The sequence below is a fragment of the Oreochromis aureus genome, linkage group 23, assembly GCF_013358895.1.
Source record: "Oreochromis aureus strain Israel breed Guangdong linkage group 23, ZZ_aureus, whole genome shotgun sequence".
NCBI classification, from domain to species: Eukaryota; Metazoa; Chordata; class Actinopteri; order Cichliformes; family Cichlidae; genus Oreochromis; species Oreochromis aureus.
Genome location: NC_052963.1, coordinates 4,715,200 through 4,787,288, shown reverse-complemented (window position 1 = coordinate 4,787,288; position 72,089 = coordinate 4,715,200). Strand labels below are relative to the sequence as shown.

General features: G+C 41.2%; 1 protein-coding gene across 2 annotated transcripts; it reads left to right on the top strand.

Moving 5' to 3' along the window:
* The first annotated feature begins 25,952 nt into the window (after positions 1–25,952).
* On the top strand, positions 25,953–69,673 carry LOC116321000 (fidgetin-like). 2 transcript variants are annotated; one of them, XM_039606284.1, is made up of 3 exons: positions 39,615–39,870; positions 40,701–40,731; positions 65,406–69,673. In XM_039606284.1, the coding sequence occupies exons 2-3, from the start codon at positions 40,707–40,709 to the stop codon at positions 67,685–67,687; spliced, it is 2,307 nt and encodes a 768-aa protein (XP_039462218.1). In that variant the 5' UTR covers positions 39,615–39,870; positions 40,701–40,706; the 3' UTR covers positions 67,688–69,673. The 2 variants fall into 2 exon arrangements, with proteins under 2 accessions (XP_031596602.1, XP_039462218.1); XM_031740742.2 differs by lacking the exons at positions 39,615–39,870; positions 40,701–40,731 and adding an exon at positions 25,953–25,984.
* Positions 69,674–72,089: the final 2,416 nt, after the last annotated feature.

The window sequence follows — 72,089 nt, the reverse complement described above, 5'->3', positions numbered from 1 at the left end:
AGCCTAGATTTAATAAAATAAACCTGAATTCTTCCTTCCAACTACTTTAACTTTCTTGAACCTCTGTCGACTCCCTGACATAGATCATATATTGTCCTTGTCTCTTTCTTTGTTTCTCTTCTCTTTTTCCTCATCTACTGCCATGAAGTTGGGCTACATGGCAGCCCCCTTTTGAGCCTGGCTTTGTCAGATATGTCTTCCTGTTAAAAGGGAGTTTTTTTCTTCCCCTGTTGCCGATTGCTTGATCACAGGGGATCATACAATTGTTGAGTCTTCATAAAAATGGCTTGAGACAACTGTTGTTTTCAAGTTGCACGTGCATGTAAATACAGCTGTACTGAATTTAATTTAGCAAGCCAGTCAAGAACCCTTACACAAACACAGAGGCACAACAACATCTGTACAATTTTTTTCAGTTGAAGATATTAATGGTTTCTTGTTCTGGTATTAGTTAAATGTTTATATTTTTCACATGTCTTTCTCTCTCTCTCTCTCTCACACACACACACACACACACACACACACACACACACACACACACACACACACACACACACAGGGTTGTGGTGTCATTTTTTTTATTTATTAGAGATGGTTAGTTTACATGTATTGGTCAGCTATAACATTATCAAATGAGAAAATAGGGCTTCCTGCATTTTTTAAGGTGGAATGTTTTCTTGCATGTAATGAAGTGAATCAATCAAGTTGTGAATCAATCAGTGCACTGTGACAACTGAGGGGACACACAATTAGGGATCAAATACACAACCCAGAACAGTAAGTAAGTGTTCACAATCTTAAAAGAGCAGAGTGGGAATTCGCTACATAAATTGAGTCCAACTTGGCACATAAGGAGCAATCAGGCAAAACAACAACTAAACAGTCTGTGACTGTTAAGGACACAAAGAAGATTTGGTGAAGAACATTTAGATTATGTACACACAGAAAGAGAAAAGGCAGAGTTAGTGCTCATTATGTGGCGAGAGCAATCACAGTGACGCGAAACACAAAACAAAACAGTAAACCATGGAAATGATCCTGGAGCAACAACAAAACATAACATAACAATTTTAATGGTTCCTCCAGTGGACACATTACATGTCATTACTGGCTTTACTTGCTTATAAAAATTTCCCTTGGATTGTCCAAACTACAAATACAGGAAATAAAAAAGTGATGGAGCACTGTTGTGGAACGTAATGACACCCCTACATCTTTTTTTAAAAACTGTAATTAATCATCATAAAGTAATAAGTGTGTATGATCGCTTACACTTACTGTCAAAAGGAACCAGTTCAGTTATAAAACACTCTGAAATGCTCATGGTCCTGTCGGGGGAAGTTCATCCATCTTGTCTCAAAAGATGGTTTTTTAAAGACAATCTGTAAACTAAACTAAACATTTTGCTTTTCTGCTCTCAAAGGAACCTCGTGACATTTTATAAAACTTTCAGAAACAAGCTGGCCATTCTCCTGTTTCAAAGATTAAGGATGAAAAATATCTCGCTTGTCCTATTTACAATACTTAAATAATGATTGTTAATGTATGGTATAGCCTAACAATAGCTATTTTACAGAATAATCTTTAACTGAGCCTGGCCCAAGCCTCCAGTTTGCAGTCATAAAGACATAAAGGCATAATTTTATTATTGTACAAAAATGGTCAACACAGCTTAGGTTAGCTTCGCAGCCAAAAAAGTGTCGACTGTGATGAAAAAACACTGTGCTTACCCTTGCAGATGAGAAACAGTCATTATTTAGCAGGTAATGCAATTCATTTTAAAAAATGGCTGCAAATATCATTTTTAAAAAAAAACATTGCTCACTTACTAATATCTCAGTTTTGTGGTGAAGTGGTAGAATTCCACAAAAATCTACCATAATTGCTTTAGGACTAGAATATTTATCACATAGAGAGTATTACACACACACATATATACATCAAATGTGTGTTTTGTTAGTAGGTGGCGGACTATTGTGGCAGGGCCAGTGCTGAAGTATGGAAGAAAAAATAGAGAGGGATTTATTATCCTGTATTGAAGTTCACCCCAAAAGAGCTAGCATTTCACAGGAGCTGCATGCTGACCTTTCCAACAGCCAAAAATGTCATTGAAGGTTTAAGGCAAAGAAATCCAGTCGTATTTAACCAAGCCTTCAAAATCTTTGACATTTCTTCTGATGTTGCCACAGGATGGCACCCTGAAGACTGAGAGCTGGCCTTCTCATAGAGAGCTATAGCTTTTTACACATACAGACTTCACATGGAAGCAGCCCTTGTGCAAACACCAGTCTCCGCTATGAAAAGAGGGGATTTAGAGATATGCCATTGCAGCTGATGGAAGATAAGATTTTTTTAAAAGCCACTTTTAGTCTTTGTATTGTCTAACATGAATGGGTTACTAATTAGGAAAGACACACAGGGTCATGTCCCAATAGGTCCTGATTATTTTAGGAAGATCAAGATACTTTTCAGCTGCTACTGTGACAAATTACTTCATTCTCAAACACACACATGCACACAAACACATACATCTATATATATATATATATATATATATGGAGAGAGAGACCATATACTGCATATACCTTTAATTCTGATTACTTCTTAATTTTTTCTTATCTGGTTTTGGAGTATGTGTGTGTGGAGACCCAACCCACACGCATAGACACACACACACATCAGTGAACACTCCACTGAATCAGTATGGTGTCAGTCTGCATCTTCCCTGCCACTCACTAAATTGGAGAGAAAGCTGCTCTGCGCTCAGGCAGAACTAAACTAGGAAGTGCTAAAGCTGGAGGCAGAGACAAGGGACATGTATGGTGGGGGGAGAAGAAAAGGGGCAGGGTGGTGAAAGAGAGAACACAGGGGTGGAAGTGATGGCAGCAGTGGTGGTGGTTGGGAAGGTTGGGGTGGGGGGGTTACACTCTCAACACTACTGGATACTACCACGGTGGTCCTTCACTGATTCACATTCCCTTAATCCCAGTTGGCAACCTCTTGGACAGGCACACTTGATCCAAACGCACACACACACAAACAAACTCACACCCATACAAACACACTCGCCACCCCCACACTGCTCGAACTCACTCACTCATAGAAAATGGACACAATGGTGTGGATGGGTTCAGCTTTAGATGAGGCAGAGGCACAGATTGAAGTCTTTACACTTGTGTAGTCATCTCTGAGGATTGACATCACCTCCAGGAAAGAGGCTGAGCTATTGCAAGCATCAGAGGTACTGAAGAGCTTACCCTTTATAAGAGAGGACAGAGGATATACTATTTGTTGAATCACAGGGGTTTTTTTGAAAAAAAAAAACAAAAAACGTGCATTTCTGTGGTCTTAATTAATTAATTAATATATGTAATATATCTGTTATAGTCTTGTGTTATTAGCAATTTCTGAGACTAAATCAGAAATTTAGGCTCCATTCCACTCCCCATTAATTGCAAAGCACACCCAGGTAAAGTCTTTATTAAAAGTTGGAGAGGTTACGTAACCGAAGTGGCACTAGTTTGACTCAGGAGAGCAACAAGACCAAAAGGACAGTAATTGGTCCAGATGAGACAAAAAAGAAACTGATCCAGAATGCTTACTTGAGTCCACTAGTAGCAGTCAGATAGTGAGCCAGAGGACTGGAAAAATAAGGTTTCGCCTGGGACAGAGGAAATTTGGGACAAATTCTTTGGGAGGCATGTAGCTTTATACATACATAAGTGGGACTGAAGACCTGGAAGAGGTTGGAGCATTGCGAGCATTTTCTATCCATGATAACTGTATACACCAGTTGGAGCGGATATGGGAAGGAACCTGGCAGAGTTTCTAAAAATGTCAGGAAATGAGCTGACTTAAAGAATCTGTCCATGATAGTGATGATTCAATGATGGATTTGATGTTCTTGGGGTCAGTCCTCTGCTGCCCACCCTGAAACACATGAGTGTTCCAGAGAAGATTTTTCAGTGGAAGTGGAACGAATCAATGGAAACTGGTTGGTTATGCAGGTAGGTGATCCACTCTTTCAGCCCTAGTGCACTGCACTGAAAATTAGGACATTATTTTAGCCTATGTCATTAGCACAGTGAGGCTATAACTTCACTAATGAGTTTTTTTTTTTTTTTTTAAACTGCCTGTTTACTACACTTATGAAGCAGACAATCTGGTGAAGCCAGAGTGCTGGAGCTGATCCTTTTATAATAAGGCGGTCCGGTTGAGGAACAAGAAACTCTGGATTCTACCCAAAGGGGGAAATCAGTGCTGAACTATGACCCAAAGAACCCAAAGATAATGGATATGTGAAAAGATTTGGGATCACTTTCCAACGTTTTTGTGAAGATTTGGAACAGAAAGCAAATCAGAATATTCATTTCTAATCAGCCAGTGTTTGTTTTGTTACATTATTTGTAATGGCAAAAGACAAATTATGTATTCAGGGATATTTGAAAAAGACTTTGGAAGATAACTAGATGATTTCTAAAAATGACTTTTTATCCTGATGTACACTAAACAACTTCCTAGGAACCCGCTCTTCACAAAGAGGAAGGGTCAAATAAATATCTTAAGGCAACACTAAATGATTCAGGTAATGGAGAAGCTGAAAAATGGAGTGATGTGGGAAGGAGCTGATCTTGTGGTTGGAGACTAAGAAGGGTTTGTGTCTAAGTACACGGGGCTGAAGATAATTCCAAACTTTTGCTCTTGAGATATAAGTAATCAGACTTTACTTTGAATTTTTCCCATTAAAACTGTCTCAGAACCAGACCTTGCATCTTGTCTGCTGCATGTTTGTAAGTATTCTTGGTCACTTATTTTAGTGCTGTAGAACAGATGGCTTACGGTTGTACTGGCTTATAATACAAATTTAAGCACAACACAGCAATTTCTTTGGAAAGAGTAAGATTATTTTATTAAATAAAATACGTCCTGATACTTCCTGATCACCTGCTTTTTAGCCACAGCTAGCAAATACTTTCAGTGGTTAATGTGCAAAATAAACAATAAAATTACTAAAAAAAAGTGATTATTGAAAATTATGTAAAAAAAATACTAAAACAACTGGCTGTACATAAAAGAGGAATGAACCTTTTTTTTTTTTTTTTTTTGGTGAAGTTACAATGTCCTGGCTCAAACTGATTGTTTTTGCCTGTCTGGCTTTGCTTTTTAAAACACGATGTCATCATCAGTATAGGACATGCCATAGTTTATCCATATTTTTGACTTAAATTGGGACCAAGATTTACAAAATGAATATTATTTCTATTTGATATGAGCCCAGGAAAGTGTGTAGTAAAGATAGATTACTACTTCAGATTTTGTATTTTGATTTTCTAAAATACATTCCACCCAGCGGTTGGCTAGTTCACCCATTTTCAGTCCACTGTGGCTGAGATGTTTTGGCTTTGGGGATCTGTCAGGTCACCTGTTTATATACTCGATTTTTATACCCCCCCCCCCCAAACAAAAACAAAACAAAAACCCACTGACATCAAGGGTTAAAAGTCTCTTAGAAGTCACTGACACGCCTCTTCCAAAACTTAAGACTCCTTTATTCTAGTAATTGATAACGTAAGCATTTACTTAAGAATGTAATCTACCAAAAAGTGGACATATGCCAGATATGCTAAATTAATGCAAACTTCCATGACTTTAATATAAACAACAAAAAGCTGTGTCAGTGCTAACAGTTTATTTAACAGCAACAAAGGACCATTAAAAGAGACTACACATCCATCCATCCATCCATCCATCCATCCATCTTCATCCGCTTTATCCGAGGCCGGGTCGCGGGGGCAGCAGCCTAAGCAGAGAAGCCCAGACCTCCCTCTCCCCAGCCATCTCCTCCAGCTTATCCGGGGGAACACCAAGGCGTTCTCAGGCCAGCCGAGAGATATAATCTCTCCAGCGTGTCCTGGGTCTGCCCCGGGGCCTCTTCCCTCCATACCCCATACTCCCGCAACACCTCCCACAGGACACCCCGAGGGACACAGTCGAATGCCTTCTCCAAGTCCACAAAACACATGTAGACTGGTTGGGCAAACTCCCATGCACCCTCAAGTATCCTTGAGAGGATAAAGAGCTGGTCCAGTGTTCCACGACCAGGACGAAAACCGCATTGTTCCTCCTGTATCCGAGGTTCGACTAGCGGACGAACTCTCCTTTCCAGCACCCTGGCATAGACTTTCCCAGGGAGGCTGAGGAGTGTGATCCCCCTGTAGTTGGAACACAACCTCCGGTCTCCCTTCTTAAAGATGGGGACCACCACCCCGGTCTGCCAGTCCAGAGGTACTGCCCCTGATCTCCACGCAACATTGTACAGGCGTGTCAACCAGGACAGCCCTACAACGTCCAGAGCCTTCAGGAACTCGGGGCGGACCTCATCAACACCAGGGACTCTGCCACCAAGGAGTTGTTTAACTGCCTCAGTGACCTCGCCCCTGTCTTGTTGGTGCCTTTTTAATCATTTTTAAATTACTTATCATGCTGTGTAGCACTTTCAGTTTTGAGGAGTGAAATTTTGATATTTTTGTTTTACTATAGTTTGGTAACTTAGCACTAACTGGGACATGTTAGGCAGGGATAGCTCAGTAGGTAGAGTGTCTGCCCCATGATCGGAAGGTCGGGGGTTCGACCCCACTGAACGGCTACCCTGAGGTACCCCTGAGCAAGGTACCGTCCCTACACACTGCTCCCCGGGCGCTGCACTGGTGGCTGCCCACTGCTTCACTGGGTGAATGGGTTAAATGCAGAGGAGTAATTTCCCTTCGGGGACTAACACAACACACTTTACACACTTTACACTTTACACTTTACACATGTTCATGTATGTTCCATATGGGTTATGAAGGAAGCTTGCTAACCAATCCTGATCTTAGCACTCCATATTTTGTCCAACTATGGTAAATATTCAGCTCAAAATGCTAACACCAAGGCCTAAACAAAAAATCTGGCCTGGATCCCACTGTCTTATGAAACTTCATACCTATTTCCAAACTTCCCTTTATTTCAAAAATTCTGGAGAAAATTGTTTACAGTCTTTTCAGATAAAAATTGAGGTTTATCAGTTTTTGTCTCTTTTAAGTCTCTTTATAGCACAGAATACTCACTGTTGACACTTTTTAATGATGTCATCCTTGTTACAGATTCAGGGAACTTTGTAAACCTTGTTTTCTTAGACGTAAGAGCTTCTTTTGTCTGTGGATCATAATATTTGTGTAGGCTGTGTGGGGATTTGTGGTAGTGCGCTGGAGTGGTTCACATCATACCTGTACCTTTCTGTGTAAGTCTACATGACTTCAGATCTTCCTGTTCAGATCTTCCTGTCCTGTCTTGTGGGGTTTCTCAGGGTTCAATATTTGGGCTGTCTGCAATTTTCTCTGTATCTGCTGCCCTTTTATTTTCTCTGTATCTGCACTACATCAGCTGCCCTTGAGGGTGCATGGACAAACTCCCATGCACCCTCGAGTATCCTCGAGAGGGTAAAGAACTGGTCCAGTGTTCTGCAACCACGACGCAAACTGCATTGTTCCTCCTTAAACTGAGGTTCGACTAACTGACGGACTCTCCTTTCGAGCACAATAACATAAAGGCTGAGGAGTGTGATGCCTCTATAGTTGGAGTACACCCTCTGGCCCCCCTTTGTAAAGATCGGAACCACAGATGTGGTCTAGGGCCTATGGGCCACTTATGCCACTTATGGACACTGTTATGGACACACTTATGTTTGAACATGGGGAAACTGTGGTTTCCACAGAAGTCCAGTAACAAAACACTGCACAGGTTCAGATCTGGCAGCTTGTTCCTCCTAATCACACCCCTCCACGTCTCACTGTCTTTGCCCACATGTGCCTTAAAGTCTCCTAGTAGGATGACAGAGTACCCAGGTGGAGCACCCTCAAGCATTCCTTTAAGCATTATAATTTTACTGAATCTATGTTTACCCCTAGCCAGCAGCTTTTAAATTTGTGGCTTCACATGTCTCAGAAGAGAATCGCCAATTACCAGAGTTTGATCCCGGGTGGGTGTGTCGGCGAATGGGGTAAAGCAGTTTTCTCTGGTCCCCTCCCCAATCGGACCAGGAGTGACATGTTTAGCCGCATGTTCTGCTTAAATTGCTGGCTGTCTGAGCGGTGTCCAAAAAACGATGTGGGCTTTATAGATAATTGGGGAACTTTCTGGAGCAAACCTGGTTATTAGGAGAGACGGCATCCATCCCACTTTGGATGGAACAGCTTTCATTTCTAGAAATCTGGCCAAATTTATTAAACCCCCCCAAAACGAGATTATCCAGAGTTGGGACCAGGAAGCAGAGTTGCAGTCTTACATGCCTCTGCAGCTTTTCTCCTCCCATTATCCCCTTAAAACCCCATCCCCTTAGAGACTGTGTCCCCTCTAAAACAGACAAAAAACAAACTAAAAACGACTTAAACATAAAAAAATAACAAAGAAAGGCTCCAGGACGAGGCCCAGGTAAACCTATGACGGGGATGGGTGAACTGTTCCCTAGGTTTTTCACTCATAGTGGTCTTCTCAATCGTTGTTGTTTTTGTGTAATGTATGTATGGTCGGAGGGTAAGATGGCGCCGTCATTGCGTGCAATAGGTCGGCAGCCTTAACATGAAATTTCCCCTTGTGGGACTAATAAAGGTATATCTTATCTTATCTCATTGTCTGGTCCCTCAACCTGGATCAGTTTGCCATGGGAGACCCAAAGTGCCAAAGTGCATGTTTATTATCAGGTGATAAACATGCATAATAAAAAAGTAATACATTGGTATACACATTAAAAGCTATTTAACCAGTTACATTTTTATGTGAAATTATGTGAGCTGTGGAGGCTTCTCAGAATGCTTTGCACATTTTTCAAAACTGTTAGCTATCATCTGTTAAACTGGATATGATTTCTTGCTTGTGACCATTTCTGGAATACAAGCACTACAGAAATAGTATATGCAAGGCCATATTGTTGCAGATAGCCCCAGGCTTATATCATGTCACAGTACTCAGTACTAAAAGAACTATAGAAATGATGTGATACACAGGTATATATATACACACACCAGGTGTAGTGACATGCAGATAGACTAGTTTTGTCCACCTGACTGCACTTTCACACTAAACTTTTCATAAGATTTACATGTGCATCTTTATTCACACTCAGAATCTCAAATCTCTGTGCCTGTATTCAGAGCCTGACTGCATGTGAACTCTCACCTTGAATCTTGAACAGCATGTGTAAACAGAGACATCTATATGAGCTTGAGAAGATATGCGGTAAATTGTCTTGCATAATTTCCTTTTTATTTGCATTATGAGGCTGTCTTGATGTGTAATTTTGACATGCACCAGTTGGGTTTGTGTCTAGTGTCCTTTCACAGAAACAATAATGAAAAGCCAACAAATAGTTACCTTTTGCTTTTCATGGCCAGTCATTTAGATGAAGCGGGCAAAGATTTTCTATATGAATTAATTACAAATGCTTGGAAATGTCAAGTATAGATAAAGCTTAATACCCTGTCTCCTCCCTTCTGCAAAAGAGAAGCTTTTAAATGGCTCTCTGCCAGCACCTATCTGCCAAACGACACCAAGGTTACTGGGAGAAGCTGAAATATTCATAATATATGCAAAACCACCGCTGTCCATGGACAGTGTTCATTGGAATTCAAGAGCAAGCTTCAAACCTTTGACAACTGCTTAAGTAATTAGTTGCTGGGAGAGTAGATTCCCCCTCCCTACTTCTGCACCCTCCCTCCACATAGCAGCTGAAAGTAAATATTAGAGCATTTTATCTTTTCAGTTTGATGGTATAGTTACATGCATTAAGAACCAATAGCAAGACTTTCAGTCTAAATTTATCTAGCGATTATTTAAAATGAAATAATACATGAAATTGACTGGCTTAAGGGACAGAATAAAAGTATTTGGAAGAACTGAACCACATTTCACTAGTATGTATATTTTATATGTATAATTGATTCCACATAAAATAAAAAGCAAAAAAGGAAACAAATGATAAAACAGCATTTAAAAACTATATGAGCCATTTGTTTTCTAAAAAAAAAGGTGGCTCATGCCTAGTTCTGCTGTATCTGACTTACAGATTTTGGCCAGTGTATTATTAATAGCAGACACCAAAGAACAACATGTTCTTGTGTTGAAACAATAGCAGAATTCAGTGTTGGACACAGGCCCGAGCTGCTTTTCTGCTGTATCTTCACCGCGCCCAGCCAGCCCTCAACTGCTACTCACTGATCACTTTCGTCAAGGCTGGGAGCTGCTGCACAATGAGAATCATGCCCAAACTGGAGCAGAGCCAAAGCTCATTCAAACCGACTCCCCGTGCCTAACGCATTACCTTGGTTTATTAATCTGAAGAGACCGTGTTTTTGTGTTTACTAAGCATGATTCACCTCTAATTAAGGTGAAATAATTACACTTAAAAGGAGCAGGGAGGCAGGATAAATGTTCAAAGACGAGAGCACCTCTTGACACAGGAAGAATTGCTTGCCACAACAATGCAGGACAGCCAAATTAATCACATGGCTCGCCAGAGCTATTAAAGCCAATTTATAGCATAAGATAATCTCCAAACTCACAGAGTAATCCACATATATGGCACTATGTATTAATGAAGATTTCTTAAATGATGTGATTCCATATTTTTATATAGTTTTTATAATTTATGTTATGAATGAACAGAAAACATTCACTTTATATACTTTCAAACATTTTATCCTTGAATTTTTACCACTTATAGATGTATTTATAGAACAAAGATGCCAAATGAAAGGCTTGTGATCATTAAATGCTAGGCAGACTGAGCTATGGCAAATACAATTTTTTTTTAAAAAAAGTCACGCCATTTTATTGAAAAAATAAATGTGTGAAATAGAAGCTGACTAACTGGGCATATGGACATGTAAGCCTGACTCCAAGGCTTAGCTCAGCAGTCATGGCTAGTGTGAACAATTGGACCAACCTTTTTATGAGCACAAGTGTCCTTGTCCTTGGTGAGGCCAAGGTCGATGTGGCCCCTTCCCCCCTCCCTCCCGCTGTGGTGCTTCCACTGGCCATTCATTTGGGCCCACGATGGCTCTAATAACATCTCCATCACATTAAAGCCGAACCAGGCTGAGGAGATGTTAATACTCCCCTGCACTAGCTGCCGGGAAATTGGTCATGTATTACAACAAGTGCTTTTTAAGAGCCTCCCCAGCTAAGTCTGTGGAAACCAGCAGATATTCATTGCTGTGAAGCTCTTAACACGGTGGATTTTCAAGTTGTGACAGTTCAAGGGAAGCAGTGCTGTTAACATATTCAGAATGGTGCTGTAGCAAGGCCATTCCTCCAATTCCTCTTTGCATCTCCACTGCTTGGCTGACAAGGTTGCCCATGATTTTTTTTTAAAAGAGAAGATTAGGGACGGATGCTGTAAACACTCAACTAGGGTCTTTTTAAAGGATGATATGAAATTTTAAATACCATTTTAAACACCAGGTGAACAGAGTTTTATATTTTATTCAGTTTTACTGGAAGTTTTCCAATGAAATTTGTTCATTTCAAGTCGTTTGACTCTTTTTTAAATAAACAGTGTAGTAATCTAAATATTACAAATAAGTCATGTGACTTACAAAGAGAGCTTGACCAAGTGTAACCTGCCACTCATCAGCACTACCCAGCAACCACACTCACAGCTCTGGTACAGTCTTATTTTCTTTTTTGTATACATGAAACAAACAAAAAAATCTCAGTGTTTCAAAATACTTTTTTGTATTAAATTAAAAAAGTTATGTCAAGTGGTTCCACCAAAAACGCCTAAAAAAACTGGTTGCATTTAACTCTAACATGTTGAACTGACTCAACAGCATGCCATTGAGTTAACCTGCCAAATGACTAAATAACACGAATGACTACAGTAAACTTAAATAAAACAAATTTATTCAGTAAATTCAACTAAATAAGATTCTTTAAAACCAACAATAGTGAGATTTTATTTGTTTGAGTGTGTTTTGACAGGTCATCGCATGAAGTCCACTCAACATTTTAGATAGAAATTACCAATCAGTTTCAAAGGAGCTACTCCAGCTGTGTAAAATTACTTGGCATAAATCTTTTTCACATTGTGGGGGACTCCTTTAAGTCCTCACTGATTTTACAATCACCACTGCAAAGCACCTGTCACATAGACTGTAGCATTTTCCACACTTTTGATTTTCATATGTACTTAAAGGTTCACTGCTCATAACGTTAACTCATGTCAAAATTGACGTTTGTCTTTTATTACAGGACTCAGGTGATTGTAGTCTTCTATTAAGAGAAATATCTATGAAAAAACCCATCAGGTCACTGTGTTCTGTCAAACAGGGGAACATCTGCCCATGAGCTCCACTGGTGGGGTGGCTGTAGCTCAGGAGATAGAGCAGGTCATCTACTCAGATGGTTGGTGTGGTTCGATCCTTGGCTGCTTAAGTCTGCATGCCAAATATCCTTGGGCAAGATACTAACCCTGAATTGCTCTGCATTGCATCTATCAGACTATGAATGTGTGTGAATGCCTTTTTAAACTGAATTTCTCATTGTATTCTCCTGGCTACAGTGAAGGCACAAGTTAAGGAAAACACAAACACTACTGAGAAAAATGTAAAACATTTCAAACCAATTACCTGTTTACATCCAGATTAATGCATTTCATGTTTTTTCAGTAGATTAGGGCTCTGGTGGTATAGGCTACGTGTCACTCCCGGTCACCATGGTGAGGGAGGGATTGATGGATCCCATTGGCGAGTGAAGATGTATACATCATGTTGGCCTAGGCCGCTGCATCCAGATGGATCCTGGCCATCTATTGTCTGTCAGGGTTGTTCCCTCTTCTCCTCCTTTCTTATCGTGATAAGGAGTTTATTCGAAAGATAGGCTGAAGTCCCCATAAGGGTGGGCAGCTTTTTCTATCCATGCACAAGGTTTTCAAGGTGAAGCTGTACTACACGTTGCATCTTTGTTTTTCTGGCATCACACCAGAGCAGCTAAGCTTACTGTGTAATTTAATTTTGCTGAAATTACATTATTTTCAGTGGAACATTGTGTGGTAAAAGTGTGGAACTTAGCAAATTGAAGGAAGTATTGTGGAAAGTGAAGGAAACAGAAAATAAATTGACATTCCTGTTTTTAATACAAAAAACAAAGAATCAGATCATGCCTTCGGATTTTTTTTTTTTTCACAAGAAAAAAACAACTCAGGTAATGATCCATCCATTCAATTCAGGGTCACAGTTGGGCTGGAGCCTTTCCCAGCTGTCATGGAGTGAGAAGCAGGGTACACCCTGGACAGGTCACCAGTCTAACACAAAAAGACAGACCACCATTCACATTCACAGCCAATTTAGAAACACCAATTAACCTAACATACGTGTCATTGGACAACAAGAGGAAGCCAGTACCAGGAGAGAGCCCACACAGACACAGGGAGAACATCCAAACTCCACACAGATTCAAACCCAGGAATTGTGGATTATTAAACATTAGGTCTCTCTCCTCCAAGTCTCTGTTAGTACATGACTTAATAATTGATCAACAAATTGACTTACTCTGCCTTACAGAAACCTGGTTGCAGCAGGATGATTATGTTAGTCTAAAGGAATCAACACCCCGGAGTCATTCTAACTATCAGAAACCTCGAAGCACAGGCCGAGGGGGCGGTGTGGCAGCAATTTTTCACACCAGTCTATTAATTAACGAAAGACCAAGACAGACTTTTAATTCATTTGAAAGCCTGATGCTTAGCCTCGTCCACCCCAGCTGTAAAACTCAGAAACCAGTCTTACTTGTTATCATCTATCGTCCACCTGGACCTTACACAGAGTTTCTCTCTGATTTCTCAGACTTTTTATCTTATTAGACTCAATTGGCTTCTCTCAAAATGTAAAAGAACCCACCCACCACTTTAATCACACTCTAGATCTTGTTTTAACATATGGCATAGAAACTGAACATTTAACAGTATTTCCTAAAAACCCTCTCTTGTCTGATCATTTCCTGATAACATTTACATTTACTATCATTGACACAGCAGTGGGGAGTAGACTTCATCACAGTAGATGTCTTTCTGAAAGTGCTGTAAAGTTTAAGAATATAATCCACCCACTGTTATCATCTTCAATGCCCTGTACCAACATAGAGCAGAGCAGCTATCTGAACGCTACTCCAACAGAGGTCGATTATCTTGTTAATAATTTTACCTCCTCACTACGTACGACTCTGGATACTGTAGCTCCTGTGAAAACTAAGGCCTCAAACCAGAAGTACTTGACTCCATGGTATAATTCTCAAACACGTAGCCGTAGAGAGGAAATGGTGTGTCACAAATTTAGAAGATCATCATTTAGCCTGGAGAAATAGTTTGTTGCTTTATAAGAAAGCCCTCCGCAAAGCCAGAACATCTTACTATTCGTCACTGATTGAAGAAAATAAGAACAACCCCAGGTTTCTCTTCAGCACTGTAGCCAGGCTGACAAAAAGTCTGTTGAGCCAACCATCCCTTTAGCGTTAACTAGTAATGAATTCTTGAACTTCTTCACAGATAAAATTGTAATCATTAGAGAAACAATTACCAATAATCATCCCACAGATGTAATATTATTTACAGCTACCTTTAGTACCCTGATATTCATTTAGACTTTTTTTCTCCAATTGATCTTTCTGAGTTAACTTCAATAATTAATTCCTCCAAACCATCAACGTGTCTTTTAGACCCCATTCCTACAAAACTGCTCAAAGAAGTCCTGCCATTAATTAATTCTTCAATCTTAAATATGATCAACCTATCTCTAATAATCGGCTATGTACCACAGGCCTTCAAGCTGGCTGTAGTTAAACCTTTACTTAAAAAGTCATCTCTAGACCCAGCTGTCTTAGCTAATTATAGGCCAATCTCCAACCTTCCTTTCATATCAAAAATCCTTGAAAGAGTAGTTGCCAAACAGCTAACAGATCATCTGCAGAGGAATGGCTTATTTGAAGAGTTTCAGTCAGGTTTCAGAGCTCATCACAGCACAGAAACAGCTTTAGTGAAGGTTACAAATGATCTTCTTATGGCCTCTGACAGTGGACTCATCTCTGTGCTTGTCCTGCTAGACCTCAGTGCAGAGTTCGATACTGTTGACCATAATATCCTATTAGAGCGATTAGAACATGCTGTAGGTATTACAGGTACTGTACTGCAGTGGTTTGAATCATATCTATCTAATAGACTCCAATTTGTTCATGTAAATGGAGAGTCTTCGTCACACGCTGAGGATAATTATGGAGTTACACAGGGTACAGTGCTAGGACCAATTCTATTTATATTATACATGCTTCCCTTAGGCAGCATCATCAGATAGCATACATTTTCACTGCTATGCAGATGACACCCAGCTCTATCTGTCCATGAAGCCAGGTAACACACACCAATTAGTTAAACTGCAGGAATGTCTTAAAGACATAAAGCCCTGGATGGCCGCTAACTTTCTGCTTCTTAATTCAGATAAAACTGAGGTTATTGTACTCGGCCCTGAAAATCTTAGAAATATGGTATCTAACCAGATTCTTACTCTGGATGGCATTACCTTGGCCTCCAGTAATGCTGTGAGGAACCTTGGAGTCATTTTTGACCAGGACATGTCCTTCAACGCACATATTAAACAAATATGTAAGACTGCTTTCTTCCATTTGCGCAACATCTCTAAAATTAGAAATATCCTGTCTCAGAGTGACGCTGAAAAACTAGTTCACGCATTTATTACTTCCAGGCTGGACTACTGTAATTCATTATTATCAGGATGTCCTAAAAACTCCATGAAAAGCCTTCAGTTAATCCAAAATGCTGCAGCAAGAGTCCTGACAGGGACTAGAAAGAGAGCAGATTTCTCCTGTATCCTGCTTCCCTTCATTGGCTTCCTGTTAAATCCAGAATTGAATTCAAAATCCTGCTCCTCACATACAAGGTCTTAAATAATCAGGCCCCATCTTATCTTAATGACCTTGTAGTACCATATCACCCTATTAGAGCACTTCGCTCTCACACTGCAGGCCTACTTGCTGTTCCTAGAGTATTTAAAAGTAGAATGGGAGGGAGAGCCTTCAGTTTTCAGGCCCCTCTTCTGTGGAACCAGCTTCCAGTTTGGATTCAGAAGACAGACACTATCTCTACTTTTAAGATTAGGCTTCAAAGTTTTCTTTTTGCTAAAGCATATAGTTAGGGCTGGATCAGGTGACCCTGAATCCTCCCTTATTTATGCTGCAGTAGGCATAGGCTGCTGGGGGATTCCCATGATGCATTGAGTTTTTCCTTTCCAGTCACCTTTTTCTCTCACTATGTGTTAACAGACCTCTCTGCATTGAATCGTACTTGTTATTAATCTCTGGCTCTCTTCCACAGCATGTCTTTTATCCTGTCTTCCTTCTCTCACCCCAACCTGGTCGCAGCAGATGGCCGCCCCTCCCTGAGCCTTGTTCTGCTGGAGGTTTCTTCCTGTTAAAAGGGAGTTTTTCCTTCCCACTGTCGCCAAAGTGCTTGCTCATAGGGGGTCATTTGATTGTTGGGTTTTTCTGTATGTATTATTGTAGGGTCTACCTTATAATACAAAGCGCCTTGAGGCGACTGTTGTTGTGATTTGATGCTATATAAATAAAATAGAATTGAATTGAATTGAATTGAATTGACCTTCTTACTGTGAACCATCGTGCTTCCCCCAGTTACTGATGGACGAGTAACTGTTTAAACAGTAAGCATTGTGTTTGTATTCCTCAGTCCACATATGCAAAAGTAATTGCTCACCTCAAGCAGACAGGAGCTTGAGAGAATGTGTACTCTTAACAGCATATCAAAGTTGTTTGTTGATTTTTTAATTTTGTTTGTTTGTTTTGTATGTGAGTTGCATCCATGAATATGCAGTTATGGTGAGAAGTTTACTTATGTTCATTGTGGGGATGGTGGACGTGTGAGTTGTCACTTAATGATTTTTTTTAAACCATCCAAGAAACCTTCCCAACTTGTGTAAATCTACAGTTTTACTTTTTTGGTCTTCGCTGAGTTCCTTGGACATTCCGTTTGTACTGAGAGCTGAGAAACATGGAAGACTGTGTGGTGATTTTAATTGTAAATAAAATTATTTTATTTTTCTAACAGTTAGAAACCCAAATCTATCATCTCTTAGTAAACAAGCCATGGTTAAATGGCATAGTAAGGGGAGAAAAGTTTGTGTTCACAATGGACGGTTCTGTCGATGGTTTTCCTCAGGTCCAAAACACTTAGCATGTTATTCAAAGAAGAGGCAATGAAATTTGTTTAAAAAAATTACACTTCAAATACTACCTTTGTAAAATTTTCAATATAGAGAGATTAAAGTATTTGCTAGCCATTGGATTATAGTTTTATTTACATTTATTTACATTTTACATCACAACCAAATGTTGGAAATAGAGAAATAGGGTTGTAGAGCTTGTTTGTGGCATTCAAAAGAACAGTTGCCATTATTATTGTGTTTCAAGGCTAGTTCAAAATCATACTTTTATTATTCTTTCAAACCACAGTATATAGACTTAGAGCATTTGCTCTAAGTCTATATACTGTGGTTTGGAAGAGGAAAGATAGGGGCAAAACTAAAAAATAATTGTTTGCAATTTTGAAATAAGTATTATCAAGTATTTTGTTGTGTTTTAATGTGTGTATTTATTATAAAGATTGAGCACATCATTGATTTTCTTGTGTTTCAAATGGCCAACTAACCACTGACATTGCAAACTATGAGGCTGTGAATTGCCTAGTTCATTTAACATATTTATCCCTATGTAAACTAAACTAAAACTGAATTCAGGACTGATACCAACCATAGGAAAGTTGGTCCATGTGAGACAGCGAGTAGAAACTACAATATCAATATTCAAAAAGGCATGACACTTTAGTTAGTTGTATCGCTACCTTGCAGATGGACAAGCCCACTGCAGTTGGTTCAAATTCAGAGTGCATTTTTGTAAAATTATGGCCTAAGCTGCACAAATCTGAAGCTCTAGCTAGCATTTATGTCATTTAGAATCTTAAGCACATCGGTGGGCTTTAATATGTTTATAGGTGAATGTTACTTTAGACAGAGCCCGACCAACACCGTCTAGTTTAAGCTGTCTCTTTGCTATGACTCTTGAGTTTTGATTTCAGAGACGTATCAATCTTTTTGTCTAATTCTAGACAAAAACAGAGTAATTTTTCCCAAAATGTTGCTCTGGTCCTTTAACAGAGAGACGTGTGATAACTGTGCACACACACACATGCACACTCGAGCCAGCTACTTCATTGCTTCCCCCTGTGGTGTGAGGTGGGACCAAGGAAGCATGGACTTATTCACTGTCTGCCTACTTGGTTCTAATAGTCTGGCACAGCGTGACTGACGCTGGCCCTCTCAGCAGTGATTGAGTGTATTGATCCTGATCCGCTGCCGCCGGCGTGCTCCCTGGACACCAGGCGGGAGGAGACCAACAATCAGATCCTTCACTGAGGGAAAAAGCCCTCCTCATCTGCCTTAATCATCCGATCGATGATTAGCGCGCCGGCCCACTCGTCTTTCTCTTGCTGACAAAGACATCTCCTCAGTCTGTGTGTGCACGCGTGTGTGTGTTTAAATCCTTACCTTCTTCTGTTTATTTCTTCCTCGGCTTTGGTGAGCACGTGGAAACGTAAGAGAAGCGAAACAGAAATATTCTACAGCGAGAAGGGCTTCTGCTGAGCAATCGTTTTGTGTGAGTGAAAGTGAGGAAGATGGAGAGTAGCTGATTACAAGGAGAAGAGGACAGGGGAACAGAGAAACAGATGTAGGATAGACAAAGAAAGGTGGGGGGATGTAATGGAATTTCATAATGGAAACTGGTGAATTACCAGCTGCGTTCTGGGACTGGGATGCTTTCAACATTCGTCCGTCTTCCACCCCGACCCCCCATTTGTTGGCAGTGGGGCACTTCTGCTTTGTTCTTCTTCCCACTATTGGTAGGGCCACAAACTGCTCCCATTACCTGGCATTAGTCCAGTTCTCACTTGTCAAGCTTTTAATCTGATCGTTATCCCGGTCTTAAGCGGCAGCACCACAGGTTCTGTTTGCTCACGAAACATATTAGGATTGATTGAGCGAAGTCCACAGCTACAGTATTTCAGGGTTGTTGTTGTCCAACCATTTAAATGTGCGGATTATCAAAACTGGATCACGTGCTCTGCTTCTCAGGCAGAACCTTTATCTCTTTTGTTTTTTTCTCTCCTACTTTCTTAAATTAAGTTGTTCTCATCCCAAGGTCGCCCCTGTGCTTGTATGGCCTTGTGCAGCACAATGGAAGCATTATTTTTCCAGAGAGCACAATTTTCTGACCATTTCACCACTCTCCTGACAACATGTCATTCATTGTAGTTACAATACCTCACACTCAACATATTCTGAGAATTGTCTACTTTATGCTTTTCAACTTGAACAAATGGAACAAGGCCTTGTCTTGCATGAAGCGTCTGCTGAAAGCTTGTAACGACTGCTCCAGTCTGTGTAGGGGTGGAAAAAGTAGCTGAGGGTAAGGGTACTATTTGTCCTGAGAGCCAAGGACAGAAACAGCAAGAGAAGGCAGACAGAAAGAGAAGGAATACTGAAGTGGAGGCTCTTTCTGTAAGCACATCCCCTTAACACACTCGAGCAGCCTACTCATCAAATTTTGTGACATTTCAGTGAAACTTTTCAAGGCTGCTGCTTTCTGCCCACCAGTGACAAATGCTCACTGCAATATCTGAGAAAACATCCTGAGAAAGTTATCTGAGTGAGCTCATGAGCTCTTTCTTCTTGCTGTCGAGGATAAATGTACACCTATATAATGCATAGTATCCACTAATGAGCCCTTCTGTTGCATGTAGAGTACAACAGAGTCTAGCACATGATTACCGCAGCCCGTCACCGTGCATGAGGAAAATGCCAGCCAACGGCTTCTAAGTGCTCATTTCAATTACCTTCTATTAGGAATTCCAGCATTTACTGCCCCTCACCAAGAACCCACTTCTGCTGCCCACCCACTAACCTACACGCACTCAATCTAGCATCCCAATGGGCCAAGAGCCCGTAAAGCATACCAGCCAGCAAAACAATGCATGATGTAAGTTTGGAGAGCCACTTCATCGAGAGAATCAGGCTGCAACTGTCCCTCGAGATGTAAAGTGGAAGAGGGGGAAGAAGCAGGAAACAAAATTACTGTTTTTAGAAGATCCACTTCTTCTTGATGAAGCAAAATCATTCCCCCCCTCCTTGGTGAAAATTGCTCTTATGAATACAGAGGATAACTAACACTAAAAATGGCTAGTTAGTGTTCAAGTGGAGTTCTCCAACTTGCAAACTGCCCATCAAATATGTGTGGAGGGCTTTTCCTTGAATCCAAATGCTGGAGTGCTCCCTCAAAGTAAGCAAAGAAAAAATGAGAAGCAAGATTAGACAAAAGGAGGATTTGTAAAGTATAGGAAATGAATCCAGCGCTTTCAGGAAGCACAAACAACTGATGACGATTTTGCCTTATGAAGCTTGTTGGCTGTGGCCCAAACAAAAGGAAGAAAGTGGGAAAACAGTGCACAACATCAGTCTTCACTAATGCTTGACTGACAGTCTGTTTGGTGTGACATGAGACAACCGCCCCGTTGTTTCAATTCTCAATTCTGCAGGAGATGATGGAGGGTGTTGATTGTTGTGTCATTCCCATGACAAAAAGGAGGCAGGGGAACCAATTAGTTGCAATAGCTTTCAACATTCCCCTCCAACCAGGATAAGACACAGAGGTTTGCGCTAAGGCTTGCTTGACTCTGCCACTGGCTTAATTATAAAGAAGGGATGTTTTCCCAAGGCCGGAACATGCACACATATTACTAATTCATTCTCCTTGCATGAATATATTGAATTTTGTATGCAGTGTGGTTTGGATGCATAAATAGTGGCATTTTTTTGTACTGATGACCAGGCATTTTGTGCATATAGCATTCAGACATGGAAAAAGAGCTTGCCTGTGGGCATCAGTGATCATTTCTCAGGAAAAAAAAAAATAGTTGGTGATGATAGACCAAGTCTTCACTTTTCAGCACTTTTTTTTGTTCATAACTCCCTCAGGGGTCATGGAAGCAGTCCATGCAGTCTTTTCTAAAATAATCTGTGCACCAGAAATGTCATCAGTTTGTCGTACGGTCACTGGCAAGTCTATGAATTCTATTGTTCTATTGCAAATGGATTCAAAGATATCAAAATTCATCTTGCCAACTCTGTTACTTTTAACAGGCCTGCCCAGTATGTGTTTTAATATGGTACATACTGTGATACACCATTAGATAGCTAGTTTTATTTCATGCTTACATCATCCAAATAAATACAGAATAATGATGCAAAAAAGTAAAACAGTACTGGCAAATATACTTCTAGCAACAACAAAAGAAATTTTGACTTTTGTAAAAAGTTCAGCTAATCTAGGATTTCCCAAAAAATCTACATCAAAATCTTTTGCTATATGTTTATTTGCTTTTAGAAATTTAAACTTGATGAAAAGGTTAATATTGAAGATATTGTCATCAAGCACAGATGACTCTTAAAACTGGCCAATTTAATTATGCATCCATAAGATATAAATAAGCTGAACTCATCAATAAAAATGTAGGACACCTGAGAGCAAAGAGGTGCAAAACTGGTAATCATCAAATTTACAATCTTTGCAATATATTCTAATACTGATACTAATTAACAGGGACAGACTCATCCTTTTGTATAATGCATATGTAATAATAATAATATATTTATGTAATACTTTGTAATATACTGTATTTTTTAATCAGAAGGGCACCATGAAAATGCTCCATCCCTTTGTGCTGCAAGTTTCACTCACACAGATAGCATTGGATTAAAACAAACTACATGCCAGTTTGACTTGGTTCAAACTTGATTTTTTATCTTTTTTTGAAAAACTGAGATCATTTTACGATGCTCCATTACCACCTTTTAACGTCCCAGACTGCAAACAGTATTTTAGCTGGAGCCTCAGAATGCTAAGACTAAATAAATATTGGGTGCCAGCTGTAGCAGTGGCTGAAATTTATCTCTGTGTGTTTATTGAATATTGGATATTAATACTGATGCAATGGCAGAGTTACCATGAATTCAGTGATTCTTTGATCCTATGTGTGCGATACCTGAAAGTATAGGTAGGTTTCACGCTCAGCTTCCTGGAATTAAAACATAATGTCAGCCAAGAAATGTAAAGTGCAGCTTCATTAGCTTTTACTCTTTTTAACAGCGTTGAAGTTTTTCACAGTGGATTTTGTTTTTTTATTCTAACAAATCATCTGGAGGGGTTGTTGCTGACTTGTTGGACTTCACTGTGTGAATGGTTCATCACATATGGCAGCTGCAAGCTTTCAGGCCAACTTGCTGAATTTGATGGATAGTGAAAAGGCCTTCGGGCAGCATGTGTTGGCCCTCCCTATCTAACGCTTTCTTTCCTTTTTTCTGCCTTTGTTTCTTCTTCTCCAACTCGCTCCCCGCGCCTATTGATTATCAGAACTTCCTCTCGACAACTTCCTCTCTAATATCTCCTTTCCTCAGCGTGTCTTCACTCCTCTGACTGTTGGAGGTTCTCCAGCACTCTCCAAACAGGTCTGATCCTTAACAAAGGTGAGGGGCTGGAGCTCGTTGTGTTCCAGCACAGCAGAGGTGAACAGAGAGAGGTCTGTGTTCCTGGCACTCGATTCCTTCAGCATGCTGTCACGTCTCTTCAACTCTCCCCTTCTCTGATGTTACCTGACAGGTTAGGGTGTGTGTGTGTGTGTGTGTGTGTGTGTGTGTGTGTGTGTGTGTGTGTGTGTGTGTGTGTTTGTGTGTGTGTTACATGCGTTCTGCAATGAGGGGTAAGGTAGAGGGGGAGGGAGGAGGACAAACAACGGGATATGGATAGGGTCGGATTGGAGGGGGGCACAAGGGAAAGGATGCTAAGAAGAAATAAAGGTGGGAGGTAATCAAAAGCCGGGTGTATATGTGCGTTGTGGATCTATGTATAAGTGTGTTGGCATCTGTGTCTGTCTATTGATTTGTGTATTTGTGTGAGTGTGTGTGCCATGTACAGGGAGGGTGTGCGATGGCAATGCCTTCAGGCTCCTCCAGGCGTAAGAATCAGTGAGCAGGTGGAGCGCACCGGCAGCGCTGTCTTCTGACGAGTCCCTGCCGTCTCCTGTTTTGTCAGGACCCCTGGAGCAAAGACTGGAGAGCGTGCGTGCATGTGTGTGTGCGTATGTGTGTGTTGCGAGTGGCTGGGATGCACTGTGATCATTACGATTCACAATGGCTTTGACAGCAGGGCTCTGGAGCAGTGGACAAAGCATATGCCCAGGGAGATAACTGGTTGGTTGACTGGTTATCTTACAGGCTGGCTGCTGTGCTGACTGCGTCCACTTCACTAATGAATCCAAATCTTTTAATTGAACCAGACTTCACTTTGTATACAAGACCTGCTCGGTGAAGCTGATATGTCTGTATTGCATCAGGCAAGGCCATGAGTCTGAATTATTTGTTTGCTCTCAAAGTTGTGATTAATTTTGCAGAAGTCTCGCTTCTATTCAAGTGGATTCAAAGCAGCGGACAGAGAGCATGTTTTTGTTTTTGGAATGTGAATATTTGGAACTGCTGCTACAAAATGAAGCCTGTCTATAGTAATATTACTGGAGAATTGTCATTTGCTCTTACATGCAAATTCCTTCAACAGAGGAAGAGTTGTGTGTGTGTGTGTGTGTGTGTGTGTGTGTGTGTGTGTGTGTGTGTGTGTGTGTGTGTGTGTGTGTGTGTGTGTGTGTGTGTGTGTGACTACCCCAAGTGTGTAAGTGGCTCAGGTGGTAAAGACAGGACGTCCTAATAATAGCCCCCTGTCTCCATACTGGTCCACAGGCTGTAGCCGTATCGATTCTGCCTCTCCATCTTCAGTGTTGCCCGGCATCGTTATAGAGCCAATACGAAGGGTTTGGTTGGGAATCTTGTGCAGCACAGAGCAGCTATTTCTCCGACCCGAGCTGGATAAAGCCGAACGCCCTGGGGGGAGACAGCAGTGGTTTTTAATTGTTTGTAGTGTTAGTTGGCCATGCTGGAGGCGAGCTCTCCAGGGATGGGCCTCCAGTCCAGGTCCTGACCTCACCGCTCACATACAAACATCAACAACAGCACCAACGTGCTAATGCACATATTCCCGCACACATGTGCTGTAGAAATAGTGCCTCAAAACACATAAATACTTGTATGTAATTAAAATCAGAATTAAGATTTATACTAAAGCCTGAAAAATCTAACAAAAACTCTTTGCTCTGATTTGATCCCCATAATATCCATTACATGGGGATGGAGGTTTTTTTCTTCACATTTCATAGGAACACCAAAGACATATACAACTTTACATTAACTATATGCAAACTACGGCGATTTTTAAATTGTGGTAACACATAAGATACATAATAAATGTGTTATGAATTTTACTTAAGGGCCTTTTATTCGTGTGCGAGACTAATCATTCCTAACAGTGAGAACCCAAATGGACGTCTTATGCAGAAAATCTAAAATCTTATCTGTACTTGAGCTTTTTTCCCATCATCTGCAGAAGTGGATGTTTTATCCTTTGATCTGCAGTACATTAAAGTAATACTGTGGGTTTGAAAAAACCATTAGATGGCCTTTTGCAGGGCAGCAGGTCTCTTTTAAAAGCACAATGAACCTCTGCACAGATCAGGTTAGAAACTTAGTTAAAGCCACAATAACACATAGTCTCAAATTAGTCTTAAATGGTGTTAGCCCTCAAATAAGACTATTGACTCTTGACCTGTGCTGTTGTGGTTCAATTACACCTACAGCTTTTTCCTGTTTTCAGCTGTTCAGAGCGAGATGGCGAGTTCTCAGAATCACTCGAGAGTTAAAATATTCACATGCTGTGTGTTTTGCCTTCATGCCTGCCTATCTCGCAGTCCGTCTGTCTGTCATCGTGGCAGGTCTTGTTGAATAGAGAGTGGGTCATCTCCCTGACAGAGCTCAACTGGTAGTTATGGCAGCCTCGCCACGGCTGGCTGGCTCCACACAGTCACCAGGAGACAGGGGATCATCAAGTCTGTCCTCCTGCTCCAACACACACATATATGACTGTGTTGCACACAATCAAGTGCTCAATGTCTTAAAAGCAAAAACATGCACCTACTATAATAAAGTTGTAAAATCATTATGACATATGCATGCATGGATTTTACAATTATCACAGGTATGCACTATTAAAAAATGTATTTAATTGGAGTTGAATTAAAGCACAAAAGTAAAGTGTTTATGTAAGCAGCAAATTATCAGAGGCACAGGTATTTTTGTTTTTACTACACCTAAACTTGCATTTTTCAAATGGCCAGCAGGGGGCAATTCCTCTACTTACAAAAAATAGATTTAGGCTGTGACTGCCCTACCATACAAGCATGCAGTGTCCTCAGTCAGATGTAAAAATGGTTAAATGCAGCTGTTGACATCATATCAGTCCATCTCTGAATACAGTCATTAAAATAGATGAACAAGTAGCTAGCAACCGAGCAAGGTTAAAACTTTATGTTAAAATTTTATGTTATCATGACAACAAAAAGTTCTAGCAAAGAGCTAATTTTTTTCTCCTTGTGACAGCTTTTAAAAGAAGACCGAGCTCTTAATAACATTAAGATTAGTGAAAAACCCTAACCCTCGTCCTACCCTAACCCTGCCTAGGTGAGCTACTACTTTGAACATATTTTAGACTCCATCAGTATAATTAGTATGATAAATGTTTCGTAATGACAAAAAACTTTAATTATTACCTTTTAATAGCCATTGTAGATACTCTTGTCTATCTGTGTACCAAAATTCATGACATTCTCCTTGACAGCACATCCACCACTGGAAAAGCAGCACAATCCGACGCCTGGAAGGTTAGAAAATTGTTCTTCTTCTTATAGTTTTTGGCAAAAGTTGTATAGTGTTCAGTAATGGGAATAACAACGTTACAAGCAACGGCGTTACTAACGGCGTTACTAACGGGTTACTTTTTTCAGTAATGAGTAATCTAACTAATTACTATTCCTATCGGTACAACGCCGTTACAGTTGCTAACAAGAAAATGCGGTGCGGTCGCGTTAGTATTTTTCAACAAACAGAAGGCTGAAGCTGTCTTCAGTTTACCGCATCTTATATCAGCTGCACGAAGTAGCTGTAAGTAATCTGGGCGCTACAGCTTTAAGCAGCTGCGCGCGCTCCCGCGGGCGGCAATCACTTTCTGGCAGACGATCACTTTTTGGCACAACACCTGGAGCTAAGGGGGCAAAACAATCGCATGAGTGCTGCTGTTTGACTGAGGAAGAATAAAGTAATCGTGGTAAGCCAATCACATAACCACTTCAAGATTACAAAGCAACAAGGTGATATATACCAGTTTTTAAATTGTGTTTATAGGCCACATAAAACCAGAGTCATGATAAACAATATATACACGGCGTTTTTTCCGGAATAGTTTCGTCACATTTACTGTCTAAGGACAGCGCTAGCAAGCACTCTCTGCTTATGACCAGAAAACAAGAAACAAAACAAAACAAAAAACAGCCCTTTTGTGTTGGTGGAAAAATGCACCATGTCGGGACCAATCAAAAAAAAAAAACACACATGACATTTGGTTGTTTAGGAAGATGGGGAAGTTTTAGGGGTGACATGAAAGAAAGAGAGAGAAAGACAGCAGAAAAAGAGAGAGAGAGCTAGTTTTGAGATGTGAGAGATTTGTTACGTTTAGCGTGTTTGGAGTGTGTAGTTAATGTGTTGTCTTATGTAGTTAGTGTGTAGTGTTGTGGATAGTTTTGTGTTGTGTGTCAGAACAATGAGGCGACTGCTGTCTCCAGGTAGAGAACAGGAGTGATACACCTGCTTCTGTCAGACCTGCAGGTATCAGGCTGTGATGTTCTCTTTTATAATGGACAGAAATTATTTTTTTGGAGTGGCACAAATAATTTGTGTGGCATCTTATTGAATGCAGAACAGCTGATTGTTATGTAAATAGTTTGAAATGGTTACAAAAAAGGGTAAAAGGTAAATGGCTGCAAATAACTTTGTCAATTTTAAAATCCTATGTACAAGTTTTGCAAACAATTTATATTTACATTTAAAGTTATGAAATATGATTCAATAAACATGTTTGTGGTTGTTACAGTAAAAAATATAACCTTTTCTACACAGATTTTATGTTTTTTGTCTGATTTTAGATCAACTGTGTTAATACAGTATGTCAAAATGAAAACATAACTGTAAATTCAGGCACGTGAGGTTGTGCTGAAAAGGATGATACCAAACAAGGCAATTAATTCATGTAATTAATTACTTTTAGAATATTGTAACTCAGTTACTAACTCAGTTACTTTTTTGAAGAAGTAACTATAATTAATTACTTTTTCAAAGTAACTTGCCCAACACTATTAGTGTTAAGTAAATACTTATATTTCCTAACATAAAAAGTGAAGAGTATTCAACTTTGATATATTTTCGCTGCTTAGGAAAAGCAAAGAGAAAAAAAGGAAATAAAAAAGCCATAACCCCACCAGTGAATGTCCCAGTTGTTCCAGAAAGCCAACAGTGTTTTAATCTTCTTCGCCACTTAATGTCCCATTTAAATGTTCTGCAGCCTTCAAATATGAATCATGAATATCTGCGCCCGGGGGTTGGCCAGCACAGTCTATTAGAATACATCACTACCCTACCAGGGGACCACTTTGTGCATCCCTCTAAAATGTATCATATCTCCACTGTAGAGAGGGAGACATGACTTCATGTGTCTTGTGATGTAAGGATTATTACAATTCATGAAATTCAAACACTTATGGCAGTGCCATTAATTTGAACCATAAGCCATTGGGGAGAGATTTACTGCAGAGTTAAGGGCGATCACACCATTAAAGGACTTGGGAGGAAGATGGAGAGAGACTGCGAGAGATAACTGGATAGAGCTGGAACTTAGCAATAGCAGCAGCTGTTTGAATTTCATGTATAAGTGCAGCAATTAATATTTCCATTTCATGCTCTAAGGTCAACTTTGCAAACATTTTCGTCAGAATTAGAGGGGGAATCGTTGAGTTCTGAAGGTTCACTAGTTAAACCATAACCCCTGCCTTCTGCTTTGGCTCTATCTCAGACTACATGCAAAAGTGCTGAATTTTGCATGAGCGCCTGAGCATATAGCAACTGAAACCCTATTGCGTTGTTTACTGATAGGTCCTTGAGGCATCTCACTCCACGCAGCCCATTCCGATAAGACAACGCACACAGCTGTCTCTGGTCGGTGCTGTGTGATGGTCTTGTTATACAACAGAACAACAGGCAGAGGTCAGGACATGCAGACATGCTGCTTAGCTTCAAAATGACCATTAACAAAGTGCCCCCCTCGTGTTCATTTGTGAGCTAGAGCTGGTATAAATTCACATGACTTCACATTCTGAAACAGAATGGTCTGTCTTTCACACTGTAAGCGCAACAAATTGCACTTTTTCTATTGCCAAAATTGAGATTTTTACTGCTGTGTGATATGATACATTAAAAGTTTTATAGGAAAGATTACCTGACTTTCACTGCTGTCAGTTATGGCATTATAATTAGGAGAATGTTAGCAAAGGAATAGAAAGCGGTGAACAACAGCTAGTCTGGCACCTGCAAGTTTTACTAGGATGTCATGTATGATGTGGGAAGTTTTAAGCAGACAAGAAAAAAAGCGTATAATTTGATTTTGTTTGGAAAAACTGTCATTTGCAGAAATTAGAGAGAAAAAACTTCAAGTAAACCTTCCATAGCTTACTAGGCACAATACTATATAATACTCGGGATCAGCCAGCAGCTCCTACAAAATAAAATGAATAGAAGCATGTCTAAGCTGAATACTGCATTTAAATCTAACATAATAAGTATCTAATCAGTGTCTTTGGGAAAATTTAAAACAAAAAGTTAAACAAGCTAAGTAAAAACTCAACAACAGACATGACTACTAAGATAACTGAAAAGAACCAGAGAAAAGAGTGAAAAAAGCAAAAGAATTAACAAGACTGTGAGAGCAGCTAGTTAGAAAGTTCAATTCAATTCAATTTTTTTTATATCGCGTCAAATCACAACAACAGTCACCTCTAGGCGCTTTGTATTGTAAGGTAGACCCTACAATAATACATACAGAGAAAAAACCCCAACAATCACTCAGACTCTACACAGTCTGGCTGAAGCTGACTGTGTAGAGTGAGCAGGAGGACCCAAGTGCAGACATCAAAAATGAAACTTTGCTTTAACTAAGGACGAGCCGTTTATTCAAGGCTGGGTTAACAGTACAAAAATAAAAGGGCAAAGGTGAAACTAAACAATAACCTAGGCTAGGTTAACTAAGATTATAACATGAAAAAACCCTGAACGTGAACCTGAACCTGAACATGAAGCTCTGACGTGGATATGTAAAAAACCTACAAACATGACGTGAACATAGCAGACGACCGGACGAGAAATACATGAAAACACACAAGAGGTGATCAGGGGAAGTGGAAACACATGGGGAAAAAGCTGACTGGAATCATGATGCTACCATGGAAGTGAAACTAAACACAATGAACATAGGACACAAGAACTCGTCAAAATAAAAAAGGAAGCATAACAGGATGCAGACGTAGTAACACGAGCCTGATGACAGAACACATTTAGGGCGAAGGAGCCGGCCAGAGACCACACCCACGCCACAATAACTTAAACAAACAATATCAAAATATAAGAAAACTCAAAACACTGGGTCAAACGACCCAGGACCGTAGCAGAAAGTAATTATTGTTCAGCTACTCACTTAACAGTGTTTGTAGCTCGTGTCTGGCTCAGCACACACACCACTTTAAAATGGCCAATGGGAAAATAGTGGTTTTCTGATGGCCAGTTTCAATTTATGAAAATGGTTATGAAGTGGGTTATGGGCAATGAAAGAACCTAGAATCAATTTTGACATCAATCTGACCTGCTTTATTTAAAATTTTAATTCATAAATATATGTGAGGGTAACTTTTACTGAGGTTCTACCTTCTATGGAAAAAAGTAAATGCAACAGCAGGTTATGATTTACCATAATGGTAAATCGTGTTGGCTTACAATATGGATTCTTTTTACTTTTAGTCAGATACATAGAAAAAGGTTTCAAAGCAACACACATTGATTTTCTCTAGTCCTTATTTCACCTCACCATAGAGACATGCATTTGTATGGTGGACTCAGAATGAATCCAGCTGACTGTAGTCTTCTCCAAGTGGCTCAAGCTCTGTGTTTGCTATCATTTGTCACATGGCTACAGTGTTATGGGTTCAAACAGAAATTTGCAATGGCTCAGTGCACTCCAACAGCACAGTTTTCCATCTCCGCTCTAGCCTGGCCCAGTTTCATTATCCGCAAGGTATTCAAGGAGTAATGGCTTCTAGGGCCACAAACCTATTGGCCATTTCAAGTTCTTTGCCCAGACCTTTGTTGTTATTGTTCAAGAACTGTGTGCAAGTGTTTGAAGAGACGGAATCGCACGGCCAACTGCAGCTGTACGTCTGATTGCGGTAGTAAAAGACGTGATCTCTGAGCAGCTCCTTTGAGGATTTAAATACACATTGGAATCTTTTGCTTTAAAGCTGATTTGACAGCAGAAAAGTATGGGGAAAAAAGCCACAGAGAATTTATTTTAAGTGTGGCCTTGGTTCTTGCATGCTCCAATCATGCAAGAAATTCTCCACATTCACTGACAATCACACAACTACAGTATGTGAAGTAGGAAACTGTATGTAAACTTGTTGTCTTTTCCCAGGCATAAAATAATTTTCTGCACCAGTGGCAACAATTAAGGAAATTAACGGCGCTGTATCATGTCAACAAGTAAAAATAGCTTTGTTTATGTGCTTAAGATTCAGGTTTCTGCTGTGTCTACATGTTAACATTGTCTGCAAACCGGGCCGTCTTTTCTCTGGGGAGTAGCTGTAGTGTAACTTCAGCTCCATTGAACATCACTCTTCACTGGGTTTGAGGTATCTGATTGAGTCCATCCATGTGGAGCGCTATTGAATCAAAAGAGTAAACCTCAAGGATATGGCCCACCACACACACACACACACACACACACTGTGTGTGAGCTAGGATAAATCCTCACACTTACAAATGACAGCACACACACAAAACCTCTGAATTATAAGCAGGTGCACACACTTACAGTTAGGCCTAGAAATGTTTGGGCAGTCACACAAGTTTTGTAACTCAGCTGTGGACTGAAACATGTTCAACTCACAGTGCTATGATGAATATAGACTTTTCAGCTGTAATTGGAGGTGTTAAACTGTTGAGGAAGCTACTTTTACACACAGTCAACTGTTTTCAGGCGCTCTGCTGACATTAGAAATGCTTTTCAGAAGACCTGCTTTAAAAATTAAGCAGGTAAAAGATCTGTAGTTTATTCCAAGTCTGGCATTTGAATGGGAAAGCTGTGGTTCTTAATCCAGATCCTACATTCAAAGGAGCTCTCAAAACAAGTGAAACAGGTCATGCCAGAACATTAGGAGTGTCAATATAAGTCATTCTGGTACATTCTGAGAGAAAATAATAAGGCCTGGAAGTCCATGTTTGATACTGTAGCAATGGTGAATGTTCACAGCTGCAGAAAACCCTCCACCAGAGTGACAAACACTTTTCGGTAGGCTTATCATTATCCAAGTCTAAAAAAAGAGACAAGACTCAAAAAGAGAAAATGCAGAGATCACCCCACAAAGCCTCAGACTTTGCCAAAACACATCTAAAGCAGCCAGAACAGTTTTCTTAGGATAGATGACACTGTGATCAACCTGTGACAAATAAGGAAGGAAAACAAATCTGGGCAAGACTTAGAACAGATCATGATCTTGCATTATGTCGCAACTGAAAATAAGTGTACCATACAGAAGTGGCCAAATCAGGAATTTTCACTTACAAAACTGAAGCCAGAAAGGTTAGAAACAGGCAACAACCAAAGCCAGCTGAAGTAAAGGCCTGGCAAAGCATTACAGAAGAGGACACCCATTCTTTGACAATGTTCATGGGCTCCAGACTTTAGCCAGTTATTGCCTGAAAGGGGTTTTCTACAAAGAGGTAGAAAACAGCATATTATTTATTCTAAAAATATTTACATTTGTACCATATCGTATTGTCCACAATAATGCCACTGTAACAGTGATGTTACAACGAGACGAGCCCAGAAATGCCTGAGAATGAGATCGGAGTCCCAGCAGTTGATGATCCTCGACTTCAGCAGCTTCCAACGAAGCACAATGGTTTACAAAATACGCAAGAAATCCGTTCTGGCTTAAGGCAGAAATAGTAGACTTGTTTTGAGGCAAAAACACATTGTCAAGTACAACCAGACTGTGAAGGGCCATGAAGCCGAGACGCTGGCAGTTGCAAAAGTGCAACCCAGAAGTAAACAAAGGACTCAACCTAGGATGACTTGAACATTCATTGGTTGCATGCCATATGACACGAATCTGCTTTTACCTAAAATTTCCAGGAAAAACACTACCTACCCACAAAAACCCACAGACTCAAAAACAGTTTCTTCCCCAAAGCCATAACCACCCTGAACTCACACATGTACCGATAACACAGCCCCCCCCCCCTAATTTTTTTTTCTTCCCACTTCCTCTATGGACCACCACTGTGCAATACCAATTCTATGTGCAATAACCCAACTGTATATACACAACACTATTTATTATATATTACTTTTTTTAAAACCGGCTTGTATATTTGTACATTTTATATATATATATCTTTTTCCCCATGTTAATACTGTCCATATGTATATAGCGCTGCAGAACTGTACTCCCCCCCCCAGCATGTTTGCACTGAGTAGGAGATGCTCTGTATGTCATTGTACAACTGTATAGTGACAATAAAGGCATTCTATCTATCTATTTTGTGTTTACATTTGATTTATGTTGTGTCATATTGCTGCGTCACTACTGTTGCATGATAATTCAATTCAATTCAATTTTTTTTTATACAGGGCCAAATTACAACAACAGTCACCTCAAGTAAGGTATTATAAGGTAGACCCTACAATAACACATACAGAGAAAAACCCAACAATCATATGACCCCCTATGAGCAAGCACTTTGGCGACAGTGGGAAGGAAAAACTCCCGTTAAACAGGAAGAAACCTGCGGCATAACCAGGCTTAGGGAGGGGCAGCCATCTGCTGTGACCGGCTGGGGAGAGAGACGGAAGACAGGATAAAAGACATGCTGTGGAAGAGCTATACTATATAGTTGCTACTGCTGCTTGCAACTTGTGGACCTAGATTCACTCTTTGAACTTGGTAGTCTCTCATCACTGATAGCAGCTCGCTGAATGATCAAATGCAGTCTAGTATTTTTTTTCTGTATCGTCAGATATAATTTTGAGGCTATGTTGCACACCCCAAGTTAATGCAGTGGTTTTATTCAGCCCCTTGAATTAAAACTGAGAGTCTGCACTCCAGCTGCATCACGTCAAATAGGGCGGTGTTACGAAGGTAAACCTGTGAAAACTGCATCAATGTCCAAGAACGTCTAGATCTGTAAGAACTGTAAATGTGTCTGTTTTAAAAACTTCAATTTACAGTCTGGTAAATTTCTTTTTTAAATTCAATGACTGATTGAAGCAGAGGAGCCTGTGATTTATCATTTAATCCCAGCATGTGTCATCGGTTCTTCCCACAACACTGAAGAGATTTTTTTTTAATCATAATTATATTGTTCCTGATTGTCACGTGTTGATTTGCATTAGTGGTAAAAAAGCAAATTCCTGCTCAGAGGGAGATTGGTCTGATTTCAAAGAGGCAACAGAGAGAGATAGAGACGGACCGGTCAGCAACAATAACCCTGCACTCACCACTGCAGGAGCCAATGCTGCACTATTCGGCTACACCTCTCAAGTGGTTAATTAAATGAGTCCACGCACAGAGCTAGCACACTACGCTTGGTTTACCATAAACAATGTGATTAAAGCGGCCATGGGGCAGCCAGAATGTAGAGTTGGGAAGAGAAAAAGAACTCCGATCACCATGGAGATGTGTGAGAAAAAAGGTATGAATGCAGATAGGGATGTCATTATTACTTTTTTATTCATTATTTTCATAATGACTGTCATTATGCACAGGCTCTGATTGAATTCCATTTTGTTAGTCAGGTTTGTGGCGAGCAGAATAATTATCACTTAAGTGATATTAAGATTCATGCTGAACATTTTCATGGTCAGAGCCGGTGCATGTGCAAAAGGACTTGCTTGTCTTTGATTATAAAAGAAAAGCAGAAAGAAGTGGAAATGAGTTGTGACTGATTAGAACAGAGACGGTAACATTGCAGATCATTTTAAATGCCAAATGGGAATATTACACGCACATTTAAATGCATCGTTTTATTGTTTTTACTTTGATTACTTCATGAACAGCATAACCTCTTTTGTTCAAAATGGAAAAATTCAAAAGCACTCATCCAGTCAGTATATAAAAGTGATGCTTACATCGTTAGAGGTGTAACCATCAGTGGACTAATTCATTTACAGCATGTGAAATAAAGTGTATTCATTGATTAAATCTGTGCAGCCATAAAAATGGAGGATAACACGGTCATTTAGTTGCAAAGAGACTTTGCTTTGTGAATCTGTCAGAAGAATCCAACAAGAAACAGTTCTTTATGACACATAATAAGAGTTCTTACTAATGTCAGCACATGGTGACACTGTATTTCATTCAATTGTGAAGTCAACAGAGGCCTCAGTGCTCTGTAACTGAACAAATGCATCCGTGAGACGTGGCTGCTTCAAGCACCCGTATTTTATCTCTTCACGCACAATCTTTGGATGATTCTTTTATTGTCAACAAATGTATGGCCTAGTTTTCTATGTTCATTGTAGCCTACTCAAGCAGGAGAAGGAGGAGCATTTTGTACTGAGGAAAAGTCTCGAGTTTCCCCTCGTTTCTTCATGTTTTGGTAGGAAAATATGTACAAGCTTAAAATGAATCCAATATATGAGGCAAAAACAGAGTTAGCACCATTCTGATGAGCTTGAAAGTCAATATTTGGTGTTATCGCGTCTATTCTTGAACACAGCCTGAACTGGGAAACCACTGTACTTTTCTGCACTTTTACTTTTGACAAGATCTCAGCCCCAAACCAGAGCCTCCTCATGAATTCAGATTCATCACTGAGACCTGTCGCCACTAATTTTCATTCTGCTTCTTATGTAATTCAGCATGCCTCAGCCTTTTCTCCCTGTTTGCCTTCCTTAAGAATTGTTTCTTGACATCCACTTTTCCACAAAGACTATTTCTAATGAGGTTTTCCCCAACAGCAGATCTGTCAGGTCTTTGGACATGCTAAGATTGCTAAGTTGTCTGTTATATATAGACTCAAAACTCCGTCATTTTTTGAATTATGTGCTTTTTCTATGCTCAAGAACAGTGTTAAGTTACTTAACAAACAAACAAACAAACGAAAATAAGCATTCCTCTGAAATGCTCAGGTACAAGAACTGGAAAGCCAGTTAATGTCCAAAGAAAAGCTCTGACAGACCTTTAGAAAGCTTAGAGAACTATTGCTCCTTTTATTTTACTCTTTTAAAAAAATGACGTTAAAGTCTGGCTACATGGAAGCAAAATACAGAGAAATGGGGGAGACTTTTGCACAGTACTTTTGCACAGGCAACAGTATATTTCATATTCTTACATCAGGATGCACTCCATTTAAACTAAATACCTCTTCTCCTATAGGAGTTTTAACACTGACAGTTTGGCATCAAGTGTAAATATATATATATATATATATATATATATATATATATACATATGTATATATATATATATATATATATATATATATATATATATATATATATATATATCAATATTCCATTGAAATCTTAAACATTATATCAACATTTTTTATATCAAATATTTAATATCTTTTGAATTTTTTTTTACTATAAATTTGATATAGTTAAAGGATAACCTTATGTAACCCTATGCTATCAGAACATGACTTTTTTGTATCACTCTCCAAAGCCTCAGCAATCAGGAGATGAAGAAAATAATCATTCTGATACTCACAAAAAATATTTTTTACATTTTCCAAAAAAGTCCCTTTTGTTTGTCTCTAAAACAAAAAGATTAGATTAGGGTGTGGCGCTAGGGTTGGAGTCGCCACTGATGAGGACTTTGACCTTTATCAGGTTGATGCTTAATGATTGCAAAATATTGGAGCTGAATTCTTACAAACATAATTTTTATTAAATGATGCTATATAAAAAATAAGAAAGAAAAGTGGTGATTTGGGGGGTTGATCGTCTCCAAACATAAAATAAGGAATTTTGGGGCACTCTGTGAAATAATATATTGCAAAGAATGCTAAAGATAAAGCATTCCCTTACTTGCTTTGATTTTGTCAGCTTCATAATATATGCAAGATGAGTTTGGGGCTGTTTTGGCCTTTACAAAAAAGGACACATGAATTCCCAGCTGAATTCTTATTGAGTTCTTAGATGTACTTGCACATCGAAGAACTCTCTGTCTCCGTGTTGTCTTTTCCCTGCTCTCTGTCTCTCTCTGCCTCACACAGCAGCAGCAGCGGCAGCAGCAGCAGGCGGGCCTGCAGCCTACCAATGCGTTCAGTGAGGGGGGATTTGGCCAGGCTCTAATCAATCACTGACAGATTACCTCCAAAGCCACTTCCACAGCCATTAAAGCAGGACAAATGCAGAATTGCAACTGAACAAGTTGGAGTTTTTAAGCCAACACCAGGACTTCCTGGTTATTTGTCAAAGTCAGTGCTGCTGAGCCGCATGAGTGGTCGTGCGAGCGTGTCTGTGTGTGTGTCTATGTGTGTGTGCACAGGGCTCAGAGGCAAAGCAGGCCAAACGTTCACACTGTGTGTCAGGGAGAATGAGGGAGAGAGCAATAGACAGTAACAGAGTGACTGAGTTATTGTTAGTGTGTGTTTTTATGCTCTCAGGTGTGTGTGTGTGTGTATGTGTGCATGCAGGTGGCTGCGTCACACTTGGACCACTGGAGCTTACAGTAAATCACATTCCCCTTATTGCCAAATTTAGCAGCTTATGTTCAATAGGCTCTGCTCAAATCTACGCCGCGTCCTATCAGGCCGTTAGTCTGGGTTATAAAAGAGGACTGGCCACACTCTAGCCTCGAAGCACAGACAACTCATCCCTTTTTCTATTTCCCTATATTATTATTCTTTATCTGAGAGACTGGAAACACAGTCTGGGCTTTTCTAATCTCTCCGTTTTCTCCCCTTGGATTTTCTGCCTTTGAGATTCCCCTACAATTGTACCCTATTCACATGGGCTTTGTTTACATCAGGGTATATTTGATAGAAGACACTGAGAAATTGGATATCATCATTTTCATTTTCAGCCTGTATTACCAAGGGAATATAACCTATTCATAATGTAAAGAAAAACATTTTATTCTATAAGCCTTCCTCTTTATCCAAATAGATTCTGACATTTTTACTTTGTGGCAGACAAGGCAGGTTAAGTGCTGATAATTATTTGGAGAAGATGAAGAAAAATATGATATGCAGGGAGGTGACATCAAAGTAACGGGTTTTGTTGCATGTTCTGCCTCTTATAAGTGGGAATATGGTACATTTGCAGCCGAAGCTTGATTATTGTGACGTTCGGGGATTCCTTTGATTAGGTGTTTTGTCTTTGCCTTGCATTAAAGAACAGGGCCTCGTTTTTCATTTAGCACTGCAATTTCATAAATAACACGAGAGATTTCTTTGGGTTTTATTTATTTATTTAATTAATTTCGGGGCTGGTGGAGGGAGGGAAAAATTCACCCAAAAAAAGTGAAGCGTTGAAATGATGAGGGCCGACACTGAAGTCTGCAGGCGCTGGGGTTGAAATTTAGCTAGTCATGTGACTCTAACCCCCCCCCTTCTTATGACCCTGGAGATGGAGAGAGAAAGACAGAGAGGAGGAACACAGGAAGCAAGATTGTATTGGTAGGTGCGTATGTGCATTGTGTTTTGTGCACTGTGTGGGTGTCCATATTTGTGTGTGTGCGACTGTGTTTCTCCACCCCCCTCCTATTCAATTAAGAGCTTAAGCTCATTAGTGGCAGACTTACATCATTACCTCTCCAATGGCTAATGAGTTAAAATCTATTTAGATTTATGTTGCTGTTAAATCTTTCCCACACACACACACACACACACACACTTTTACACGTCACAAAAGTAGCCTTACACAAGGTTTTCCATAGCAGTGTGGGAGCCTTTTATAGCAACACTGAATATTCAAAACACTTGAATTATACCTTTTCCCTTCAGTATGGAAATCAGAGAGAGAGGGGGGGGGAAGAGTATGCTCTGTAATGTACTTACACACTGTAATGTAACACAGAGACCTGTTTCCCCCCCATTTAAACATTTCAGACCTGATGCATGGAAGCCTTTTTCCCTCTAACTAATAATTAGCGCTGCCTAACAAAAAGATCACTCCTCCACGAAGCCATTACATAGTGATTAACTGAGGTTTCAATCAATTTTAATTAATCCTTGATTGCATTGCCGGCTTGACAATTTTAATGAAGTGGTGGAATTGTAAAATAATAATAATTATTGATAGCGAAAGTTGCAGCGCAGGCCCGAGCCATAAGAAGCAGGATGGAAGGAAGGAAAGGAGGAAGGAAGGAAGCCACTGATGGAGGTGTGCGTGACCTCAGCATGGATGCACATTTAACCCCGAGTTATTATTGTTTCAAGCACATTTTTTAATAACCTCACTTTAAACTTGGCTACATTGACGATTATTTTTTTTCTCCCCCTCGCGCGCTAACTACTTAGTAGGGTGATATTAGGAACAATGAAGTGACAGGTCTTCCATCTTTGATGTCTTGTTTAAACCTGGTCTCCCCGCTGACGCTTTGATAACGCGCTAACTGGGACATTTTCATTCTAATTAGGGCTTCAATTGCTAATTCCATTTTGCTTGCTATAATTATCACTGGGAGATATTTGCGACTGCTGTGTGCGCTCGTGTTTTTTCTCTGCTCTGCTGCTTCTTCTCTGCTCGGTTTAAGAGGTGAATGCTAAAGTTTATCATCAGTGAGAACTTTTAAGCGATCGCGAGCACTGTGTTTAAATCAGTGTCCATGTGAGCAAATCAGTTCGTCGGTGATGTGCAAAGATTAAAAGGCGTGTCTTTTGCGCCAGAAACGCGCTTAAAGTTTGTCTGTGTGTGTGTGACCTTTCATATCCTAATACAGCTGAGTGGAAGTGACTTGTTAAAAGGCGTCTCTCCTCCAGCGCAGGCGTCCTCACTCTTTCTGTGTTTGCCTCTTTCGGCTCATCTCCCATCACCACTTACAAACTTAACATACAAATCAAGTGCCCACAATAACCTTATGGGTAACAATTGGACCACCCCCCCCCCCCCAACGTGCTTCACCCCCGCCTCCTCCTTTTGACGCATGCGCGTTGGCGAGCGTACTGGTCAGTCTGAGAAGCAGCTGTTCAGCGCTGGTGAAATTCCAACATGGCAGTGGCTGTGGTCAGTGTCTCCTGCGTTAACTTGGGATGGTTTCAGCTCACACGCAACCCGGCTTAACCTCGGCACCTCGCTCATCAGCAGGACCCCTCCCAGGGATCGATGCGACCATAACACTCGCCCCCCCACACACGCTCTCTCACACATACACACACACACGCACACACGTGAGAGGTCGACCTGTCACTGGAGAGGCGAGAGAGGGAGAGAGAGAGAGAGGTAAGGAACGGGGATCCGCTGCGTGTGCAATTAGAGCGAGTGGTCAGAGCAGACAGCGCGTCTGTGTGGAGGAGACGAGCTCGGAGCAGCCCGCCGCTCATCTCGGAATAGTGCATGTGCAGTTTGTGATTTGACAAGTTTCCCGATTTGCGAGCGATGCCCTCTGCGTAACGGGTTATTTATTCATCTGTCGGTGAAGCGCACCTGCGCCACACAGCGCGTGGATCGCACAGGCACGGACACGTAGGCTGCACCGTTGGCTTCCTGTTTGTGTGTGTCGACTGTGCGGCACTCCGAACAGAAAAAAGCCACAACTTGGGTGCACACACACACACACACACACACACGGAGGCTTTTTTCCTCTCCCCATTAGCTTCCATGAGGCGGGTACGGTTACAACAAGTTGCGCGTGCAGTCAGCGGAACCGGTGATATCGCGGCACGTGTAGCTATTAATGAATCTCGCAAACTGGACATTTGTGGTCGTAAGGAGCGGATTTAACTCGGATGACAGATCCGCACCAGTTGATTTTTCTCCGATATCGCCCTCCTCCTCGTCCTCCACCGCTGCCTGTCATCTCGGGCTCCACTTTCTAATGAGATGCATGTAGGTTAGATGGCTCTCCTATTGAGTTGCTTGGTCCAAAGACTCGCAGGGCCCACCTCTCACACGGCTTGAAATCCGAGCAGTGTTGCACCCAGAAAGTGTCTCCTATTGTAAAGCTTTTTTTTTTTCTTTGAGAGGGAATCCTTCCTTCCGCCTTTTCTTCCACAAATTAATTCCAATGCTCTCTCCTCCTCTTCCTCTCTCTCTTCTTCTCTCTGTTCCAGCACGACATGATCAGCAGCAGCAGCGTCTATGGTAGGTTGATGTTTTTTTTTCTCCATCAACTTATGTACTTGTTCACTATATATATATATATATATATATATATATATATATATATATATATATATATATATATGTATATGTGTGTGTGTGTATATATATATGTATATATTTATGTATGAATGTATATGTGTGTGTGTGTGTGTGTGTGTTTATATTTATGTATGTAAAACTATTAAAATAACATTGGGCAGCTGGGGTTGGGGGTTGGGGGAGCTGATGACCTCAGATTGTTTTCAGTGTTGACTCAAAAAGTGAATTCTTCATGTTTGAGATGGAGGTCCAAATTGTAGCTGTGTTGTTTGGATTAATTTTCTTTCTCTTAATTTTTTAAAAACTCATTTTTTTTCCTGTAACACAAACACAGCTTTGTGTAGCACACACACTACCTGGTAATTAATATTTGGTGACTAAGCCTGCAACATCTAAATTACACATGGCTTAATTTTGCAGCTCTAATTAGATTTTTTTTCAAGATATTAAATAAATGACATATTTTTTAATGGAATATTGTTTTTGAACTTTTTTTAAAAAAAATCCTCAGACCTGCAGATTAAATACAGCAGTTTGAGTAAGCTAATTATTTTTTTTCCTTGACATTTGAGAATATCATTGAGACAGAATAATGTGCTCAGAAATTCACTGATCATTTAATGAAACAAATGGATGTGACTGGAGTCGCTGTGCGCGAGACCTCTGTCACATTTTTACAAAGTGAAAAATACATATTTATGATTTTTTTCCCCTAGTTGCACCATATCTTTTTTGCTTCATTGTACTAAAGAAATATTCAGTGCTAGTTATTATTTTTCTAATAAGGTGAGGGATTTCTTGCGTGATAGAAGAATGCTGATGTAACATTGAGAGCGCATATTGCTCCAAAATTAAATTCAGTTTTGAAATTTCAGCCACATAAACACACAAATAAAAAAACCCTGCACGCGTGTTGCTGTTGTGCCGATGCACAACAAGAAGGTTCACGTTGAGGGCGAGAGTTTTAGGATGGACGACGGCCAAGTTCTGTAATTGCACAGTCTTGGTTTTTTTCTAGTGGCTGTTAGTGAGAACTCAACCTTTCGTCTCTGATCTCTGAGCTCACACATGCAGTCGTTCACTTCACCTCACCTCCTCTCTCCTCCTGTCTCGCCTTTATTTCTCTTTATATGTGCACGCGCTGACGTTCTCACACTTCTGTGAAAATGTGGAAGTTATCCTGATACTGGTTTCATTGTTCCAAATTAGCATGCAGGTATGCACATGTAAGTAGCAGCGAACAGTTAAAACTGAACACTTTCTGCGGCTTTTTGTTCCTAAATTAGTCCAAACTGATTTTATTTGCACATGCGGGTCTGATTTGCAGATGTGATTTTTCTGTTCTTTTTATTGGGCACTCGCGTACACTCGCTTTGTTGCTGTTTTTGAGACTCGTGTGAAATGCGGGCTCTGACGTTTGAGATGGGGAGCATGAGTTTTTCCAAAGGCAAGTGTGTGTGCACAAGAAGGAAATGCAGGAGCAGCCACACGCGCTGTTGATTTTTGTGTGTGTGTGTGTGGCCTACTGTAAATAATGTAGATACTGAGCGGTTTGTTTATTCCTTTGCTCCAGTCCTCAGCGTAAGATCTGCGTCCACTGTGTGAGCTTGTTGCAGTGACAGTCACAATAATCCCCCTCATTATACACATAAAGTATCGCCTCACATCTCCAACGGCCTCACAGTAAAGCTAATAGGGACAGAGTGTGGAGAAATAATAGGAATAGCAGAAAAAGTGCTTTACAAATAGGCGGCCCTTTACTCTGACTTTATCTATCTAAATGTGGACTTTTCCCTCAAATGAACAGAGAGAGTCGGTGTGCTGCAAGGGTGGCTAAGCTACTCCCAGCGGGGCCGTATAAATAAATTATCCTGACACTTTCTATCAGTATGTAATGTTTACCATTAAAAGCTGTTTTACCATCCTGCAACCACCGGCATGCGATCCAGTCTGCCCCGCGGGACTCCTGCCAGATGTAAGGGGATGTGGGTGTTGGGGGGGGGAGGAATACTGGGCTTTTCAGACAGAGGGAGAAGGAAGGAAAGAAAGAGAGACATTTGTTAGTCTTTGCCACATCCATATCAGTGGATTTCTCCTGTCTGAGCATCCTGACAAAGGGGCCTCTTCAAATGAGATCTAGGCAGGGTTGTCATCTTTTAGCAAATATGTTAAGTGTTATCTTTTGTGCTCTTGGCTTGCCGAGCGGAGCTGGACCCCATGGGAACCCGGCGCATGCAAATAGAACAAATCCCTCTCGGACCTGTCTGTCTGTTTCGCTCTCTTCCATCTCTCCTCCTCCCCTCCCTGCTCCCCTTCTTTTCTCCGTGTTTGCTCGACAGTGCGTCAGCCTATCTTGTCTCTTTGCTCTCTCATCTATTTCACTCTTTGTCCACTTATTTCCTCCCTCTCTCTTCCTCTCTCTCCCTCGTTCTTCTCTCTCTCTGTCCCAGAAGACAGTGCTGGGGCTGTGTGTCAGCTAACTGTAGCGAGGCTGTGTAGTCTTTGTGTGTTTCCCTGCGTGCTAGCTGACAGCCCCCTCCTCGCTGGTCCAAGTTCCTCTTCTCAGAGACGGCAGGTAGCTGTCGGTAGGGCCGCTGCCTGTGTTTCTCCGTAGATGAGTGGACACCAATTCCTTAAAATCCTTGACACTGTGATCCACTCTATCCTCCTCTTCCTCTTTCTATGTTTCCCCCTCCTCCCCTCTTTTCCCTGCTACACTGCCTGCATCTTTTTTTTTTTTTCATAGTTTCGCATGGGGGTTTTGTTTTTTGTGACTGACAGTTGCCGCTTGATAATTTTTTTTTTTTCCTCTTTTCCTCATGTTGCGACTCAACCTTTTTTGCACACTCTTCTGATTCCTATTCACTTTTCCTGGCAACTCTCCTTCTCAGTGCTGACTAGTTATTATCCAGTCAAAATCTGATGGGGGTTCTTAAGTGAAGGGATAGCCACATAAGACTGACTCCGTGGAGGAGTAATACCTACAGCTTACTACCAAAGATCCTGCTGTAACCTGTGATGCTCAGTGCTAAGATTGTGCTTTTGCACTTGAAATGCCAGACGTGGTTAATCAGGTTTTGGTGCTATTATAAAAGGGGGAAAAAACATGTAAGAAAAAGTTAGGCGTTAAAAGATGTGCAGTAATGAATTTAAGTTTGACGCAAATGAGGAAAGAATTGCAACAAATGCAGCAGAAACTGATCTACGACCAGTGTAACCAAATTTACAGATTTATTACCCCCCTCCCAACACACACACACACACACACACACACACACACACACACACACACACACACACACACACCATCCTCTAAAAGACATCCTGTCAAATTCATTTCCATGTTAATTCCAGGATTAAAAAGCATTATCTCCATTTCTTTGAACTCTGAATCTCCACAAAATGTTTGAAGTTTCTCATTTTATGTAATGCATCGTTTTTTGTAGGTTTTAATCAAATCAAAGCGACAGTTATTTTATATTTTTCTTCCCTCCTACCTTCTTTCGCTATTCCCCTATTTCTGAATTTTAAACAGACCTCCGTTCACCTCCCTTTACTCTTCACCAGCAATCTCCACCACCCGTGGCCCGGATTCTCTGGCAGATATTAAAGCATTCTGCGTTTGGAAGTGTTAAATATGCTAAGGACTTATTAAAAAAAGGAAAAATATTCCACACCATTAGACCTTTAATAGACATGGCAGCTCACAGCTTATCCTTTACATTGTGCCTTGAAATGAGAAGGCACCATTTCTAATTAGGTTATTGCCATGGAAGTCTTGTTAAAGTGTGCATTGATATGCGAAGGGGCTGCCGCTCATTTAGTTTGATGACGGAGGACCCCGACGAGAGCCTCTTTTTTTTGTTTTGTTTTTTAAAGAATGAAAAAGCACTGGCCCAAAGAAAACAGCAGCTAAAGAGCAAGACAGGAGCTGACTGTAATGCCTTGCTGCTGCTCTCTTTTTGCGGCTCTAACTGGATGATCTGATTTTGCTAACAGCGAGGCTTGGCCAGATAGTGACCGTCTGCAACTCCCCCCCCCCCCCACAAACCCCCAATCCGCCACTCAGTTTGAACATCTTGATTAGCAGGACACCTTGCGCAAATGGAAAGTAAGTCAGCAGCACTTCTTATTTTTATTTTATTTTTATCTATTTATCTATTTATTTTTGTCTGAGGCGGCGGAGGTGTGCATGCGTGTTAATGAACAATGGCTCATTTGGCGCGAGAGTGAATTTGTATGTGTGTATGGGTGTCTGTGTGAGCTTGGAAGGCTGCCAGGGGATGGACACAAAGGATGTTGAGTGGCTGGGCGTGTGGCACAGCATCACTTAGCTGCCTGTGGCCTCAGGGAGATGGACACAAACTGGGAGCGAGAGCAAAAACAACTTCTATAGCTAAAGAGCTCCAAATTTGACTGTGGCTATTGCAGGGTTGCTACATTTTTTTTAATCTATTTATTTTTTACTGGTTTGGTTTGTAAAATGTTTTTAAAAAAAGAAGAAAAAAATGAGAGTCACATGTTGTCTAGCTTGAGGTGATAACTTTATAGTCTTTTTGTGGCTTTCTAAAACAAAGCAAGAGACACAAAAGATTTATGTATCTCATTTTTTTTCTGCTGTGAATAAGTAGCGTTTGTGCTTCTGCTAATCAATAAATGATCGAATCAATTCAGCTTGAGCGTCATTGTCTGATAAGACTCAAGCTGCACGTACAGGAGTTAGGAGGTAAAACAGAAATTTCACTGTTGTCATGCTATTGACAATAATTCTCAACATTTCCATTTATTTGCATTTAAGTGCTGTAAAATCAACACTAATGCCAGGCTCTAAATTTGCCTCAGCTTCAATTTCAAAATGAAACTGTTTACTGTCTTTTGTTTGACCAGCAATCAAAAACTTGTACATATGTTTTTTTTTCCCAGTGACATAAAAAAGGAAACGCTCTGCAGCTCAATCGCTGAGAAATTGCTTAACATCTGCATGTGTGTGTGTGTGTTCTGGCCTGCTAAGGAGGGAATGTGTGTGATTATGTTGTTGCATGCTTGCACTGTGTGTGTGTGGCCAAGTTTCCCCACTGGAAGCGGGCGAGAGCATTAGGATGTTGCTTGTATGACTCTGCTGGCAGGATGGACACATGTGGTAGATGGCTAATGATAGCACGCAGCGTATAATGAGATCCTACTCTCCGTCTGTCTCCCCTACCTGGCATCATGCATTAACCATACAAGAGGAAGAGGAGGCACGCATGGTATTGACTTTTGAGTGGGCGTCTGCTTGTCCATTGTTGGTTTTGTTTAGCACTAAGAGATCAGCATGGCTGCAAGCGCTGCACATTTATAACAAGTTTTGTTGTTGTTGTTGTTGTTGTTTTTTTGTCGTTCGTGGCAGAAGCCCTCGGTGTGCGTGTGTGCATGCGTGCATGCGTGAGGCGAGAATCTCTCCTCATCTGCACCTCTTGAGCTCTGTTAAATGGTTGTAAATTGATTTTAGATGCACTCCAATGTATACACTTAACAAGCCAAATGGGTTCAGTTGGTGGGTTAGTTTATGTGGTCAGAAGATTATTCTATTAATGTATTCCTCAGTCTGTAATCCACAGTATGCTGTGTGAGGGAGGGAGTCACTGGCAATGGTCCATCTTCTTGCCCAGTAACATATATTTATCCTCTTCACTACACAATCCTCTAGGCTGCTCAAATCCCCCAGGGGGTCCCAATGACATGCTTACTAATGTGTGCTTTGGAAACGGAGTGCTATTGTATCCCCTAAATCTCACAAAGCACTGTATGATTTGCCCATTGTCGATAAATCGCTTTGCTTGTGCCAAGTACTTGCATCTCACAGAGGCTTAATGCTTTGAGGGTTTCAGGGACAGCTTCAAGTTCCTCTTTTGTTGATTTCGGGGAAAAGTGCCAAGACTGCTGCGCTGAATATTGTTTTGAGTATGGAGGAGGGAGGGGAAGAAGGGCCATTGCCAAGCAACTCCATTGAGCCCTGTGAATGGGCCATTCATATTTAGGAGAATCACCCAGATGCCATATTGTTGGCATAACAATGCTAAATATTCTCCAACAAGGATGGGATTGTAACAGGATTTTCAATTGTGCAAGTGTTCGAAAAGGATGTTGAGAAGAACAGTATCCAGCCTTCAGTAACTCTGAAATGGGTGAATAAATAAGTAGAGACATTAGAAGTCATAGGACAATTCTAGCATTTTCCAAACTAGTCGTGTGTATTGTTATTTTTTTCTTGGAAAAATGAAACCCTCTACACAATATAAATGTTTTAAAATATTAAAAATTGCAGGATCTGTTCAGCAACAACACCTGGAAGTACATTACTGCCTTTACAGGGTTACTGACCGAGGTTTAAAATTTCACTTCCGGACTTTTAAAAGCAGGGTGTGTCTCTAACTGGCGGTACTGGTGGGATTCAAACTACAGGCCAGGACGGTCAGACAGGCTGCTGGACAGGCACAAAATCGCTCTCTGAGCTTCCCAAAGGTGTGACTATAACGTGGAACCTGAAAACAACCGCTGTAAGGACCAAACTCTTGTTCTAGGGTGTAAAACAGCCAAAATGTCATTGCGGTCTTTTATGTCATGCATGCACTGTGTATTAATCACGGGCTGGATCTGTGCCTGAGAGGCTGATCAAATTTATTGTTTGGCTGCACGGGACAGTAATGGGTGTTTAATTACTCAATAAAAGCCCTTTTATAGATTCCCAGGCCTCCTGTGTGTTGAGCAAATGGTATTGATCTGTCTCCGGGCTGCAACATGATAGCCTGTGAAGGAGAATTAGAGCCGTTAGCCTGCTAGCGTTTTCTCATTCATTAGCTGCATTAGCCAGAGGATGATTACGACGTAGCATCATTGTTAATACCAAAGTCTCAAAGGTTTTTCTGTCTGCCTTGTGTTGTAAAGCTCCGTGCAGCTCATTTACACAAATATGGATTAGATGAGCAATGAATAACATTGAGGAAGGTGTTTCAATAAGAATCTCCAGGAGAGTTGTTTTTCTTTTTTGCAACATTTCCACCTGTGCAGTTTTGTCAATGCATTAAGCATGCTATAATCCCCAGAGCTAAGCTCGACAAAGCCCTTACCTGCGCTGTGAGCTGCATTAGTCGGGCTACCGTCTATACCTATGCACGTTTTAATCCCACCACTTCCCCACCCTCTAATCAGTAATCTGACGGCTCCTCCTCCTCATCCTCCCCAGAGGCCTAATTCTGGATCCCTGTTCTCCTGCACACCCAGCAGTCAGGAGAATGACTCACACGGAGGAGAAAGCTGAATGACAGTGACCCTTAGCATGTCTCCATTAGGTTTTCTGTCCATGCATTCATGCCAGCAAACATATGTGCAGCCCTGTATGGTGTCCACTGTGCCTTTTTCTCGCCTATCTGCATCTGCCTCGCGCCCATTGTTCTTTTATGTTCAGAGCATATCACCGCTTCTGTCAGCCAGCTCCGCTCCTGTTGATGCACGGCAAAAACCGCTGCAATAACTCGCTTGATATGTCTATATCAAATGAGTGTGGTCTATTACAGACGTGGTGGAGTCAGTTGGGTGGCTTTGTGAACAAAAAAGGGGTTTTGCAAGGGACCATGAAAGAGACATTGTCAAATACAGACCATACAGTTCCTTTGTAGATAAATGGATTTTTCATGCTTATCAACTGGGACAGTAACATGAGTGAAAACTGTGGAGAATGTGGAATTGCTCTTAGTATTCGGCTGTACACAGGGATAAATGTAGCTTCAAGTGTGTGTGGTCTGTCATTGTCATGCAGAAAGTTTTTTTTTTTTTTTTTTCCGTTTGGAACCACATTCACTGCTGATGCCACAGATGTGCATCACGCATGGAGCCATATGTTACACTTACACAGTAATTGTACTATCAGTTCTTAAGCATCATCTGTTTAGTGTCACAGGAAAAAATACTTTTAAACCACAGTCAGTTTTTTTTTTCTTTTTTATCACAATGGAATATTTTTTTCTTCTCTAAATTGGATTGGAATCATTATCTAAATGACATTTTCATACCCACTTGTAAAAGATAGATGTAGTTTTTGAAACATCATTCATTGATTTCTAAAGTCCCAGTTTAAGATGGACGTTTCCATCTTGGTTTAAGTAAACCATACGTGACGGGGCGAGGCGGGTCTGATTGTCACGAGTTGTACAAAACGGACTTAAGTTTTTTATTCATCATGAACCAAAATTAGATTTAGATTTATTGTGTTCCTTTTGGAAATGGCTTCATGTCTCAAAAACTGAGGCTACATCTGTGTTTTCTATTATCCCTGATTGTGGCTGCAAAAAATGGTTTTAGCAAGACACAGTTAAGCTAGCTTAGCATTTCAACTATAGATATATTTAACTAATTGCTATCTATACTTTGTGCATAGAACAATAAAAACAGAAGACTACCATGATATTTGTCCGTTTTATACATTCTGCATACTAGTGCTTTCTTTTTCTTTTCCTGTCACTATCAGACATGCTGTTTTCCAGGGGCTAGCTTTTAACCTGTTGTTGAGTGTATGTGTTGATGCTATAAGCCTCAAAATCATTGTTTTCTTAGACATAAATGGCACAATAACTGGATATTTGGTGGCACCTGAAATAATAGTGAGGCATTTTCACATTTATAACGCTAGCCCCAGTGTGGTGGTGGCTTGGCTTTCAGCCAGAGGACCTGTTTGTGTTGTGTGTGGGAACATGGCTTAAATTTATTTATTGGGGGTTTTTTTGTGTGTGTGTGTGAGTGTGTGTGTGTTTGCTTACTATTTCAGGGTTTTTTGACCACAGTTAGGAAACCTGTTCAATGCCTAGGCACTAAAATTATTTGATTAGGTAATATGTTGGCCAAAGTTAGCTTTTCATAACATGGTCGAAGGTACACGTCTCCTGTCTTCAAGCTTCCATTCTTTGATAATTACAATGACAGGTCATATCCCATATACAGGGCTGCACATAAGTGGTCCGCAGGTGCGCATTCACTGTCAAAATAAAAGACGCGCACCAGATAAGAAGTTGCAATGCGCGTTTGCGTACATAAGATTTTCTGGAGGAGGACAGACATTTGTTTAGAACTCTTAAAGATGCAGAAGAAGCAAGCTCCTTTAAGCAATTACTTTGTTGTTCCTCCACCTCCAAAGAAATGTCAGAAGGAGTCCGAACCGCAAAAGAAGCGCGTATTCTCGGAAAAGTGGTTGCAGGAGGTGAGGTGGCTTTAAACAAATGGTGAACGCACAGAGATTTGGTGCAGAATATGCCGTGAAAATCCCACTCTAGCGGACAAAAACAGTGCCTTTTATATGTATGCAAACGCGTGTTGCAACTTCTTATCTGGTGCGCGTCTATTTTGACAGCGAATGCGCACCTGCGGACCACTTATGTGCACCCCTGCCCATATAGTTGTAGGACATTACCTGCTGTACAGGTTGAACAATTTCTGTTTTAACCCTTTTACGGAATTAAACCAATGTTTTTTTCTAATGTTAATATATGTATATATACAATATATAATGTAGCTAATCCTCCATAGAGGATTTTACATCATTTTAAGGAAAATAATTGAAATAAGGGTCACGTGGCTGTAAGTGTATGGAGTTTGCGAATTAACACATTTTAATCCCAGGTGCACACGAACATATACGCAAACATGCCCCCACACAGACACACAAAAACCCTCTTCACATTCCAATGCCTGTGGGGCGCAAATGAGAAGCGATGTCTACTCGATGCAGAGCCAGTGATCTAGGTAATCTGCCTGTGCTGTGGGAGAGGTCTATTGGTCTACAAATCAATTGGCTTCATGTCCGTGCCATTAGGCTAACATAGCAGTGCTGAGGTGCTGAGAGCAGTAAACAGACTGTTTAATTCCCCTGGACACCAGCCAGGTGTCCTCCTGCTTCCTACTGATCCCTTTTTTTCCTTGTTTTATTTCCCTGTATTCTATCAGCCTCCTCCGTTCCTTCCTCTTCTCCACTTCACTTAGTGCAGTGATTTTCAGTGGACAAGTGCTTACAGGAATATTGCTTGGAGGGATTGTGTGTGTGTGTGTGTGTGTGTGTGTGTGTGTGTGTGTGTGTGTGTGTGTGTGTGTGTGTGTGTGTGTAAAGAGAAGAGGTTTTGGCCAATGAAAGTGTCTATACTGAGTAAGTGATCCCTTGGGATGCAGTACATACACCAGGCATCCTTCTTTATCTCCCTGCATGTGTATCTCTCTCCCCTTTTCTCCGTATCACTGTATGGGTTTGTCTCACTCTTTGTTTCTCTCTCTGTGTATCTGCTCGCCTTCCTCTTTATATATATATTTTCCCCCCTGCCTTTTTCTGTCTGCAGACAGAGCCAGCAAACAAGTCGGTAATACGAAGATGCCGAATCAAAACAAACGCACACTCCCAATGATTAGAAAAATGCAGATTTATGTCCGGGCGGCAAAAAGTTTACCACTTTTACTGTTGCACAGATACACCGGTGACAGATACGCTAATGACTTAGCTTGTATAACGTCAGCAATTCAATTTATCCACTTGGCTGCTGTTCCGCACGTCCTGCTTTGTGCTACAGTATGGTAATTGAGCCAGTGTGTCTTGACAGATGAGTGTTGTTGGCAGTACTGCTGTTGTGTGTCTCATTTCCTGCACGCTGTTGCAGATTGACTGATAAGATAAGAGGCCCATAGCAACTTCTGAGAGGTTCAGAGTAACTAACAACCTGATGAGGTGCTGTGCTATAGCTTTGATTAAGGAGGGTGCGAGGGACAGCAAAGTGTAACAGGTAGTGAATGAGCGCAGATTAAACTTACATTACCAGTGGTCTCACTGTTTGATGTTCTGCTGGCCAGTAAAGGACAGACACAGTATAGAAATCTGTTTTGTGCTTTCAGATTTGCCCGTACTGCCAGAACATTTTACTGTTGCTAGGAGACGCTGCAACCCTCGGACACATCTGGTCAGCTGTTAGTACAAGTTGTTAACAAAAGCTGGAGCATCCGCAACGACATGATACTGTTTACAAAATGCAGCTCCCTATAGGCTTGGTGTCAATCAGCTTTTTCAACGAAAGCGTGCAGGGAGGATGTTCGGAGCAGAGAACTCAAGGTGAAGAAGAAATGAGCGTAAAAGCAGAATTCAGATGTTATATAGCGCCGCCGTACTGACTTTGTTTTCCAGTAACAAATATCGTAACTTTCAAAAATGGAAATATCACAGCCTGAATTTCTGGCTCCTCTGTCAGCCTCTTCGTTCCTCAGCCTTGACTCATCTCCCTCATGGGACCTCAGTGGTGAAATGACATTCCTCTTCGAACAGGCCAGCAGAGTCACTCCTTATCTTGTGTCCCAACTCATCTCCTCAATAAATACCTCGTGCCCTTTTCTCTTTCCCCCTCCTCGTCCGGCTCTTCTTTTAGGGAGCAGAAAATGCTCGTGAAAAGGTTCCGACAGCAAAGCGGCACAGTAATATGGGAAGAAGAAAATATTAGATTTTCTAAAACTGCTTTACCACTGTGAGACATGCTGTGGCACAAATATGTGAAATCACATGCAAACGTGCACATCCAGACTGTTATCAAGGCCCTGGTCTTTGTCACTCCAAAATAGGCAGAGAAAATAGTGTTTGGTGTTTTGGTTCACAGCTTCAGGGTCATTGAGAATGCATTCTTTAATCATCTTTTGGCTCCTTGAGTCGGGCTATAAGAAATGAGCGTAACTGTAAAAGCTAACCTTAATGCTATGTTTCTTTTGTAAACATGTATTGTATTAAATTAGTGGTAATTTATTTGCCAGTTACATCAGCAGCATTGTTCTGTGATGATCTGAATGAACAAGTAGATTCGACTTTTGTTTCAGTGCGGATTAACTGTCGGCCAGATTTTAGCATAAAAGGATTAATTATCCAATCAAAAGAAAATATTTCCAGCTAAAATGCTTTGATTAACAGAAGATTAGGCATTTTATTATTCTAGCCATTTTCTTGACTCTTAAGTATTTTTCTAGACCTCTGTGATGCTGAATCTCTGGATAGAATAGCTACAGTTATTAAATTAGGGGATATATTTTTTTTAGTCTACTACCTTGCCTTTAACCATTATCTGTCCACTTGTGTCAAATAATTGCAGATAACAGTGGGGTAGTTTATGCATGCATTGCTCCATGTGAATAATGGCTCGCTGGTGTGTCCTCTAAAGTGGGAAATAAGCTCTCCTATAACACTTTTCACAGTTAAATTAATATTTCTGGAGGAAACCCTGGGATTGTTGAACATTTAATCTTAAGCCATGCTGAAATGCTTTTCTGTAAAAAGTGTTAGTCAAGTCACTTCCAACCATTCAAACTGAGTCTACATGATAGCTAAGTCTAACTGGTGGCAACAACAGTGGGCAGGACACTGAGCTTTATTTACTGGGTACTTTTTATATCCTGGTTGTCATTTTAGGCTGTGAAATCTGCAGTCACTGGATAAACAGAAGCCTGTGTTCACAATACCGAATAGTGTTCATCACCCGTGAATGTGATTACAGCTCTTGATCGATAAACAGTGACACGTTGCTGCTGGATGTCACCTAAGGAGATTGTGCGCTGCGTGCATGTGTCAGTGTGTAAGAAGTACAGAAAGAAGAGAGAGAGTAGGTGTGTGTGTGTAGGGTGGAGGGGTGGGGTGTCCATATGCTGATGCCTGTGCATTTATACACACTTTGCACGCCTGTGTGTGTGTTAAACTCAGATCCAGTGTGGTAATGTGAGATCAGACGTAGCCTGTTAGCCGGAGCCTTACATCTGCTGTCAGCCACTCGCTCTAACTCTGTTAGGGATGTTATTGATTGCTCATTATTACCCCGTTCCCTGAAAGATGAGCGTCCCCTATGATCACATTAAATCTCTCCCTTGTCCAATCCTCCCGAGATGCCTTCTGCTCATCGGTGCCCATCAAATTTCTCCTCCGAGATCTGATATCAAGCAGCCTGACGTTCTTTATTGCCTTTGGTTCTCTTTGCGTCGTGTTTGATTTACTCCAAATAACAGTCTCTCTTTTTTTTTTCCTAACTTGTTCTTTTTTTTTTCCCCCTCCTCCTTTTTTGAACGGACGCAGTTTAGCTAATTGATGTTTTGAGTCTGTGTAATGGAAATAAGCAAACGTAGCTGAGCAACATTTCAAATTATGATTTGTTTTCTTTTTTATTATTGCTAAAAGATACTCGGGGGTTTCATGTTAGCTTTGTGATCCGTGTTTATTGACTTGATAGCAAACAAGAAGAGCTGACAAGAAAGTCGTATGTACTTTATTTTTTTTAGAGAGGGGCTATTTTTGCTCCGCTGCCTGTTATTTAAATGGCACATCAGTCAGTTGTGAAAGGGTCGCATTAAAACCATGGCGTCAGTCTTCGAGCCTCGTTCAAAACCTACAGATTCGCCTCTGACAAATTCCTCCCCTTTAAAGTCCGTGCCCTTCCCTGTGCCTTAGGTTGTCATTTTCGCTGACGATAAGCAGTTGTTGAAGGTGTCACGCGTCTGCCAGCCCGTGTAAAGTTTGGAACTGTTGAAATCCAGCCCTCAGTGAGAGGCCATCTCATCGGCCCCCACCGTCCCCATGAATAATGCAGAGCTATCGACTGTGTCAGTTGAGCGCAAGGAGACGTGGCGGCAGGCAGCTTGATATTCAGCTGCTGAAGCTGACTGGATGCCCTCACTTTGAGACAAACTGCTGGCAGACTGCTCTGACTTGAACAGACAGGACCTGAATCTGCTCATATGAGATGAGCAGCGTTGTGCTGGTGTGGAGGTAGTCCGTGTCCCAAGGAAGCCTGAGTTTCTGTTCAAGTGGGCAGAGAGGAAGAAATTTAACGTTCGTAAATCTGTATACACGTGTTCTCAAATATTTGTCTCATCTTCACCTTTGCAGTAAATGTGTGTGTGTCCGTAAAGGAGTGTGTGAGTATGTGTGTATACGTTCTCCAGCCGGCAGCCTGGAGAGAGCTCTAGTGAGAATCTCCTGCCCCCTCGCCACGACCAGTTCAGTCTCAATGCCACCGATCGATGGGCATATTGATCCGCTGTTTGACTGTTTAGACAACCTGTGTGAATTCCAGCATAATGCGCAGCACACTGGATTTAAAGATGCACATGCAGGCCGCACTGCCTTGCATTCGTGTACTGTCTTTCGCACGCCTGCTGTCATGCTGGAGAGCTCGTTCCTTCTAATGCTCGGAGCATCACGTGCACACACTTGTGCATCCGAGTTCAGAATAAGCAGCTGTAGGTTGTAGCTCAGAGCAGATATTGATGGAGTCTGAGTTGAGCGCCATATACCAACATGTCCGCTCATTCCCTTGTCAGTCGCCCCTACATCGTGTATAACATTTTCCCACAGTGTGCAAAGGTGTGAGATTAAGATAAATGACTTGTGTTTGTTTACGGCTTGCTGTTCCCAAATATCTGGAAAAATTATTGCACAGTTGCATGAAGGCCATGACTTTTCACCTTCCTTTTCCCAGACCTCATTTTGACTGAACTGTGAATTAGTTTCATTCAATTTTACTTTTTTTAATTTTTGTTTCCATCCAACAGCAAAAAAATGATAGAAAAGGTTGTTTATTCACTAAAGTCCCTTTTATTGCTAAAGCATCACAGCCAGGCATGAAAGCTTTCCATTTTGGGGGGGCCTGGGGGGAGGGTTCCATTTATGTGTTTTAATACACTTCCAAACAGTTGGACTGTGAGACTGGACTCTTTCAGACTCGGTAAGATGTGTGGGTTGGCATATCGTGCCAAAATCCATATGAAGTGTGCAGAATTTGACACTTCAAACATGAACCGTGAAGGATCCTGCAAGTTCACAGGCTGGGGGTAGAGGTTATCCCAGCCAGGGCCTCTTCAGTAATTCACACACATCCCACAGGCACATATACACACACATGCACTTTTGCAGCCTTGCACGTGCGCTAAGCACGGCGGGCGTTAATCTCCACCAACTGCTGTTGAACTCTAATCTGGCTTGCTTGCCAAGTGTTTGATACACTGCAAAATCCATCATAACGAGTAGAAAAGGCTTTAAAATCTTCTTCTTTCTTTTTTTGCCCATGTGACAAAATGACAGTTTACAGTTAGCTTTCTGTAATTGGTACAAGGGGACTTTTTGAATCATGGCAATTTCTGTGGTCTTTAATAGGAAAAAAGAATTTGAAATTTGAAGTTTTTTGGTAGCAAATTGGCTTACTGATGTTACAATTGCCATCCAGTCTACTGTCTGAGTGCATCTCCATCCTACCCCTAAGCCCCCCTCCCCTTCCAAACCGCACACACACACAACTCGGTGCAGACAGACATAAATGCATCCACAGATGGTGACACCCCAGCAGTCACTCCTGGGCTGGCTGTCTACATGCCAGCAGCGATAACACACGCAAACACACAAAGACATATGCACACACACACACACACACACGACCTGGCGGCAGCAAACACGGTGATGCATCATTGAGCATAGGCTGGTTTTTCTCTAACTGCTGAGGGGAAATCAGTGTGGTGTTAAGTAACCATTCATGTGGAGCTGAGACCACACACAAACAAACAGCGCAGCGACACTAATAAAAATACATTTACCTTGCCAGATGAATAGAATATGATTGACTAATATGAAAGTTCTCTGGCAGACATGACTCGTGGCCACATTACCAACTACTAAGCTTCTTCGTGAGCAAGCGTCGACGTATTAATACATCTCCAGTATCGCTGTTTAATTCCCCTGACAAATATCTCTTGTGCCGCTTTCAAACTCTTACTTGGATTGTGATATATTCATTTGTTGATGCGCTGTTAATGTTTCCACTCTGGTTCGGAGTGTGCTGTGTAGGTAATCGCCCACTCCGGGGCTGCTGCACTGCTGTTTGTCATGTAGATCTTCCTGAGGATTGTATTTGAATAATGAGGAAGGCTTGAGCGTTCTCTTGTGCAGAGTGTCTCCACGCTGCTGCAGTAAATGACCTCTGAATAGTTGTTTTGGATTAGCCATCAAAGTCTTCTCTCGAAGTGGCCAATAGATAGGTACTTCCAGAAATGAGTCACTTGAAAATGATCATTGCTGCCGTTGCCATATAAGATAATGGATAACCATTACACTCCATTTTCCCCAGCTCCTCACCCACACAACGCCTGCTCTTGAAATATGATGCATCCACTGTGCTTAGTGAGCACTTAATGTCCAAAAGCACCGTGTTTGTTGAGATTTACAACTGCGCCAGTAGGAGGGGGGTAGAAGAAAGAGTGCGTCGTCTGCGTATAATGTTGTTCACTCAATAATTATCTCATTTTATTTACGAAGACAGACAGCTTTAGACGAGGTTAGAGGCTCCCTCTCTATTATCTCCACCTGCCACCCCTCTATTGTAGCCCCCTCCCTCCTCTGCCCCTAAATGATGTCCTTCATGTCGAGGACTTTCCAAAGTTTCCGTCTAGGAGGAAGAGGCAGGGGAGTGTGTCCTCAGCGCACTCGGTTGTGCTGAACAGAGTGTAGGGGAGAAGGGAAGAAAAAAAAGCCGACAAAATTACACCGCACCTCTCGTGCATTGGTAGTCAGATCGATGCCATTTCTGAAAGGATTAGGCCTCCTCTCAGAAATCTATTTTAATTACTGAACACACAGGTAAACAAAGTGGTGGTGGTTCACAGGTATGGATTTGCGCGTCAGAGGAGTATTGATAGCGTGTGGCCCCATGTTAACCTCGGGGCCGCTCTGAAAGATCCTGCCGGCTGCACCCCAGGTGGAAGCGGGGAATGCCGATGTAGCTCCGCGACCGCTTTTGCCGTCACCCGACGGAGACCGCAGCGATGATGGAAACAGATTGTGTAGCAAGTTGTTGCATTGCGGTGTTAGTGTGTCGCATTTTACTACAATTAATCAGATGCTGCCAGCTTCAGCATCGGCTCGTGTTCCCATACAGATTGTGCATCCATGTATAACCCTTCTAATAAGGGTTATACATGGATAAGTTGTCTGTGTGTATATCCCATGCATTCATTACCAAACTCAGGCATTTAAAACTCAATGAGCTTGTTTTTTATTTAATCTGTAATAAGATTAAAGATTTGCAGAGCATTAATAAACGTGTAGGCTTTAGTATTTTTGGGGTTAATACTTGAATTTGTTGGCGTCCCCATTAGCTGCACGCTAGTAATGGATGAGTAATAAAACAAGAATTTGTGACAGACTTTAGTACCTTTACCTGTCATTATGTCAAACTGTTTATTAATGTTAATGCATCACTAATAGGTGCTAATGGTAAATGATTTATAAATGTAAGAGTTACCACAGTATGGCTAAGTTTAGTTTTTTTTAACACATGAGTAACTGTTACAAATGATCAAATTAACTGTTAAATCTTTATAGACCAGTGAAATCATTATAATTTCAGCTGATACCACAATAATGATAGTAGAAACGCGTTATTAAAGCTTTATAAATTTTCACTCTGTGTTAGGTTGTTTATGTCACGTTATGTATATAGCAAAAAAAAAAAGGTAATTTGTATTTGCAGATTTATTGGAGTACTTACTCATTAATAGCTTGTGGATGAGTAATGAGCCACAGATTAAAAAAATGACTTTTGGCTGATTTTGCCTTCTTTCTCAAGTAGAAGCTTTCTCACCAAATACATGTGCATAAATGCAGAGGGGGAAAAAAAACAGCTGCCATAAGATGTTTAAGCAGCAACAATTGAGTTTAAGTCACATACTTTATATCTTTCCACCTATTGATGATGTGTCTGGTTTCTGCGTGCTTGTGAAAGGCTTTTCTGATGAAAGAGACGCTATGGAGATGCTGCTGAGGTCGTGACACTGTTAGAGCACATTGGTGTTGAGAGTCTTTACAGATGTTTTGTTCACACGATAAGAATAATCTGTTTTGCCTAAGCGGGCTCAATGTGTGCGTGCGTGTGTTGTGCATGTGTCGGTCTTCTTTTTTTACTTCATGACTGTGTGTGTGTGCGTGTGTGTGTGTGTGTGTGTGTGTGTGTGTGTGTATCTGTGTGCAGGGCTGTCTTTGAGGAAGGAACCCTGCGTGGAGCTGGGTGATTAGGCACGCTGCGCTAGTCACAGGAAATGGAGTATCTGACGGACAGGCCAAGTGCATTATAGATGAATGTCGTGCATTAGCAGCGCCGAGCCCCTGCCGAATATCTCTCAATTTCCTCTCTGAATGACAAAAGAAGCCACGCACAATTTCCTTGATCCAGAGCATTTGTTTAACTGCGCCCTACCCATTTAACCCACCCATTCAATGGTCTGTCTAGTAAAAGGAAATTTAGACAGTGTCAATTTATACAGCTCTAAGGAAGATCTGATATGGGCAGGCAGGGGTTACGAGGATACGCCTCTGGAATTTAGTTAGAGATTTACGGTGGTTTGGTCTGATTTCTCCTGTAAGCTAAACTTGGTATCGTCATTAAACATGCCCTAATATTTTGAAAGTGTCAAAAACAGATTGATTTATTTTTTTACTCCAGAAATATTTTAGAGTTTGCTGGTCAAAGCCGTGCAAACTTATCCCAAGGTCACAGATCGCTGATTACAATGGGTGTTAGAGTTTTTTAAAGTTGCTGTCATTTGTCAAATATCTTTATATCGCAGCTCCGAGCTGTCATCTTTACAGAATCCCCACCCCCACCCACCGTCTTTGAGTTAGTGACAGCTCATCTCTCCCGGTCACTGCTCGCCGTCTAGACTTTGAACTCGCTCTGTTTACTTCCTTATCTGTTGTTGTTGTCGTTACTGTCGTTGCTTTGCGGCAGACTAGTCGTTGTAATGGTAAGCTGTGGCTGAACTTGAATCGAAGGCTTCAAAGATGTGAATTCAGGCTATTTTCAGAGGGAAAAAAAGTCTGTCATGGAGGATGGAAATGAAATTAAATTTCTGCTAGCAACACTTCTGTCTGTAGTTTGGACTCGGTTCAAATAAGGTTGTTAATAATGACATTTCTGTCACTTTCTGGATTGCAATTTCTGCTCCAAAGAATAAAGATGATTTCAGTTTTGATTTTGTGCACACATTTATGTGTGAGCGAGAGGGGCGAGGGCGAGAGAGACACCAGCTCATGACTAATTTTATAATTAATTGCCTTTTGGAGGACCTAATCACATTATTTGACTCTCTACTGTAGGTTGTGTGCCAATACAGCGTAGCCTGTGGCTTAGTTACAGTGTGCCGGACTCATTAACGAGGCAGTCCGGAGATTTGTCAAACACACACGAGGCCTGCGTGCATAGAAAAATGCACACACATATGTCATTAAACAATAGCTGCGTACTGTATGTCGTGTACCGAGGTTTTTTTGTGCCGTGATTTACGGGTTAAAAGATGCCCTCTGGTGTATTTGATAAGGATTTGAATAACTGGCTGGTTAGATTTCCCCTGTGGTGCGTGAAAACGGGTCTCTCTTGATGAAGTTATCGCTTGTCATGCAGCTCTTTCTACTCCTCCACCTCCTCCTCCTCCTCTTTCTCTTCCAACGCTCGGCCGGAACACATTTGTTTAAAGGAAGGGGAAAAAAAGAATTACGACACAATAGTTTGTTTTTGAAGGTCTCTGGTGAGTGTTTATGTTAGAAAGACAAAGACGGGTGCACATTTGTACGTCTTGTCTTGGCGTGTGTGTATACGCACGCGGTGGCAACATGTGTGCCAGCATGTCTTTTTCTCGTACGCACACATACACATACAGCTTAATTATGGCGTTACCGAAATAGGCAGTTTGCTCTGACACCCCGCTTGCAGAATCACATAGCAGACAGACTTAAAAGAGCTCATTAGCTCTCTCTAAAGAGCTGTTTACTGCATATACACACACACAGAGTAATAGGCAGTTCTGTTGATGCAGATGGATGCCGAGTGTAATGAGAATTATTAGGCTTCTCTGTGTGGAGGCTGGAGGAGAGGGGTGAAAAAAGCTGGCAGACTAGATGCTTCAGAAGGTGGAGAAGATTTCTGCTGGATGTTTCAGCCGAGTGCATGGTTTCTCTCTCTCTCCCTTTTTCTCTGCAACGCATATGACTCTTGGTTTAAAAAAAATTAAAAAAACCTGCACACCTTATTGCATGTGTCTGTCCAAATGCTCTGTAAATATGTCTGCCAGGTCTGCAGCCTTGCAGCTCCATCAAAGTGCTGTAACGAGACCAAAAACAAATAAATGGAAATATTTCTTGTTAAATATTTAAGCCGGAGGCCCCACGCATGTAATCTTGTAACCTTAATGAAGGCCGCTGTAGCCAAAGCTCAAATTGGGCACCACAATTAACAGAACAATTTTTATATTTTAAAGAAAAGAGCCTTGACAGTTTGTGAAAATGAATGTGTGATGCTTTTTATAACACAGAGAAAAAAGGGATATTGAATCACCCTTTGACAATTAATTCAATGCCTTTTTTTCAATGTCTTTCAAGGTCATTCATAGCAAGTAAAGGGGTGTAGTAAGGCCCCACCCCACCTGCACCATCGCATTAGGCTGCTTTGCTTTGCTCATTGCCCCTGGTTTACATCACATTGAATTAAAGGATACACCCCTGAATGATACCAAAGTCAGTCCTCCTCCATCTCTTCCATATGTTTTGGAGAAGGAGCAGCAAGTTCAAAGTGCTCAGTTCAAAGCATCCGTCCTCATTTGAATAATGTAGCGTAATCGCTATTGCCTTATTTAAATAGTGCAAGTTATCGTTTGGCCTTCATTTGCATTGCTGGGGTAATCACTGCTTCTCTGCATTAACCTCATTATAGAAGAGATGAAAGCCCTGATGGAGCCTGACATACTCTTCTTATATATGTTATCTTTATTAATGACAGTATTAGAAAGATCGTGTTTCTTTAAACAGAGCACATAAGAGTTTGGTGCGTGTCGACTACAGGGAGTGAAGACTGAGACTTACAAGGCCTTTGTTTTTTGTGTTTATTCCTCCTTTTTATTACCTTCATCATTTTTATATATTACTCTTATTTCTCTCTGTCCTCACATCTTTTTTTGAATTATTTTGTGTAATAAGATAAGCTGGAGTATTTTAGGTAATACCAAAGCTAGACAAAAAGGTATGCCGAAATGCCTAAATGTAATCAACAGATAAGTCTAAGAGAAAATGAACAGTTTTTTTCTATACTTTAGCATCTCTCTGAGTCTTCTACTAATAGTTAGATTTAAATTATGTTAAAAAATGTGATTTAAAAAGTAGCAACACCAAAGGTGTGGCACCATATTAAGCTATGCTCGCTTTGCTAGCTACATTGCTTTTCTTTGTTTTGTTTTTCACCACATACACTACATCAGTAAAAATGCATTCATTATTTTTGTTTTTTACAAAGAAGGCAATTGACATATTATACCTGAGATGTGGCATTCATAAATGATAATGGCTAAAGAAAAACTTAGCTAAAGCTAGTTTGGCTAGCTCTTTTATTTGATATATTACTCATAGCTATTTGATTGTTTTGCTGTATCAAGTGCACATTAAGATCCTTTTGAATGGCATTATTTAAGAAAATAAAATGTTTTGAGTGCACATTTGAAGTTGATTTTTATTTTATTTTAAATGTCAGTTTTGTTTTGTTCATATCTAAGGTTAACAGGGTCATGTCTTGCTAACTTTCTTTTGATGTAGCTCTCGGCTTACTGTCTGGCTGCAAGAGGACATGAGAATTACTCTAAAGTTAAACATATATACCCAGGCATTAACAATAAAGCAAAAAAACCCCCAAAACTTTAAAGTACAGTTTTCTAGACATTAATATGAAAATATATTAGATGTCAACAATTAGCTTCTGTTCAGTTTTTATAGAAAAATGTTTATTTCAGCCCAGATGGTGTCATCTATTACAGAGATTGTGTGATATCCTTAATTTCTTTAAAAAGAATGTGTCATATCATAGAATATATATTTATAACATTTGCTGCCACTTGCTCTGCACATTAATATTATGTTTTGTCCATAATCTTCAACTGAAGCACTGTTGAATGTCCATTTAAGAAACATCTGAAGGTGGATTTTTCTGTGGCAGAATCACGCTGCAGATTCACCCTGTGTCAGCGATGCTGTTTCACTGTAGGTTTGTGTCACTGCAGAGAGGAGAGTCACTCTGAAAGGATATACCGTGATTATAGCCCCTGAATCAGATGGGGAGTGGACAGTTGGTTTGTAAGAAAAGGTCTATAATAAATACATATACATATGTATGTGTATATATATATGTATACATGTATACAAGTATTTACGGATAGTTGAAGACATGGCTGAATCTGTTGTCCTCATCCATATCTGCTTTATATTTATTTGGTAATGTTTAAAAGCTAATGTTGAAACTATACAGACTTTATGTCCAGTCTTTTGCTCCTGGCTACGGATCAGACATGATGCTCAGAATACAAGCTTGAGAGCAGCCTTGAATTGTTTAGTATTTTCAGTGATCTTGTTCTATTAAGGATTGATCAATACTCATTGACAGTGGCTTACTGACAAAATAACAAGAAAAATAACAAAACTGCACCCTCTGATGGACTGCAAACAGATGAATTTTTTTCTGTGGACTCTCTGAGCTACTGAGATTAAAATGGTTACACTGCTGTATGAAAGCATTGGAATCATCACAGAGGAATGTGACTTTGTAGCATTTTGTCTTTGCAAATAGTGCTCTTTGGCAGTTGTGCAGCCATTTTTTTTATATCTGTTAAATTTTTCTTTGCTGGTGTAAAATCTGAATTTTGTCTGGAGTGTTGTTTTTATTTTCTCCTGTTTTTGGAATCGTAATTTCCTCTTAGAAATACTGCCCTTTTTATATTCCTGCCTTCACTTAATATATTCTCAATATTAAAAGAGCCTCTTAGCTAGTACAAAACTTCGCCCAGCTCTGTCTGAGGTGTTCCCTGCTCGCTACACTGGGAGGGTGATGGGCACGCCAGCCCCGGCAAGACTCCCCTCGGCTAAAATGTTGTAAATTAACACAATTAGCAGATCGCCATTCTGCTAATTAGCCACTGGCGTCTGCTGAGAGATGGCTAGAGAGAAGAATCAGAGAGGAAATAGGAGTCTAGGGATACCCCCACCCCCACCCCTGCCTGTGTTGTTACCAAACAAACACAGGGCCTCGGAAAAGAGAGCAAGAGAGTGTGAACGTGTATTTGTTTGTGTCTGCTTGCTTTCTGCGTTTTTTTCCCCTTGTTTATGTGTTTGCAGTAGCATAAATGGATGGGAGGAAGGGAAGATTTGCTCCTCCGTGAATGCATTTTATTGTGCGTGCCGGCTTTATTCACACAAGCACAAAAACACACACATAAACCAATTTTGAAACAGGGATTGCTTACTAGACCCCCAGCTGTGGGTCTCTACATGCATCCACTGCCAGTCAATAAGTCGGAGGAAGTAGCTTAAATGACACCGATATTATCCTTTATTTGTGTGCACTAAGTCAAATCAAACAGGGTTCAATCTGCTGTGTGGCTGCTGTGATTACGCCCAGTCCAGCCTTTGATAGTGCCACGGCTTTGATAGTGAGACAACGATGGAGCCACTGTGTGACTGTCAGTGTTTGCAGATGGCATTGGCTGGGATTAAAGGAAACAGTGGCTCTCCAGCCTCCTGAGGCAATAAAGGGGAGAGTCAGGTGAGTATGTCTGAGATGAGAAGGTGCAAAGGAAGGAGGGAAGGGGAGGGAGGCGAAGTGAGCACAGAGGGACTAAATAAGAGGAGGGGTGGCTTCGAAGAAAGGGAGTGAAAAGTGGAGATATATATCGAAATAGATGGAGTCGGAATAAAAGGAGGTGAAGAGAAATAAAGACAGATCTAGCAGAAGGGGAGGTGGAAAATGGATAACAAACAAAAGCAAAGAGGAGAGAGGCTGAGAGTGAAAACAAGGCGGCAGGGAGGCATGAAGAAGAGAGGCAGACAGAATGGTAAAGAGAATGGTAGAGAGAGAGAGGTCAAGGTGGAGCTGTGCAGAAAGGAACTAAGCTTGAGACACAATGTGTTGTAATTCATAGCTCGCTACAGCTCCTGCGTGTGTGCCTGTGTTTGTCTGTCTGGGTCAGTGGATGTGTGTGCGCGCGCGTGTGTGTGTGTGTGTGTGCGCGCGCGTGTGCTCATGGACATCAGCACGCCTGAGTGCAGGGATAGATGGTTTTTTTCTTTTTTTTTTTAAACGCCTGTGTGTCTGAGCACAGGTTTGTCTTTAAGTGTGTATTGAATGAAAGTACCACAAGCAGAGATGTGTGTGTGTGTTGCTTTGTGGCACTCGGCGAGGCACATTTTCAAACCCATCTCCAGCCTCCTCAGATGAGCCCGGGATTATAGAGTGACCCTCAATGCCTCTGTCTTATTGGTCTGGCCAGGGTGCATTAGGCTGCCGTAACCAGCCATCCCAGCGTCGGTCTGTACCGCACTTTACCTGCTGATGTTCTCTCAGAGTCCTTGTGAGCTGCAGGATTTAACAAATCTTGATTAGTTGCATGCAAATCCATAATAACACACCAAATACGCCTCTGGATAAATATCACCTTTTTGGACAGTTTTAATTATTGTTCAAATGATGTTAGCTTGTCAGTGTGTTAACGCATCTGTCTTTTTTCCTCAGGCGTAAAGATGCAGTGGACCCCCGAGCACAGCCAGTGGGCCGAACAGCATTTTGACATTTCGTCCACCACGCGCTCGCCAGCCCACAAGGCTGAGGCATACAGGGCAGTACCTGGCCACCTGCAGCGCTCGGCCACCTACCAATATGCCTGGGCCAATGACGACATCTCGGCCCTCACTGCCTCCAACCTGCTCAAGAAGTACGCTGAGAAGTACTCTGGTATTCTGGATATGCCGGGCTCATATTCCGAGACGCCTGGTGTCCCAGGAGTGATGAATGGACGGAAAGGTGAATCTGAGCCCTGGCAGGATGGTGTCTACCCCATGAGCTGTATCCCAGAGGGCATTTCCGTCAGGAAAGGGGGGGTGGCGGCAGCTTCAGAGGTGGTGTCTGGCATGTGCAGCTCTCCGGGCCTGGCTTCCAGCACCCTGAGTGAGCCCAGCTACTCCAGCAGTAGCTGTGGGAGCCACACGGCAACTGCCCTGCACTCTTCCTCCATGCCCTCTCAGGAATATGGCCCCGCGTACAGCAGCTCGTACCTGCACAGCAGTTACAGCTCCCAGTCTACCCCCGCCCCGGCACTTCCATCCCCACTGCACAGCTCTGGGCTACTGCAACCACCTCCTCCTCCTCCACCCTCCCACCCCACTATAGTCCCAGCTTACAATGGAGGCTCCCCCAACTTGTCTAGTTATAATTACCCCCCAGCAGGCTACCCAGCTCAAAACTCAGTTGGGCCAGGATATAGCCCTGGAGGAGCCCCCCCTCCCTCCTCGTACCTTCCCTCAGGCATTGCTGCACCTACACCCCTTGCTCCCTCTTCTGCTTTACCTGGATACCCATACCAGAGCCACAACCTGACCCCAATTGCCCCAACCCCTCTCAACAATAGCTCCTCCAACTCCCTAAAGAGGAAAGCCTTCTACATGACAGGTCAAGGAGAGATAGACTCCTCTTATGGTAACTTTGGCTACAGCCAGGCAAGGAGCTCAGCTGAGAGTCCCATGTACAGGGTAGCAGATAGCAGCAGTACAAATGGAGGCTCCAACAGTGCCAGTGGTGGTGGGTTTGACAGGAGTGCTGAGAAGTCATCTTTAACTTTTAATCCTCAGAAACAATCCACCATTGCATCAGAGCAGCAGAGGAAGTACAGCAGCCAGGCAACTGGTGGGCCACTGACTCCACCAGCCTACGTCTCCTCCACCCTGGGGGGTTCCCGCTCAGCAGACTCTATTCCCAGCTTTACCTCCCCCTCCCTCAGTGAGCAAGGTCCTGAAGACCACCGTCTCCACCTTTCTCACTCAGCACCTGGACCTACCTCCTCATCATCCACTTCCAACTCCCGGCCTGCTGAAGAACAACTAAAAACCAGTGATCCTCACCTCCTGGACATGGTTACCTCTGAAATTGTACAGCAGGGTCCCCCGGTGGATTGGAGTGACATTGCAGGTCTAGAACTCGCCAAGGCTACCCTGAAGGAAGAGGTCCTGTGGCCCATTCTGCGTCCAGACATGTTCAGCAGTTTAGGACCAGCCCCGCGTTGTGTGTTGCTGTTTGGCCCCAGGGGCAGTGGCAGGACGTTGCTGGGACGTTGCCTGGCAAGTCAGCTGGGGGCACCATTCCTACAGCTCAGCGGCTCAACACTGGCCACAAAGTGGCTGGCGGATGGAGAAAAAATCATCCGAGCATCATTCCTAGTGGCACGGTGCCGGCAGCCCTCAGTACTGTTCATTAGTGAAGTGGACATGCTCTTGTCTGCCCACCTCAGTGAAGAGAGCCCTATCAATCGACTTAAAGGTGAACTTCTTGCCCAGTTAGACTCACTTCTTATGGGCTCGGGCGAAGATGGAGGCAACCAAGTATTGGTGGTTTGCTCCACAAGCAGACCACAGGATATGGATGAAGGACTGCGCAGGTACTTTTCCCGGAGGGTCCTGGTGCCTCTGCCGGATAGCGCAGCTCGACACCAGATCATGAACCAGCTCTTGGCCCAATCTCAGCACAAATACTGTTTGAGCGAGGAGGAGCTGGCGCTGCTGGTCCAGCGTACAGAGGGTTTCTCAGGACTGGATCTGGCCAGACTCTGCCAGGAGGCTCTTGTAGGTCTGTTACATGTCTCTGCACAGGGCGTGGACATGACTGGTATGATGCCCAGGGGACAAATCAGGCCCCTCACCTACCAGGACATTGAGAGTGTCTTCTGTAAATTCCAAGCAAGTGTATCACAGAAAGAGATTGACACTTACACTGAGTGGAACAAAATGTTTGGTTGCAGTCAGTGAAAAGATAGATTTCGCCCTTGAGAAGAAGAGGTTTCCACAATTCCTCCCCTCAGGGCAGAAGCATTGTGCTGAAGGGGAAAGGCACACAAAAGGCCAACACAAGCTCTCACAAGCAGGGTTTAGATGCACCAAGAGAGTCGCTTTGATGAGACAACTGGCAATTTTGCAGTTAATGAACAAGAGTTTTTATTTGAATGCTCGACACTCCAGAAAGCCAGGGATTGTTTACACATTGCAAGCAAGTTGGCTTCAGACAAGACACCCCAGTGTCTGTGTATATATTGTTATGTTGTTGTTCTTGAGATTTAGTTGGCTATCCAAGTGCCTGAAGTGGTGCTTTCTGAGTTTATTTGTTTATTTGCCTCACAATCTACATTCATGGCATGAGCTGATAATTATTAAGAGCTTTAAAAACTTCAGCGGCGTGTCTGAAAGAGCCAGACGGACAGTCACCATTGGTGGTGGTCAATTGACCTTTATTGTCTTACTAAGAGCAGAAATCCATTTGGACTGCAGTAACCTGGGCCCCTGACTCTCACCCATGTTTCTGATCCTGTGTCTGCAAAACAAGCAAACGTAACGAACCAACAACCAACACTCAGGAAAGCGTTTGTGAATTGTACAGTACCTCAAGACATTTTCACGAAAAGCACTAAGACCTGAGAGGAGAATCTGGCAGTGTTAGGTGTACCTCAAAAGACTAGGCTAAATAGCAAAGAGGTGGCAATGAATGTACTAAATGTGTTCTGGATTGGCGGAACATATTCTATAGTGAGAGTAAAAACATTTTGTCCTTTTTTCCCCCTGACTGCAGGTGCTTTAGTTACCTGTTTCTACTTGACCAATCCTTGTGAGCTTATTCCCATTGCTGTTTCAAAATATAAAACTGTGTTGTTTTGGGGTTTTAAAAGATGGGCAGGTGTTGGGGTGGTGGGAGTTGTACATTAATTGAAACAACCATAATCAACATTGTCTATAATACATGATCTAGGCTATATGGTTTAGCTGCATGGAACCGCATCAGTTTATCAGCTAACTCCTGCGCAAAATATTCATCATACAATAAGCGAGGTATTCTCTGATCTTGATGAACTTAAACAAATGGAAGGAATCATTCCTCATATAAATATACTTATTTGCTTTTTTAACTGAGAGATCAGGCTAGTACCAACAGCTGTTTACGTTAGCTTGGCATAAAATATGTTAGCCTGTAAGACTACAGCATGTTAAAGTTAACCAGTTAACTTTTTAAACACTTAACAGTGTTTTTACAGGGATTTTGCAATGCCAAGCTAACGGGCAAATGTTTGTAGACTTGGCTATCTTTCATAAAGAGAACAAATAAATGTATTTCTCCAAAATATCAGTGATATCAAAGAAAAAATACTGTCTTTTTGTGTGGGTATTAGATTATTGTTTGACTTGGTCTTGTTAGCATGGTCTTGAGGAAAGCATGTTTGTCAGTCAGCATCAAGAAAGCGAGGCTTGGATATTGCCCTTACCGAGTCCAACTGAAATCATATTTAGTTATTTTTTGCAATATAAAAAAATGTCATATATAAATATGCTTTTAAATTAACTTTTAACTTTGATATCATTAAAAGAACAGAACATGCTCATACAACCATAAATACCAATCAGACATTGTAACATTTATGCTGTGACTAAAATAGGAGCGCTACGAAATTATGGGTCATATCATAACTGTGTAGGTGCAACATTTTACAAAAATTACATTATTGCTTTTATTTGCTATATTTTATTGAGGTCTTCAACTATTACTGGTGTTTATTTAGAAAAAATTGAAAATTAATAGTAAGTCTATTTTCCATTGTGAAAATGAAACTAAATAAGAAGTGAAATATAAGAATATGGTTACAGTTTTTGCAAAAAAAAAAAAAAATCTCTTGCTGATTTAGTCACGTGACCTCTAAGGCCCTCTTAGCAAACGACTTTAACGGTTCTTTGGGACAGACAACAAAAAAATTTAATTTGAGAGATAGTTGTGCTGTAGAAGATGACACAATGATTTCAGTTGGACTTTGGTATCATAGATACGTTTGTAGGAATTTCCTCTTGTTAAACACTGGCTCAGTTTCCAAGACACAGATGACGCTTTGCTATAGACAAAAAAAATTGATTAGCTTCACAATGGGATGCCACTCATGTAAATTACATATGTGGAAAGTAGAAATTAAAAAAATCAATTCGGTTGCACGGCAGTTGTCATAACCATAATATGGGCAGCCAGGAGGTATATGCAGTTGGAATATATATGTGTTTTATTTTGTTTTTTTAAATCTAAGATGACCACCCCAGAAAAACAAATCAATTCTAAACAATGTCAGCCCTTTTTTTTCTGTATCCGTATTGTCTTTCTTTTTGCAAGTTACTAAGATGGTGTGAAGCACATGATCTACCTACATTTGAGTTCATACTGTTTAACATGAGTGGGGAATTTTGGCAGTAGTTTTGAAGACCTACATCACTGAACAATATCTGTTTCCCTTTGTATCACATTGGAATGTATTTTTGTCTCTTCCTTGCCACCGTTTAAGGAGCTGTTGTGGTATGGGACTACTTAAGTCTGTTGCATGTGCACTAAAGCATTTTGTGTGTAATTTGGGGGGGGGGGGTTGTTGAAATTTCTCAGTGGCATTGACAGCACTTATTTAGTTGGTGTTTTATTTATCTGAACCGCTGATCAGTCTTACCCTTTTTATTGTACCTCCTGATTTTTCTACAAGAAAAATATCCCAAAGGTACGAGCTGCTTGTTGTGTATGCCTCGTGTCGCTATCTCGTAGGCACCATCAGTTCGGCACCTGGTGTGGGGTGGGGGTGGGGAGTTCTGCTGAGCATCAGCAAACTGATGGAAAAGAGAGACAGACAGGCAGTGTGGCAGCAGCAGCAGCAGGAGCACAAGGGGGGAAAGCAGAGTGGTCCGTCAGAAAACCACCCTCAAAACAATCTGTACCAGAATTCCTTCTGTCAGCAAATCCTCTGGAGAGAGAGTCCCTTTGGACAGAAAAACCTACTAATGCACTTCACAGCACACAACAGCAGCACACAACAGCAGCACAGGCCTTTCCTCCTCTCTCTCTCTATCCCTCGCCATTCTCCGCAAGCCGACCAACAAACCACTTGAAACACACTGGTCAATGCTACGCTTTGTTTGTTGCGTGTTTAGCGGTCCTCTTTTTATGTCTTTTTCTCCATGATGTGCTGATCTTTTCCCCTTTTTTTCCTTTCTTTAAATAGAGTTCTTCTTTAAAGCATTTCTACCTCATGGCTACAAAACACACGTGGTATTTGATTTATGTCTTTTACAAATGTCAGACATTTGTGGAAAACGTATTAAAAAAAAGACAAAAAAAGGAGGAAAGAATAACACCATGAAGTTTTGCGCAGTCTACCTCAGATGACTGTACTTAAAAACATTTAGCTGATGGTGCGACCGGAGGCTGCAGCATAGCCTAGTGTGCGTGCGCGCGTTTGTGTGTGTTACCACGTGTCCTCTCCGAGACAGACACACACTCGTGATAAAACTGATGTGAAAACACACAAGCGATTCGTAAAGGGGGCGGGGGAACGGTTGGGGGTCAACCTAAACATGACCTGAAATGTATAATCCAATACATTTGCTTTAATCTTCTGTGAAGTACTGTGGTTGTGCGCGTGTGAATGTGTATATACATGGGCACACTCTTTTTATTTAATTTTATTTTTTTGATTTAGTGTGTTAAATTTTATAAATTGTTAGTATATATAACACACTTGCACAACTTTAAAACAGAGTGTAATGTGTTTCTGTTGTACATATCTATACATACAATACAAATGCACCACTTGTTTATATGTGTGAATATGTTGCCATACTTGCAGTCAACTTAAATGTATTTTCATGTAATCTGAGATACAAGCAGCAACAAACAATTCATTAAAGACATTTTCTTGGGAGATTACATCTTGTATATGTTTTTTTTTTTTTTTTTTTAAAGTTAAGGCTCTGAGGGATAAATTGGAGGTAAAAGATTAATAACTGAATTTATTTATCAGTAGAATGGAAAAATAAATGTATTGTCCTGCCAAAAAATAGCCCAGCTGAAAAATCGCCTTAATGAGCCTTGTGTTAGTCACCCTTGTGTGCAATTATAAAATCATCCGTGTTGCACAGGAAGCCAGCACTGTCGCTTCTCTCATTAAAATGTAACAATTCATTTCTCTTGCTATGCTAAGAGTGGCAAGACCAAAACATTAAAGCATTAATTATGTTTCTCCATCACAAAGAATTTGGATTATGTGAGTGCTCTTAATGAAAATGATGTGCATTTACCCGCTATATTTCCGAGGTGTCATTATATAGCTACTGGTGAAGTGTGGGAAGCTGCCGCGTAGCCTCC

What these genes read in the sequence shown, in the direction of transcription:
- LOC116321000 (XM_039606284.1), top strand. Translation starts at nt 40,707, where the DNA reads ATGATCAGCAGCAGCAGCGTCTATG. An exon ending in CAGCAGCAGCAGCGTCTATG is followed by an intron (nt 40,732 to 65,405) that starts GTAGGTTGATGT and finishes TTTTTTCCTCAG; the next exon opens with GCGTAAAGATGCAGTGGACC.